The following is a 69,073-nucleotide window of genomic DNA, read 5'->3' as shown; positions in this document are numbered from 1 at the left end:
CGCCCTTCCAAAGCACCATTTGGAGCACCGGTGCTATTTCAAAAGAAACATGATGGGAGCCTGCGGATGTGTGCGCGCTCAACAAGGTGACAGTGCACAACAAGTATCCTATTTCGTTGATTGCTAATTTATTGGATCAGTTGAGTCACGCTAAGTACTTCACTAAACTTGACTTGAGGTCAAGCTACTATCAGGTGAGAATTGCTGATGGGGATGAGCCGAAGACTACTTGTGTGACACGGTATGGGGCATATGAATTATTGGTGATGTCATTCGGGTTGACGAATGCGCCTGCAACATTTTGTGCCTTGATGAACCAGGTTTTCCATGAGTACCATGACAAGTTTGTCATGGTGTACCTGGATGATATTGTTGTCTACAGTTCCACTATGGAGGAACATAAAGAGCATCTGCAGAAGGTGTTTGATAGGCTGAAGGGGTTCAGTCTATATATGAAGAAAGAGAAGTGCTCTTTCGCTCAGCAGAGCATCAAATTCCTTGATTATGTGATTGAACAAGGTCATATTAGAATGGATATGGAGAAGGTAAGGGCAATTCAATAATGGAAGATCCCAACGATAGTGAAAGAGTTGCGTTCCTTTCTTGGCCTTGCCAACTACTACAGGAAGTTCGTAGAGGGGTATTCACGGAGAACGGCACCTATGAAAGAACTACTAAAGAAGGGTCATAGGTGGAACTGGACAGAGGAATGCCAGGGAGCCTTTGATGACTTGAAGGATGCCATGATGAGAGATCCGGTACTGGCTTTTCTGCATGTCATGAAACCCTTTGAGGTACAGACAGATGCATCAGACTTCGCCTTTGGAGGGTTCTTGGGACAGAAGGGGCACCCTGTTGCGTACGAAAGTCGTAAGCTTAGTGAAGCAGAGCAGAAGTACACAGCTCAAGAGAAGGAGATGCTAGCGGTGATACATTGTCTCCGTGTATGGAGGCATTACTTATTTGGGTCAAGGTTTGTGGTGAAAACAGATAACTCAATTGTTAGCCATTTCTTCACACAGCCAAAACTGACACCCAAGCAAGGCCGATGGCAGGAATTCGTGGCAAAATTTGATTTTTCATTTGAGCACAAGGCGGGGCGATTGAACCAAGTCGCGGTTGCACTGAGTTGAAAGGCCGAATTGGCAGCCTTACAAATGGTAACACATCTGACTTTAAGTACTATTACCACAACGATGCGGGAGCGCATCAAGGAGAACTTAGCCAAAGATACAGTTGCGTAGAACTTAATGAAACTTACTGAAGAAGGGAAGGCACGACAGTTCTGGATGGAAGATGGATTACTGATGACCCATGGTAATTAGCTCTTTGTGCCACGAGCAGGTGATCTGAGGAAGACATTGCTGAAGGAATGTCATGATACCATGTGGGCCGGACATCCAGGATGGCTGCGCACTTTGGCCTTACTGAAGTGGGGGTACTATTGGCCGCACATGCATGATGATGTCATTGATTATACCCGAACTTGTCTCACTTGCCAACAAGACAAGGTGGAGCGAAGGAAAATTGCAGGGTTGTTGGAGCCCCTACTAGTACCGTCCAAACCGTGGGAAAGTGTCTCATTGGACTTCATCACCAACCTGCCCAGAGTGGGAGAGGCAGGGTCTATACTTGTTATTATAGACAAGTTTTCGAAGTATGGTACATTCATAGCCGCACCGAAGTACTGTTCAGCAGAGAAGATAGCACGGTTGTTTTTTAAGAACATTGTGAAATATTGGCGTGTTCCCCACGACATTGTTAGTGACCGAGACTCAAGATTCATCGGCAACTTCTGGACAAAATTTTTCAGAATCCTCGATTCACAACTGGAAATCTCTTCGAGTTATCACTCACAGACAGATGGACAGGCGGAGAGATTCAATGGGCTACTTGAAGAGTACTTGCACCACTTTGTCAACGCCAACCAGAAGAATTGGGTGCAACTACTTGATGTGGCTCAGTTTTGTTTCAATGCCCAAAAGTGCTCCACAACCAACAAGAGTCCTTTTGAGCTTGTTACAGGCCAGCAACCGCTGTTACCTCATACAGTGGATGAGCCGTACAGAGGAAAAAGTCCCAGGGCGTACGTCTTTACCAAAGAATGGAGACAGAATGCTGAGATTGCCCGAGCCTACCTAGAGAAAGCTACTAAGCGGATGAAGAAGTGGGCATATCAGGGGAGAAGACCGCAACACTTCAACGTAGGTGATTTGGTGCTTGTTAAGCTCAATCCTGAACAGGTCAGGTTTTTACGAGGACGAGTTAGGAGACTACTTCGCAAATATGAAGGACTAGTCCCCATCTTGGCCAAAGTCGAGAAGGTCTCCTACAAAATCGACCCTTCGACTTGGATGAAAGTGCATCCTGTGTTTCACGTCAGCTGCCTCAAGCTGTACAACACCGACACCGACGATCTGAGCAGAAATCAGTCAGCCAGAGCAAAAGTGAGAACAGTTCAACTTGACAAACGTGAAGTTGAAGCTATCCTTGCAGACAGAGAGTTCACATCCTCAAGGAAGAAGCGGCAGGAATTCTTAGTGAAGTGGAAAGGTCTTGGTGACGAAGAAATTAGTTAGGCTTCTGCGGAAGATATGCAACCGTTCGTAAACAAAGTCGAAGTGTACCTAGCGTCAAAGTCTACGAGGACGTCGACCGCATAAGTGGGGGAGAATGTCACGAGCTAAGCTTGTTCAGGGCATTATGCTTGCCTGTGACCGCTTGCCTCGTGTGTTTGGGATGGGTTTCCATCATGTAAATACTAGTGTAGGGTTATTTTCTAGTATTTATTTCATTGTAAGCCAAATAAGGCAGTATGACTCCTCAATCACTTTGATGTTTCCTAGTGCCAGAGTGAGAATAGCCCAGAAAGCTCTTTAGGAGAGGGTGAGTGTTCATCAATCATTGTAAAACTCACTAGCAATTGTCAACGTGCTTAGCCTACTTGCCTCCCTCGCTAAGTACACAATGTCAACGGAGGATTTGTTAATGAATTACGTTTGCTTTAATGTTTACTGCTTGCTTGCCACGACTTTTATGAATTGATTACTGTTTCCGCTAATGAAAGTGCTTCGTGGATGAATGTTGGTAAACAATAGGTTGGCTAGTTAAAACAAGAGTGCTTTAGCTAGCGTTGCACAACCCTTCACAACGGTGTGAAAATAGTCGGACCGTGACACCTGAGGACGTAGGTAATTTTGTACCGAACTTCGTAAATTTTTATGTTGTTCTTTATTGTTGTCTTTTATTATTAGTTTTTGCATTGCTTTAGTTTTAATTATATATTCAATAACAATAGTTGTAGTATTAGTGTTTGGCACAAGTGGGGTGCCTGGCACAACATGATTACGACTTTACCTAAAAGCTTAAGGTGTTAAATTGTGGACCAATAATGTATATTAAGCTTTAACAAGTAACAATACTATTATCTTTCGAAAGACATATTTTTCCGTGCAAAAATTGGATTTTTTATTCCATATTTTAATGAAAGCACATGGTTAGAGATTAAGACACAAGTGCTTAAGAATAAACATGAGCTTACATTCACTATAGTTGAGCACTAGAAACGCAAGATACTTGGGTTTTCATCATTTTATTTGGGTGATTCAATTCCACACTTCTATAACTAAATTGAGAACATAAACAAGATTGTATCATCCTACCATATTAAGATGAAATAGGATTCTTTTACACAACCGAAAAATTTCCTTATTCTGGAGAAGAAAATGAGGTTAGTGAGGAAAATTCTTTTGAGAAGAAGAAATGGGGTGATGTTTTAGATGAGGAGGGTGAGATTGGACAGCAATTTTGATTATGAAGGAGGGCTACTTATTGATGGGGTTTGAATAACTCGTGTTTGAATCAGATTCTTTTGATGTGTTGGACGACTTCTCCATCTCCATTGAAGATCTTAGAGGGAGTTTCTGGTTTGGAGAAGGATGGAATAGGCGAGGAAGAGCAGACTAAGCCTATTTCTGGCTCTCATTTTCAACATTTTCTGAATAAAATGGGTTAGTAGTTAGTACTCAGAGGGAGACGAAGTCTGCTAAAAAGGGATGCCAAAAATTTTCAAATTCATAGTGCTCTATTAACCATGATAGGAAGGGACTAAAATAGGGTTTACTTCAGTAGTACTTATTAGGTTTTTGGTTGGTGGGCAAATCTCTCTCTCTCTCTCCAACCATGACGGGAAGGGACTGAAATATGGTTTACTTCTCTCTCTCTCTCTCTCTTCTTCTTTATCTATCTATCTGTCTCTGTTTGTTTATGTGTATACGTCTTTGTGTGACTGTGGAAAAATGCTCTCTGTCATGGGCCCATGACCATCACAGGCACACGTGGCAGTGGGGAAATGGTGGATGCACGGGTCCACCTGCCCCATTCCAGCACTCACCTGCTGCCACATGAGCCCATGATGGTCATAGTCCCATAACATATAGCATTACTCTATAAACACACGTACATATGTGTGTGTATGTGTTTATTTATCCTACATAGAAAAATAAACTACAAGCTCATAAAGCCAAAATAGGATTGGAATTGCAAGCAAGATCAGCAAACAGGTGAACCCCACAAGAGTCTTTTTCCAATTATTATATTGGGGATCTAAGGACTAGCTCAAGAGACCTGACAAGATCATCAAGAGTAGGACTAGCATTTGGACTAGACAGATTTGGTAGAGACCGGACAAGTACTATAAATGAAATAGATGGGATAAGGAATAGCATAACCCCAATGCACAAGTCATCAGTGTTAAACATATAAAAAATATAATTAGTTTGTATGGAGCTTAGTCCCACAAGTTCCCTAATAGAAATCCAGGCATGCAAAAAATCTAAAATTGAATTTTCTCCTTGTGAGCCAAATACAAGATAAGTAAAAGGACACATCGTGTTCAAGCCCAACATATACATAATTCGCTACCTTCAATGTGTCCCAACCTTTAAACTTGTTTTGTCATTCTGCTCTATCTACAGCCATATCCCAAGGCAAATCATAAGGCAACATGCCTTTTTCCAGCTATGTCTTTTTTCACACTGGCCATGCCTTCCATGGAAATTAATCTACCCATACTAGGATCAAACCATTTGAAATAGATTTTGTTATTTTTACCACTCAAAATACATTTACTATCCCAAGATTGCATAATTGAGTTCTTTCTTGCCTGACCAATGACCATTTCAACGTCATCACATCAACTGAAATAATTCATAAAATAGTGTCCAACACTCACAAATAAAATCAGCACTATGTACATCCCACACCCAATGCATGATGTATTACATATGCTGCATTAAGCCTTCAAATCTAAAACAAGGATGGAAAGACAGCACTATAAAGAGAGTCAGGATTATTGCTACCAAAAAATGCTAATACCTTGCAAATAACTAATTAACATGAACATTCATAAACATGGTATTTTTGGTTTCTTAGAACTTACACTTAGTTGCTATTGATAATTGCAAATTTTGATTAAAGAAAATGGTAGATCATCATTACGAATTTTTATGAAAGAAAATGGTGGGTCATCACACTGTAGTTTTCTTGAGTCATGATTAATCTACTCTACTAAAGAAGATTCCTTTCAAATATAGAACACCTCAACATCCTCTCTATATATCAATTCCATTGCACATCATTCACTTCTGTATAACTATATAAGCATACTCTAGCATACTGCTTTTAAGAGTAAATACCATATGGGGATCATGTTCCTGTTCCACAAACCAGAACATTCCACATTTTAGGTAACAACAGGTAGGATAAGAAAAGATCAGATATAGGAAGGAATTCATTAAGCTTAACTTCTGGATTCCATTCAGGTACATATACAGCATGATATCAATGTATTCCAAAGTGCTAAGAAAGGAAGAGCATTGCCGGTAAAAATTTTAAAGTGAAGATCAATATGAATATTTTTACCTTCCCCTAGAACATCAAATACCAAATATGGAACAAAAGTTAGCTCCATTACCCTACATGTAGAGCAAGATACACATATTTGAAGATTCCAAAAGAAAAAGGCTTGCCAGTGCTAAATAAAAATTAATGTAAATATGATGCCATCTGCTGAGGTATATATTAATACAGATTATTTAAAACAGCCTCATATAATAAGTCAATAAAGCATCAGTACAGATGATAAATCACCAGTAACCTTGTTGAAGCAATGAAACCGATACCAATCTCTGACAATTACTTCCCTTTTATACACCCCGGATATAAGCTACTACCGAACTGTCTTTCCAGATGGCATGCTCATAAGACCAAAATCAATAACAATTTTCTCACTGTGGCATCCAACTGCACTCTCTTTCTCCTCTTTGTCCATGTCATGCAGCACAAATGTTGTATCTGGCTTAAGCCCATGAGATTTTGACTCATTTGCAATATTATAGAAGAACACACTAATTCGTGGGAATTGCAGATGTGAAACATCACCGGCCAAAAAATCATGTACTACCTCAACTGAACTGCATCCATATGTTTTATGTACTCCCTTCTCAAACATTAATTTTCAACATATACCCACATCAGCCCAGTGAATGATGCATCTAGATTGGGTATAAACATATAATTTCGACAATCAAATGGATCCAATTCCCAAGGATGCTGGGTCACTTGCTCAGTAAATTCGGTGCCCTTATGAATTTGACCTGCTAAGAACACACTACCTCACACCACTGAACTTGGGTTTATGACCATGCTCCTAATGAGCCCACTTTGAAAGGCCTGTTCAACCTTAAAGGTCAAGCATGCAGCCATGGTGTTCGACTTAAGGTTCAAACCCATAAATGCATCATATTTCATAGAAACATTTTCTACTAGAAGAAATCAAACCTGAATGCTATCCCCTCTCAAGAGTCCAAAAAAGGTGACCTCATCCAGATATAACTCCTAGTTTTAAAGACATAGCCTCTTGTCCATAACCAATTCACCATGCATTCCCAATCACGCAATAGTAGAATTCCAACAAAAGATGTTCCTCATTGGGAGGCCATGAAATACATCAAGATCAGCTTCTACAGTCCCACTCTTGTACTAAATGTCTATAAGGGCATTACCTAAGACATTTGCTTTGAAATTTTTTCTTGTAACATAAAGCACGAATCTGTGGTCGCATATCTAAGGCATCAAAATGGCAGATAACAAGCCAACCATGACCTCAGTCGGCTTCACGTTTTCAGCCTGCATTTTCCAAATATCGATATTGCTCTTCTGAATCCCCTATGTTGAGCTGCAGTAGGTGGAGACGTTGGCAGCCACCAACCCCCAGCCACTTCTGTTGAATTCCAGTGAAGACGGGCAACCACCTCCACCAAACCTACCCACCATGGTTGAAATTAAGCCAAGTACCCTTCAAATTTCACCCCCCATCCATGGCTATATAAAGCAGAAGTGTGCGTGTGTAATCAGTGCAAGAACTGTGTGGAAGAGTGTGTGAGGAACAGAGTGAAATTGTGTTGGTTGAGAGAGAGAGAGTTGAGTTGAGCATTGACTCCTCCTCCTTGTATTTATTCTCCCAGTTTATAGTAAGATTGGTGTGCTCCGTGGATGTAGGTCAAATTAGACCGAACCATGTTAAATTTGGTGTTCCATTTTTTGATTGTTTATATTTGCTTGTGTGTGATTGTTGTTCCTAGATCCCTCAACAATTGGTATCAGAGCTTGATCGAAACAAAATCGCCAGATCGGAGCCTTTGCCCAGTATCTTAAAATTGAGTTTTGAGGCCACCATTGTGTTCCTCTCATCGAGACGAAGCCAACGGTGCAAACCGGAGCTCAAACGGAGGTCGGACAAACCCACACGCACCCACCGAAAATTAGCCGTCATTTCCATGCGCCTCCAGGTAGTCGGCGCTTAACTTCACGCGCCAGCGAGCTCACGGCGAGAGCTGAAGGTTGAAGAAGGCTGATGTCAGCGTTCAAGTCAACATCCGAGTCAACACTCGGCAATGCAGAGTCATGCTATGTGTCGTCCAGTCAGTCGGGACCTGCTGCCACATCAGCCGCAAGTCAACAGCCAGGACCCACGGCCACGTTAGCAATGGGACCCGCTGCCACGTCAGCACTAGGACCCCCATTTGCCACGTCAGCAGGTGGGCCCCACATAGCCACCTCAACAAACAGCGTCAAGTAACGGCGTTAGTAATGGCATCAGGCATATTCCGTTAAAAAGGAGAATATTCTGTTAAGTTTGATGGAGTTTGATCAGAAAGTTTAACCAGGTTTCGGAGCCATTTCAAGTTCGTTTTTTGAACAACTTGAGCCATTCTAAGGCTTTCGGCCGCTCTGGATCCAACCGTACTGTCTGTTTGAACTAATTCCATCTCTATGTAGGCGAATCAAGATGTCGAATGAAAAAAAGCTCAAATATCGAGATGTTTGATGACACCAATTTGAATTTCTGAAAAATGCAAATTGAGGACTACTTGTTTGGTAAGAAGTTGCACTTACCATTGAAGGCAAAGCCAAAATCCATAAAGGAGGGCGAGTGGGAGTTGCTTGATCGAAAAGCTCTTAGAGCTATCAAGATGACGCCGGCAAAGTTTGTTGCCTTCAATATCAAACACATGACAACCACCAAGTCTTTTATGGATGCGCTCTCCAATATGTATGAGCAGTCATCAGCCACATATAAGGTGCACTTAATGAAAATGTTATTTACCATAAACATGTTTGCAGGTGAAAGTTTAAGTAGACATCTGGATAATTTCAACGAATTGTCGGATCAACTCGCCTCAATTGGAATTACGTTTGACAGTGAAATCCGTGCCTTATGGATTCTTAGTCAATTGCCTGAGAGTTGGAAAGGTATTGTTACTGCGATTAGTAGCTCCGCAGGAAAATCGAAGCTAAAGTATGACAAGGTCATCAGCATGATTTTGACAGAAGAGATCAGGATGCAGTTAAACAATGCCTCCACTTCAAGTTCAGCCTTGAACGTGGAAAACCGAGGGAAAGGAAGCGAGCATGGGCAATCAAACAATCACGGCAGATCAAGGACCAAGCAATCCAGATCTAGAAATCCCAGAGGTTCCTAGGGCACAAAGAACATTGAGTGTTGGAACTGTGGAAAGATCAGGCATTACAGATTCCAGTGCAAAGGTCCAAAAAAAGAATTTGAGGCGAAGACAGAAGCAAATCTCTCCTTTTCTTCAGGAGAAGGAGATGCACTGATATGCTCCTTGGAGAGCAAGCAGGAGTCTTTGGTCATAGACTCTGGAGCCTCATTTCATGCCACTTGTAGCAGAGATTGCCTAAAAGAGTATACATAAGGTAATTTCGGTAAGGTGTATCTTGGCAATGATCAACCTTGCGACATCGCCGGCAAGAGAATTGTGAAGATTAAGATGAACGAGTCAGTATGGAAGCTGAAGGATGTTAGATATATTCCAGACCTAAGAAAGAACTTGATCTCAGTTGGACAACTGGCAGATAAGGGATACACCACAACTTTCATTGGCGATGAATGGAAGATATCAAAAGGTGTACTGACGATTGCATGAGGTAGGAAAAGTGGAACACTTTATCTAACCTCTAATGTCTGCATGTCTATTTCAGTTGCTACAAGAAATGACGATAGCAACATTTGGCAGCAACGACTCAGTCACATAAGCGAGAAGGGACTCAGGGTGATGCACTCAAAGGGAAAATTGAGTGGTCTACAGTCAGTAGAAATTGACATGTGCGAGAATTGCATACTTAGGAAACAGAAGAGGGTCAGTTTCCAGACATACACTCGTACCCCAAAGAAGGAGACGCTAGAACTAGTCCACTCAGATGTATGGGGACTGACGACCACCTCATCCATAGGCGGAAGGAATTACTTCGTCACATTTATTGACGATCATTCTCGGAAGGTATGGGTTTACTCTCTCAAACATAAGTCAAATGTCTTTGATGCTTTCAAGATTTGGAAAGCAATGGTTGAAAATGAAACTAGTTTAAAAATCAAGAAGCTAAGAACCAACAACGGTAGTGAGTATGAAGACACCAGGTTCAAGAAATTCTGCTATGAGCATGGTATCAGGATTGAAAGAATTATGTCAGGTACGCCCCAGCACAACGGCATAGCCGAGCGGATGAACCGAATGTTGACTGAAAGCCAAAAGCATGTGTACAAAGTGAGGTTTATCAAAGCAGTTCTGGGCAGAAGCAGTCAACACAGCAGCATACTTGATTAACAAGAGTCCATCAGTACCATTGGACCACAGTCTAGCAGAAGAAGTATGGAGTGGAAAAGAGGTGAGACTTTCATATTTGAAAGTTTTCGGTTGTGTTGCATATGTGCATATCAGTGATCATGTTAGGAACAAGCTTGATCCAAAGTCCCAAAAATGCACCTTCATCGGTTACAGTGAAAATGAGTATGGATATTGTATTTTGGACAATGAAAACAAGAAGGTGATTTGAAGTAGAGACGTGATCTTCAACGAAAAGGTGATGTACAAAGATAGACACGTAACAGAACCCACAGAACTAATTCAAAATGAAACAACCCATGTAGGCATAGATGATGTCTTAGAAGGTGTCGGGACACAACAACAAAATGCCGAGAATCCTCAGATAAAGGAACCTGTGGAGCAGATCATCGCATCACCGCCTCCTACTCCAACTCTGGAGCTTAGGAGATCTTCTCGGCCCAATGTACCAAATAAAAGGTATATGGATTATTTACTTCTTACAGATGGAGGAGAGTCTGAATACTATGATGAAGCATGTCAGGTGGGAGATTCGAGCAAGTGGGAGTTTGCGATAAAGAACGAGATAAAGTCCCTCACCTCCAATAAAACGTGGGAACTAGTTAAGTTGCCCAAAGGTAAGAAGACTATTCACAACAAGTGAGTGTATAGGATCAAAGAGGAGCATGATGGCTCCAGGAGGTACAAGGCTTGGTTGATAGCCAAAGTCTTCGAGTAGAAAGAAGGAAGGAATCGACTACATCGACAACTTTGCACCAATTGTGAAACTAACAACCATCAGATCAATCTTAAGCATTGTTGTCTCGAAAGGCCCACATCTCAAGCAGTTGGATGTGAAGACAACATTTGTTCATGGTGATCTAGAAGAGGAAATTTACATGCACCCGCCAAAAGGATTCTCGGTGAAAGGTAAAGAGAATCTTGTGTGCAGGTTGAAGAAGAGCTTGTATGGTCTCAAACAAGCTCTCAAGCAATAGTACCGAAAATTTGACGGCTTTATGCACGGGAATGATTTTCAAAAGTGCAACGCCGACCACTGTTGCTACTTCAAAAGGTATCAGTCTAACTATATTATTCTATTGTTATATGTCGATGACATGTTAATCGCAGGACCAGATTTAGAAGATATCAGAAAATAGAAACAGCAATTGTCAAAGGAGTTTGACATGAAGGACTTGGGTTCAGCAAAACAAATACTTGGAATGCGGATCTCCAGAGACAAGCAACAAGGAACGTTGCAGTTATCTCAGTCGGGGTACATTAGCCACGTTTTACAAAGATTCAATATGAGCAACGCCAAAGCGATATATACACCATTGGCCGAACACTTCCGCCTCTCCAAGGATCAGGCTCCCCAGACAGATGAAGAGAAGGACTTCATGGTTAAGGTACCTTACGCCTCAACCATTGGAAGTCTCATGTATGTCATGGTTTTTATCAGACCATACATTGGCCAAGCAGTGGGAGCTGTCAGCAAGTTCATGTCAAATTCAAGGAAGACTCACTGGGAAGCAGTGAAGTGGATCTTGAGGTACCTAAGTGACACTATTGATTAGTGTATATGTTTCGGCAAAGGAGACTTGAAAATTAAAGGGTATGTAAATGCCGATTTTGTTGGTGAAGTTGATCACCAAAGAGGCACCACTGGATACGTGTTCACTGTTGGCACAATAGCTGTTAGTTGGATATCACATATACCAAAAATTGTTGCCCTATCCACTATAAAAAACTGAGTACGTAGCAGTGACAGAAGTCAGCAAAAAGATGATTTGGCTTCAAGTTTGTTGACAGAGCTTAGAATAAAACAGGTAAAGAATGTTTTGTACAGCAACAGCCAGAGTGTGCAATACATCTGGCAAAGAACTCTGCATTTCATTCTTGAATCAAACACGTTGGACTTCATTATCACTTCGTCAAATCTCTATTAGAGGACAGAGTGCTAGCACTTGAAAAAATTCAAGATAGCAGAAATCCAACAGACATGTTGACAAAGGTAGTGACTAGAGAGAAGCTAAAGTTGTGCTCAACTTCAATTGGTCTTCATGCTTGAAGACAGATGTAAGCACATCATTTACCTATACACTGGTTGAGATGGTATCTCCATCTCCAAATGGGAGATTGTTAAGCTGCAGTAGGTGGAGACGTCGGCAGCCACCAGCCCCCAATTGCTTCTGTTGAATTCTAGTGAAGACTGGCAACCACCTCCACCAAACTTGCCCACCATGGTTGAAATTAAGCCAACTACCTTTGAAATTTCACCCTCCCCCCCCCCCCCTCGGGTCCATGGCTAGAATAAAGCAGATGTGTGTGTGTATAATCAGTGCAAGAATTGTGTGGAAGAGTGTGTGAGGAACAAAGTGAAATTGTGTTGGTTGAGAGAGAGAGAGAGTTGGGTTGAGCAGTGGCTCCTCCTCCTTGAATTTATTTTCCCATCTTATAGCGAGATTGGTATGCTCCGTGGACGTAGGTCAAATTGGACCGAACCACATTAAATTTGGTGTTCCATTTTTTGATTGTTTATATTTGCATGTGTGTGATTATTGTTCCTAAATCCCCCAACACCCTACACTCTACATGCGTTGAACTCATGGCATTCAAAGTGACATTTTCTAGTTTTTACCCGAATCCATCAAGGTGAATAATCCTGAGCAGGTGTTAACATACATGCATAATCCAACAACCATCGCATTCCACGCTATTGCATCTTCACAGACAGCGGGCAAACATCAACCAGACGGAATAAACAAGAGACATACCCGTGCATGCTTAACGCCTAAACCATTTGCACTATTTGCCATCACATCCCTTGCAGGCATTTCTACAAACACTCGCTCCGTAGATCCGTCAAAATAAAGCAACCCAGTTCGTAAAAACAAATCAAATGCAGAACTCGTTGGTATTCTCACGGAATGAGAACTGAGAAGCATCACCCAACTGGGCAACTAAATGAAAGCCGCGGGAGCGAAGAATTGAAGTAAACATACCCTTCTATAATAGGGCACACCAACCATTATAAAAACCCGGAAAATCTCTACCATTCCCATGTCCTAGAGAAACATGAATCATTGAATTCCATAAATAGGGGTTCGAGTGCGGCAGGCTCTGCAAGAAAAGCAGAGCGTAGCGAGATTTCTGAGATTGATAAAATGAAGATAGAAGGGTCGTAAGAAAAAGAATCGAAATGTCTAACAGAGATAGCCGTGGATTGGGTTCATCGTTGCGCAGGTGGATATTAGAGATGACAGGTTCCTGTGAAGGAAGAAATCGAACAGAGTAGTCGAGCCGCAGCCCTCAAGACTTTATCTTCCAAAACCCAAATTCGTAGGAGCGGGAAATTGCTCCATGCACTTGCAGCATTTGAAATTTCCTTTTGCGTTAGGCCACTTAAATTTGCATTAATTTAATCTAAAATAACTTTATTCTTACATTTTATTTTATTTAAATTTATATAATTTTAAATTTAACTTTTCTAGATTTAAAATCGAAGCTTTTAAATATAAAATTAATGTATGTGTATCATTTCATAAATAATCGAAATTTGTATCCACAAATTAAATTGATTCTTGATATTATATTTTAAGAATTTTAATTTTAAAAATTGAATTTTAATACATAAAATATTTATAACTTAATTTTACCATATTTTTAAAATTATATTTTATTTTTTTATATCTATTCTATTCTACAAATCAAACATACTGAAATTATACTAATAAAATAAAATCAAGAGAAATAGAATGATATATTTTTCATTTAAAAATTCATTCCACTCTAAAATGTAAACATACCATAAAGAAATTAAAGTAAGGAATGAAGGTGGTTGAGTTTTCAACAAATTATCCTTTTGATAATTAAATCACAAAAAAATAAAATGTTTTTTTTCTTTTTTTTTTACCAATCAAAATTCAACTAAAAAATATATTTACTATTTTCAATTTTCTTATACAATAAAATTACTATCAGAACCAAGTTTAAAATATAATAATTAAATAAAAAAAATTATAATTAGTTTCTATTTTATTCAACTTTTTTTAATATTTTAAATATTTTTATTATTTTTAATTATATTTTTCTGGTTGCCTTTTCATTGGAGGACAAGCAACGACATGCATTAAGTTTCTAGCTATTTTTGTAATCGAAGACGAGCGTTCAGGAGGAGCATCAAAGAGCAATAGGGTTTCGCATATTCGTTGATATCGATTGATGCATGTCATATTATTTCTCTGTTCTTCTTAATGCAGTTCTTGGCTCGCGGAAGGTAATTCGACCTCCATCTGCGATTTTTTTCAATGTTATGCAAGTTTCGTTGTAGTGGAGATCGATTTTGGTTTGGGCTAGATTTTGGATTTCTCAGTTTTCACTTTCTGTATAGCAATCCAAGCTGCGTGCGCTGCTGTTTTGTCTTTAGCCTTTCAGCGTAGTCGTATATCATTATTGATTTTGAGATTCATGGAATTCAGGGATTTATTTTTTGGAGGGTGTTGGTTTGATGATAATCTCCCTTTCGTGGGATGTTCGGAAATTGTATCAACTCAAACTATTCCATGCCTGAATTTTCTAATGTTTGTTCCCGTTTCTTCCACCAAGATTTCTATTTCTATACAACAACACAACAACGTTCTTTTCATGAGTTAGGAAATTTATGGCTATCAACATATCATTAACAGTATGAATCTCTTATATCTCCTTCATTTAGGGCGAAATCTTTATTGCAACATTTGGGAAGGCGAAGTGAATTTGGACAATTTTTTATGCAAAATTGTATGAAATTTGGACAAATTTGGATGCAAAATTGTATGAAATTTTATCTTTTTGCATTAGAATATTGAAGCTTTCAAAATAATTAGTAATGTTTATATTCTGTATCCGGTTCCACAATTGGAATGTGACTTTCTTGTTCATTTTGGATTTGACTTTTCAACTAGGCTTCCGGACAGGGCACATTCTTCTGTTTTGGAAGTCATAGACCAGTCTTATTCTTCTCATGTTACCCAAATTCTATAATGATGCATTAACATTGTTCCACTCTAGTGTAGATTTCTCCTGCTTGCGTGTGTTTTTTTTTTCCTTTTTTGAACTATGTTTCCTATCATTTTGGAAAAAGGAGTTTTGCACATTGTCACCACTGTTCTTGTGGCTGTTACCTTATTATTTATGCTTAATGGGAAAGGTTGTTTGTTTTTTTTATGAGATGCAATTTGCAAGAATGATTTTGAATGTTCAAAGGAATTGGTTTCTGTTCTATCTTTCCTCCTTTTTTATTTGATATTGCATGCTCTTTTTTAATTATATCTCCCATTTTAACTACAGTTTAATAACTTAGGACCTAGAGAAACAATTTTATTTTACTGCTTCATTACATGTAATAATTGCAGCTAGTTGCCAGACAAGAAATTTGCTATTTTCCACCCATTGGCAAATTTAGCATGTTATTCAGTCCTGTATTTTTCAACTTCATTTTGTATGATTACGAGAATTATTCTTTCTACATGTTCAGGTCGTGATTCAGTTGGCGTCACCAAACTAAATTCTTGGCAGTTTTTTTTCTGATTAATTGCTTTACCAGGAGAGCTTCTTCTTTTTTTCCTATAGTTTCTCCAGAATCTTTCAATTGATCATTGAAAGAGAAAATCCTGGGAATGCTGAAAGATGTGCTTCAGCATTCAGAGTTCTTCCTGCAAAGCCCTTGATGCGGTACTCTTGCTAGACTTGCCCATTTACATCCTTGATGAGATTGGAAATGTAAATCACAGCTCATTCACTCGTGTATTCAAAAGAATAATGGGTCAACAGACTGTAGAACGCACGCTGTATCAATGCAGGACTTTTCTGAAGATGGTTGAGCTGCTTCTACTTTTCAAAAATGCCATGATTGTAAATAACATATATTAAGGAAGGAGATACATAGTGTAGCACCTTAGGATTTGTAGATCAGAATGGAAAATAAAGGAAGTATATTGATGCAAAGATATGAATTAGGGAGACTGCTGGGTCAAGGTACCTTCGCTAAGGTTTACTATGCAAGGAGTATCCAAACTAGCCAGAGTGTGGCCATTAAAGTAATAGACAAAGAAAGGGTTATTAGGGTTGGGCTTAGCACTCAGATCAAGCGAGAAATATTGGCTATGAGACTGGTTAGGCATCCTAATATTGTGCAGCTATATGAGGTCATGGCTACCAAAAGTAAGATCTATTTTGTGATGGAATATGCTAAAGGTGGTGAGCTTTTTGACAAGGTGGCTAAAGGAAGGCTAAAGGAGGCAGTTGCAAGGAAGTATTGCCAACAGCTGATCAATGCTGTTGATTTCTGTCATAGTAGGGGTGTTTATCACCGGGATTTGAAGCCAGAAAACTTATTGTTAGATGAGAATGAGAATCTGAAGGTCTCTGATTTTGGGTTAAGTGCCCTTGCTGAATCCAAGCGCCGAGATGGGCTACTCCACACCACCTGTGGAACACCTGCTTATGTTTCCCCCGAAGTAATTGAAAGGAAAGGCTATGATGGGGCCAAAACTGACATTTGGTCATGTGGGGTAATCTTATATGTCTTATTGGCTGGTTATCTCCCATTTCATGATTCTAATTTGATTGAAATGTACCGAAAAATTGGAAAAGCAGAATTCAAATGCCCTAATTGGTTCCTACCAGAAATCCGCAAGCTGCTAAGAAGGATGCTGGATCCAAGTCCTTCTACAAGAATTTCCATTCACAGAATTAAGGAAAATTCTTGGTTCAGAAAGGGATTTGACTCCACACAGACAAAAGCTGAACCAAAAAGCAAGGACAAAGCTCCTCAAAATAGAGATGCAGGTCCTGACCCCATTGAGAATGGCAGTATAGCTGCTGAGATAAAGCCAGAGAAGGCAAGACCTTCAAGCTTGAATGCTTTTGACATCATCTCCCTCTCAGATGTGTTTAATTTGTCAGGTTTGTTTGAGGATAATCCTCATAAGAGAGAAGCCAGATTTACAACCAAGCAGCCTGTATCAGCCATCATCTCTAAGCTGGAAGAAATTGCTATGCAGCTTAGGTTTGAAGTCGGGAAGAAGGATGTAGGTTTGCTGAAATTGGAGGGGATGAAGGGAGGCAGAAAGGGGATCTTGTCCATTGATGCTGAGATATTTGAGATCACTCCATCTTTGCATTTGGTGGAGATGAAGAAATTCAATGGAGATACAGTGGAATATCAAAAGATAATGAAAGAGGATATTAGGCCTGCTCTCCAAGATATAGTTTGGGATTGGCAAAGTGAGCGACGGCAACAAATGTGACAACAACAGGAACAGCCACAGCTGTTACAGCAGCCAAAGCGATTGCAACAGAAACAGCTACGGCACTAGCAGTCACAGCAGCTGCTGCAGTGGCAGCAGATACAGCAGCAACAATTTTCTTGAATATTTTCTCATGGCATCCCATGTTTGTGTATTGTTTTTATATGCACTTTGTTTATGTGCTGTGTCACGGGGTGAAGATAAGGGGATAACAGTGGGGAAGATAATGACACGTATGTTACTGCCCAGGGTGTTCCCCTGTATGCAATTCTTTGGGGACTGGTACTGTAAACTCGAACTCTTTTTGATTAAATGCTTGTACTGTTGCCTATTTTGTTGAATGATATATAGGTAGACCCTTTTAGATAAGTATATTATGGTGCTTGTTTATTGTGTGTACCACTGCTTGATGAATGTTATCTTTATGACTCTTGCCCACATGAATTCGTGGCTGCTTATAATATTACTCTGATCAGTGCCACTCAGGTTCAAGAAACTTGTGTGTTGCTAATGCACTTGAATGCGTGAACGTTGGCTGACCTGATTAGGGCAAACCTCTCAACAACTGTCCCACAACCCTTCTTAGGGTCGAGGCACTTGGGTCTGTGACTATATGCTTTTCCTAACTGGTTTGGGTTCTTCATTGTAATAATCTTGCTTTGGATGGTTTGTTGTGTCTTTATGTAGGGAGGGGGGTTGTTATTTTTATGATTTTTATGCTTTAAAGACTGAAGAAGCTTATACTTTTTTTATCAAGAATGAACATTATATACCACACAAGCTGTTGAATGATATGGGAGAAGAAAAATGCGGAAGGGAAAAAAATTTGCAAAAGAAGAAAAAAGTGGGACTAAATCATTTTGACACATTTCCTAGTTCAAAGGGAGAAGAAAAAAAAAGGTATAAGTGAGGGGTTTTCTAATAAATAATGCAAAAGAAGAAAAAAGTGGGATTGAACCGTTTCGACACATTTCTTAATTCAAATATACAACGACAACAAGCCTTTAGTCCCACTAGATGGGGTTGGCTACATGAATCTTTTTCCGCCAATTCACCCGTTCAACATTAGGAAGTGAGAAGGTCTCTTACAAGATTGACCCTCCAGCTTGGATGAAAGTGCATCTCGTGTTTCAAGTCAGCTGCCTCAAGTTGTTCAACACCAACACTGAAGATCCAAGCAGAAGTCAGTCAGCCAGAGCACAAGTGAAGACAGTGCAACCTAACAGGCGAGAAGTTGAAGTCATTCCTGCGGATAGAGAATTCACATCTTCAAGGAAGAAATGGCAAGAGTTCTTAGTGAAGTGGAAAGGCCTTGGCAATGAAGAAATCGACTGGATTTCTAAGGAAGATACGCAATTGTTCGTGGACAAAGTTGAAGAGTACTTAACATTAAAGCCTACGAGGACGTTGACAGCATAAGTGGGGGAGAGTCATGAACCAAGCTTATTCAAGGCATTATGCTTGCTCATGACCGCTTGTCTCGTGTGCTTGGGATGGGTTACAATCATATAAATACTGGCGTAAGTTATTTTTCAAAGATAGTTTTATCCTAGGCTAAAAAGGGGGGTATGACTCCTCGAACAACTTGAGGTTTCCTAGTGCTAAAGGGAGAATTGCATAGAAAGCTCTTTAGGGGAGGACGAGTGTTCATCAATCTATATAACTTACTAGTCATTCTAAACATGTTTAGCCTACTTGTCTGCCTTGCTAAACACACATTGTTAATGGAGGTTTTAATGAAAACTCTTGAGGGGAGGGCGAGTGTTCATCAATCTGTAAAACTTACTAGTCATTGTAAACATGTTTAGCCTACTTGTCTACCTTGCTAGGCACACATTGTTAATGGAGGTGTTACTCAATGAATTACATTGTTTCGATGTTTATCGCTTGCTTGTCATTGCTTCCGTAAATTGCTTAATGTTTCCGCTTGCATTTCTTTCAATGACAATGAAAGTGTTTTGTTGGTAAATTTTGGTAAACATTTGGTTGGCTAATTAAACAAGAGTGTTTTGCTTTAGCTAGTATAACATGATCCTTCACAAAGGTGTGAAATATTCGGTTTACAAAGTTGAGTAAACTATTTGCAGAACTTATCCTAAATTGTGGAAAATTATTTTTAGTTTTTATTTAAAAATTTTCAAAGAGTTGCAAAAATGTTGCCTTACTCTTAGTTTTTTTATCATTTATGTAGAAAACTTGGAAAACAATAAAAATGTGTTCTTTAAATTTTTGTACAAATGTCCTAAATTTGTCCCTTGCCCCTTGCTCGTATACATGCATAAATATTTGCATATTAGTATTGTTTTATTAAACCAGTAAGAATATTATTTCTAATGATAGGATGAAAGACTGCTATTGAACAGACTTATTCCAAAACAAGAAACAGCTGTTCATTTTCTGCCCTATTATTTATAGGTTACATGTCCAAAAATTCTACAATTAAACAATAAAGGGAGACTTTGTTAAGTCAATGATATCAGGACATGCAATGGCATTTCTCCTCTTCTTCTTGGTGCATGAACTAATTCTGCAGTCAGGGGAGGGGGTGAAAACATCTATGACCTCAACAGAGCAAGCAAAGCCGCAACTGCTGGTTGCATTTCTCCTCTTCTTCTTGGTGCATGAACTAATTCTGCAGTCAGGGGAGGGGGTGAAAACATCTATGACCTCAACAGAGCAAGCAAAACCGCAACTGCTGGTTTGGTGTTGATCATCAGCAGCCATTTGCAACAGTCTCCTGGTTGGCGAACCCAAATCTGAACTACTGTCTTCAATCCATTTTTCAGTAGAATCTCTGCCTTCAACAGTTTCTTTTGTGCCATTCAACCCGGTAAAGACTAAAGATGTTTCTCCCATAGAATTAATTGGAAGAGAGATTGATTCCGCCAGCTGTTCACTGCAAATCTCTTGGACGCTGCTCTGATTAACTGCAGAATCAAGAACTGTTGCATTGGTCAGTTCTTGTATATTTCCTATTCTGTCACATACTTCATCATCATCCCATTCATCTTGATTTTCATTTTCATATAAGCTCTGATTACTTCCCTCATAGCAGGGAAGCTCGTCCATGGGGCAAATTAGGGCCTTCATGTGTTCCGGCAAGCCAGGGCAACCAGCAGAATGCTTTTTATATTTTGTGGAGAAAAAGTTTACTGTGAGCTTCTGACTGTTCATTCAGAGGCAAAACAAAAAAGGGTGAATATATGACTAAAAATGCATGGTCCAGCCAAAGCCAAAACATGTACTCTCACATGAAAATAGTAAGGCTCCCTTCAGAACTGGAAACACAGAGGAAAGAAAAGGATAATACGAAGGAATCTAGTTTCTTTTTTGGTAATCAGGGAAAATGAGAAAAGAAAACAAGATATTTAGCAAATCAAGAACACAACTATTTTTCCTGTCATTAACCTTCGATTTTTTTTTCTTAATTTTAATTATATTTTTATAGTTTTCATTCTTAATCATGTTTGAGATCAACAAAAAAATACAATGAAAATTTGTTTCATTTTTATTTTCTTTTCATTTCCTTTTATCTCGTAAAATCTTTGGTCCACATTTGGTATGTAGGAATGGAGTGGAATTGAATGAAAATGAATTTGTCACTTAATTTTGGCATGTTCTTTATTTATTTATATTATCACAGCCAATCCCCACCACATTCCATTCCACAAACCAAACGTGACATTATTCAAATGAAGCTTGAGAGTTCATACCCCTGCCAGGCCGGAAGAGTGAGCATTGTAAATGCAAGTTTGATCTTATTGGCAATCCCAGATAAAGATTTGAAACTCAAAGCTGCCTCTCTCACTGCCAGTGATTCTGTTGGGTGCTGCCATGCCCATTCAAACTGCAAAATGGCCAAAGGATTGAACACCTGAATATGTCAGAACAAGACCACAGATGGAACCACAATTTTCTTATGCAATGTTTGGTACTCTAGAATGGGATGTTTTGGGAATGAAATAGAATGTAAAATTATATGGAAAATATGTAAAAACATAAAGACGAAATTCCATCCATCTGTACATGCCAAACAATTCAGCATACCAAACAATCAAATAAACATGTAACATGCACATTAGCATCTCCTAAACATTTCATTCAAGAAGAAGAATTTTAATAAACATTATCTAAGGCAGAGTTTGAGAGTGCAAGAGTTTCAGGCCTTGAATTCAGAATTGTGTGAACTTTCTTTATCATGCTTAATTCAAATCAACACAAATCTAAATTTAAAATCCGAATTCTCAGTACTCCCAAACATGGGGTTGAAGTTTTCTCAGACGGTAAAAGTTCAAAGGTTCCAAATCCACCCAAAAAAGATAGAGGAAAACTACACCCCGCTTGAAAAGGCATTGCCAAAATCACGGGAAAATATAGATTTCAAAACTATGGGAAAATTGATTTGCATAAGGAGCATCAGATATAACTGAGAACAGGAGAAAGCAAATAAGAACAACCCAGTTCCCATTACAGTTGCTATTGAGTTCTAGCCACAGAAACATTATGCAATAAATTGAATTACACAATAAATTACTCAAACGCACGACCTGGAGAGCGGACACATTGTTTGGGAAGCCATAAATGCATAACACCATTTCCCAAGGGCGCTTGCTCTTAGTCCACCAAGCACCACACCTTTTTTCCCCATTATGCTGCTTAATTCGACGGCGTGGATTGATAGTAAATCTGCAATGTTCCAAACAAAATTCTTTAATCAAAGAATCCACAAATCTTGTTGGGATGCAGTTATGAAGAGATCGGACACTAGTTTATGCCAGAAATTCGTGATCAGAGGTCTAATCGATGAAAAATAAAAGAAACCCTAGTTTTGCTTTTGAGAGAGAGAGAGAGAGAGAGAGGAAACCCGATGTAGGTATGGCCTTTGAAACGCGGGCAGAGGGAAGCCAGCAAATAGCATGCGAAGAACCCATTTTCTTCTTTCCCAGTTTCATGTCGCTCTCCTTCTTCCTCGATTAGGGTTTCTGAGATTTCTCCTCCTCTCGATCGTCCATTTTTTTTCATATTTTCTCTCTCTCTAGCGCAACGCGCTTTGCTTTCTCAAATCAAGGAGGGATTTGGCATTTCGACCGTTGTGTTTAAAAAGGTCTTCAAATGGCACGTTGAACGTTTTCTTCACATAGAAATAGGGTTTTCTTTGGTTTTCTCTTTTGTTTTTTGAATTTTTTTTTATAAATATTACTTTAAAAATTAATGACAATATTGAGAAAATATTGTGTATTTTATAAACTTTTAATAATTATTTACAATTAATATCTACAATATGTATTGTAATTTATGTATAAATGTATTTAACTCTTTTTTGCATCTACTTCTTAACATTTCAAAATATTCCAAATTTTTATACAAGTTTAGAAAATAAGAAAACGAGTTCAAGTTTCTCGGTCATTTGAAAAATTAAAAAATGAAAAATTAAATTATTTTCCACAAGTAATTTGTGCCTAGGGCTACAAACAGATTAATATGCTCATAAGCGGCTTAAGAGTTTGGCTAGAATTCCTTGAGGTTTGTTCAATGAATAAGACAAATATGAGTATGAATAGACTTGATTTGTTTTGACTTGTATGCAGTTCAATTATAAATATGGTTTGACTTGTTTAATATGCTCGAATTAGGCAAGCTAGTTCAATAGATTGCATTGCACTTAGTATCCTAAACGTAGGAATTGGTAAGGCGTGTACTTGTTCAATTCAAATTTTATATTTTGAATTCAATGATAAAGTCAAGGCTTAAGTTAATAGACTACCTTGGTGGAGACAAAAAAATTGTAAGTTAGTATTAATAAGATGTAATGACCCGAAAAAAAAAAAAATTTTAAAAAAAATTTAATTAATGAAAATTATTAATCAATCAATTAATTAAACATTATTCAATCAATGTATTAAATAAACAAGCAAAAAGAAATAGTATGAAAAAAATAATTATTAATTAATTATTATTTAAATAAATAAATAAATAAAAATTAATATTAAAAAAAAATGGAATAAATATATATATATATATATATATATTTATATATAAAGGTTATCTAAAAGTAAGTTAAAAAAAAAAAAAATGAAACTCAAACGTCTCTCTCTCAATCTCTATCTGAACTTTCTCCTTCTTCCTCTGTTTCACTCGTCGCCTCTCCGTCTCCGCCTCTCTCTCTCCCCTCATTTTTCGACAAATACTCAATCGATCAAAAAACGGAAGGTGCCGTTGGGTTCCTAGCTCCGTCACCGACATTTCTACTGGAGCAGATTTTTCATAAGAACGACTTAGACACAGCTTCTGGGAAAAGGTAATTTTTTCCTAATTTCTCAATTTCTGGTAAAATCTGCTGTTGAATCGACGATCAGGCACCACCACGGGATCCTAATCGTCGTTGTTGTCATTTTGACGTAGATAATTTTTCAATTGGGGTTTTCTAAACCCTACTCCAAAGCGAGAGTGGGATTTGAAAAATTTAGTAATTTAGCTTAATTTAAGGGTATATTTTTTTATTTAGGAATTATGGCCCTAGGAAGTATTAAATTAATATTTTATTCATGAATAATTTATTGAAATTAGGAATTTAATTTCAGGGTCCGGGTGAGCGCCGCAGGTATTTTTCGAAGTCCTTGTTGGCTTAGTTCAAGAAATCATGTAAGGGGAAAAATATATATTAAATCAGAATTTTTATGAATTTAATGAAAAAATAAATTGTGTTATATGTACGTGTATATGTTTTGGTATGGGTAAAATGTCAACTGTTTAAATTATATTTCTTTCGAATTTAGGGTTGTTTATTAGATATGTATATGCGAAAATGAACTGATGAAAGTGGAAAAATATTTTCATGATAATTAAGTAAGAAATGAAAGGTATTTTCAGTATATAAACACTAAATGTTGGTTGACTTATTTTACAAGCAGTGTATGAATTTTATTACTAAATTGTGTGGCATGAGAATCTGTGCAAATTATATGTTAAATGTATGAGATGCAGGCTAAGTAAGTAAAACAATGAGAATAAAATATGATATGGACAATGTTGCCTGTGTATGTTAAATGCAATCATATAAATGTAAGATAGCTGAAAGAGAGCCATGTTAACAGATCTAGCACACTTCTGTGTAGACTAACTGATGACAGCTACAAGGAGCTGTATTAGCAAATTTAGCACGTTTCTACGTAGACTAACTGATGATAACTAAAGACCAGCTGTAGTGCGAAATTATGAAATGAAATGTTATGCAATGAAATGACGATAAAATGGCAATGAAATAAAATTACAAATGTAAATGATGTAAATGGAAAAGAGCCACTTAAAGTGAAATGAAATGTAAAGTTAAGTTATGAATAGGAATGAATGTGCATGAATGTATAATGACAGAAAAGAAGGATGTATTATGATGATAGACGTATATATGTACGTAGAACATGTTACGATTGGGCGAGGCGTACCTTTCGCCTGAGGGCTTACTGAGTAAGGCGAGTGCACTAGTAGCTTCAGATGTGGCAGTAGCTACATAACTCACTAGGACAGAGGGAACCTACTTGTATGGGCCGGTAGAATTCCCAATCCTTAGGGCCTTTGCCGGTAAACTATTGTTGAATGCGTGAGTACGAGATCAATCTAACACTTGAGGGCTTATTGAGTAAGGTGAGTGCCCTGATATGCTTAAATTGTAACCTTCGGGTTGCTAAATGTATCAGAGCAGAAGGGTGCTACTTGTATGGGCGGGTAATCACCCCTATCATCGGGTAATCTTGTGGGTTAAACATTTGCATGTGTTTATTTAGGATCAGAAAATGACTTTCAGTATTATGTTAATAATTTGCAAATATTATAAAATGATATGTATAATCTCATAATGGCCACACGCTAAGTTTAATATATTATTTCTTCCTTTACTGAGATGTGTCTCACCCGAATATGAATTCATTTTTTTCAGGATTTCTCAAGATTGAGCTTGAGAGCTCGAGATTTTATAACATTTTTGGAAGATATAAGAAAAATGGTATATCTTTATGTTAATTTTGATATGTATATTTTATGTTTTATAATTTATGTTTTAAGTTAGTTATGAAAGGATAGTTGTGAAACATGCTGGTATTAATGAATAATGGTTTGGAGACATGCATATATTTGAATACTGGTGGATGATTAATTTATTATGGTTGGTAGTTAGAATTAGTAAACTTTGGTATTATGTTATATGGAGATTATGGTTATATTTCCGCTGCATATATTATGGATTATGGATTATCAGGGATTTTATCAGGTATAACGCACCGAACCCAGGTTTAAGGGTTCGGAGCGTTACAATTACATTCTCTTTTTTCCTAACAAGACTCTAAAAGTTTTTCACTTTTTTTTTTTTTCCTTAAGAGGGATGCAACCCGATGACTTTCCAGGAGGTCATCCATCCTAGTACTACTCTAGCCCAAACATGCTAAATTGCAGAGTTCTGATGAGATCTGGTACATTAGTGCTAATATGATTGCACCTTTCTAAAAGCCTTTTCGCATCTCATAATACGAAGTTTTTAAAAGAATCAAGTAATTCAACTCAACAGGTGTCGTAACTCGTTTAATTTAATCATTTACATATAAGAAAAAGCTTAGTCAAACATATTCAAGTGTGATTTGAATTCAAATATTAACTCGTTCGTAATCTTAATACTCCTAAAATATTTTTTATTATCTTGTGATATTTTATTCAAATATTGCATTTTTTGAATAAAAAAAAAAAAAGCTACCTTTTTTTTTTTTTTTTGGGCAATTCTTTGTAAAACAAAAATAAACAATAAAAAATATTCTCTATGACTAAACATAACTTTTATATCATTTCATATCAAATTGCTTCTTTCCTTTAATAGTACAAAATTTCACATAAAGTAAGTAGAATAATAGAATTTTTTGAGTATTGAATTAAGTGAAGGAGGATTTTTTTTTTTTTTAACATAACAAGAAGATTAAAAACTTCCAACAAGTTTATTTTACGACTCAGTTATCATTCCACTCCGCAAATAAATGAAACTAAAGTTCTCCAGTTCATAAAGTACTTTAACTAATAAATTTGTTAACTCGTGTTTGGAAAAGTCCTAGATTTAAAGTTAAATTAAATTTGAATAAGATGATACATAAAATTTATCCAAATCTACCCAAATCCGCATATGAAATCTGAAATTCATGCTTTCAAACACTACCTAAGAACTCTCTCGCATGAGAATAACAATAACTAGCTCTTGCCCCCACAAGCATGGCACGGTGGTAAAGTAACGCGCAATCAAGTATGACCATCAGAGGTTCGATTCCAATCGACTACACCTGGAGTCCTGGAATTTGGATTGGCCGAAAGTCCAACTCACCCATGTATAAGCCGTGACTGCATTCGAATTACCCAGGAGGCGCATCAAGGGGAAGGTCGCCGACCCATGGATTTGACACCGGCAGAGGGGGGCCCTGGGGGTCGTCGATGAGATGTAACAAAAAAGAATTCTTAAATTTAATATAAATAAAATTTTATTAAGACAATACCCCCAGAAAGGAAAAACATTACTAATTGTTATTCCAAGTCTATTTGTCCTCTTCCACTAACATTAATTAAATCATTTTTCTCCCACGCGGGAGCATTTTTTATTCAGGTCGAAAGAGTCCAACCATCTTATCCTGCTACCATCGTGATTCTCTTTACACGTGTTTATGCACTACTTATTCCCAAACATCTATTGCACTTTTTCTTTGTACAAATAATTCCAAAAGCTCTCCGTACAGTCCTCTCCCCTTAAGAGTGAGTAATTAAAACTAATACTGCATTTAAGTGTATGAATTTCGGGCCTTAATTTGAATTTGAGGGAATTTGAAAAAATTTCTATTCAATTTTATATTAGATCACATCCAAATCCAGTACAATAATTATGCTGCTAGAGAGTCTTCAATTCGGGCTGCCAATTATTTTGAAAGCCAAGTATATAAACTACAAAATGCAATAAAAAACAAAGTTCGATTAAGTTCGATTAAAGTCACAAGTAGTGGTATGACTCATGAAGCTGTTTGGGGAGTTTGGGCCAACTTGAACCTAAAAAACACACCCTGCATTAAGGCACGAGGCAAGTTGAACACGAATGGCTTGCAAGTATGTTTAACTCACTTACAATCCCACTCTGTAACCCTTCGCGTGCAACCAAACTTTCTCATATGGGATCCTTGACCCTGCAACAACCTCCATGTGAGGCTTCTGTAAATATCCACATCTTGCAGGGGTTAACAAATGTAAAAGGAAATCTTAATCTCTGGAATCTCGAAACGATCAATTCCAATTCAGCCACCACCCACATTGAAAGGCAAAAAGCCCTTTGACAATAAACGAATGAAAAAGGAGTCATCATGGAGGTTATGGATTAGCCATTGCAGAGCAGAATGCTCCAAATCCTCTGGCAATAATCCTGTAAAGACCAAGACAGAGACAAACTTTGGGTACCTGAAACATTTTATAGTCTCCTTGAAGCAGCAGGATAGGTCATTTCATACAGAGACGGATTGCTAAGAAAGAAAAAGAATTGAATAGGTTCCCATGATATAATTCTCTTCTTGTTCCAAATGCTTGAAATAGGTTGCGACTGACCAAAACCAACATAAGATCCTAGGACAACTGAAGTCATAAATTACTTAATATATATCCTTTGTAATATTCCTTTTATGTAAAGCACAGCACTCTATAAGAATGAAGCATCTCTTTTCCACTGCCAATCAACTCATAGTAGTAGACATGAAATTCTGCCTCCTTCGTGTGCGTTATACATTCATAGGCTTCAATAAAATAAAAAAACCTCTCAGCTAAGCAATAACTGTGTCAGCAAACCATCCATTGTAAGAATCTTAATCCTGACTAAGTCCAGCAACATGCTTCCACCTAGTGCACAAGGCTCCCACACCATCAGGAGTTAGAGAGGGCATGACCCATGCAGTCTTTACCTCCATATGCTTGGAGAGACTCTTTCCACATTTGGATCTCTAACCTTCAGGTTTGGATGTAACACCCCATAAAATCTTAGTTGAAAGTTGAACCATGCGAATTGTGATCTCCTCATTCTTCCCAAATTCACACAATTTTGTAGCTAACAAAAGATCTTATTTTCCTATTTTGCCAAAAGGTTAACCCAGCTACATATCATAGAATAGGTAAATTATGTCACATGAATTTCTAGAAAGAACAATTTCAGCGATGAACCACAGATTGATGCAATTATCGCATGCTTGAAATGAGATGGCAAGTTTAGACTCCCCCTTCACAATCCCACACTGATAAATAATAATTTTTCTCATAAATTTCAAACCATATGTCAACTTTAAGGTACAAGGAAAGCCGGAAGCAAAACAAAACAAATGCAGAAGAGAACTCAAAATCCTCACTAAACCCAGAAACAAAAGTGGCACAACCACCGACAAAGTTAGCAGATCAAACTAGGTGTAATTCAGACATTTAATATTCATGAAGTACGAATCAGACTTCTCCTACACTACCCCTTAAAGACAAATAAATAAAACTCTTCTTATAAATAAGAAGCACTAGATGCAAAAGAACCCACAAGCAGAAGAGAAACTCAGAATCCTCACAAAAGCCAGAAATAAAAAAGACAGAACAACAAACAGCACAATGATCGAATCAAAGTTAGGTGCAACAGGCATTCGTTATTCAATAAAGTACAAATCCAGCAAGAACATCAACCACCACCACCACAACAACAGGGTTCTTCAATTAACAGTAAAATTAGATCATCGCGGTACAATTGGACCTTAAAAACGCGTATCTTGAAAGGGAAGCAACTCGGGGATCAGTGGGATCGCGCGGAGGACGAAACCAGATGGGTCCAGAGGTAGCGCCCGCTGGCCATGTCTACGAAGCACCGCAATCCCGACCCAATTGCTGATAAAACCTGCAAGATTGTTGAAATGCTCAAGAAAATGAATGAAGCTCCAGAAAAAAAAAAAAAAAACCCCGAAATACACAATAAACACAGAAAAGGAAGAAAAGACGGAACCCAGAAAATAAAAAGAACGAAAAATCGTATGAACAACCTTGGCAGATCGGTTAACGGAAGCTTTGGGATCGTCGGCGGCAGGCGGCGCAGCATTTGAATCAGAATCGGGGACTTGGGGTTGAGACTTGAGGCCTCTGAGGACGAAAAATCCGGCCAGCGTGGCCGAGAGGAATATCAAAATCAGTCTCAGCGGACACATTCTGCGATTGAGCAGATATGTGTGGAAGAGAGAAAAGGAAGGGGACTGGGAATTGGGAATTGGGAATTGAGGGGTTGTGAAGGGAAAGGACAAGAAGAGATTGGGTAATGGGAAAGTTTAAAAATTTTCCGTCAAAATTTGGGATTGGAGAGAAAATTGCGGTGGTGGTGTGCAACTATGCATGCACAGGCACGATGGGGTAGTTGACCAGAAAGCGCAAGGAGGTTAGGAATGGATAGTATTGTTCGTTTCCCACCTTTTTATTTTGTAATTAATTTGTAGATCAAATTCTTTGAGTGGGTGGTGGGAAAAGTATAGCAATGTCTATGGACCAATTAGGTCAATGAAACCAACCCAAGACTGGGTAAAACATGAGATGCTAAAACCCCAATTCCGAGAATGCTCCCCTAAAGCCCTCACTGCATCTTACTTTGGGATTTGATTTTTCAATATTTCCTATCTTTTTCTTTTCTTTTTTCTTTATAATAACACAAGAATATGTGACATGATACATGAATTTTAAGATTTTAATTTAATTTTATATTAATTTTGTATCATAATTTATCTAAATTTATTAAATAAGTTAAATAAAAGACTAAATTTTATGTTCAAAATGTAAAACTAGCTATAAAAGAATAATGTAAGGTGTATTTTACGATCTAATATCTAGATGAAGGGTATAGTTGGAGTGTTCAAATATTATTTTCTTTCTTTTCAATTAATAAAGATGAGAAATCATGTTGATTCTAACACTTTATTTAGTAGGGAAAAAAAATTAGTAAAAAGTGGGTATGGGAAAATATGACAAAAAAAAAAAAAAGAAATAAGAAGAGGTTGTGGCTTAATGTCTTGGAATTATTAGAAGTGCCTAAATATTTTTTTTCTCTTTTTATATTTCAATCATGAAGGACGTGTTCATCTTTGTGGTCATCTTTCTCTACAATGTATTTTAGTAGGAGTTGAAAAAAATAGATAAATGAGGTTAAAGAGTTAAAATAAATCCATCTTTCTTTACAACGTATTAGCAGGGGTAAACAAAAACAAAAAAAGAGAGATAAAATCATAGGTTAAAAGAGTATAAAAACATAGGTATAAGAGTTAAAAGAAATCTATTATGCTTGAAAGAGAAACGGCAAAAGAAAGAGAATGACCATTTTGTTTCTCGAATTCAATTATACTATCCAATTTTCTAAAAATATTTAATCAATAAAGACGAATGATCATCCTCCTTAGGAAACACATATCGTGCTTGATATCCAATAAAAAAGAGACAGAAAAACAAAAGCGGCCCAAATATTATTTTTGAAAAATTTAATCAGCTACTCTTACATTAAGCTTGATTGGAAGAAATGTAAAAAGAGAAGAGAGACTTGAACACGTTGCTACTTACCTTTTCTTTTGATTAACTATGAACCATAGATGTGTGTGACAAAAAAAGATAAAAGATAAAATAGGCTAAAGAGTCTAAAAGAAAAGTGTCAGTAATGTGACAAAATGAATATTTTGCTCCCAAAGCAGCAAAAATCATTCACCAAAATGCTGCTTTCTATGGAGACTCTGTTTAGAAAAAATCAATCTTCTATCATATTAATTAATTTCCCATGTAATAACAAGTTATAATACTCACCATTTTTGTTCCTCTTCTAGTCTTCTTCTCTGTTAAGAAACGCCCTTAAATCACTCGCATCATTTGACAATGCTTAATTATTTCAATTAATCAAAAATAAATTGATTACAGATGGAGGAAATGCAGGTCAGTAGATACATATAGACCAAATGAGGACACAAAGATTAAAAAAATAAAATAAATACACAAAGATAGGCAAGCAACTTGTTCATTTGCCTAGAAATAGAAAAAAGTTTGTTCATTTGGTCAGTTCCTCTTTTTCCCGGGTTCCCCACCTGCAGGTTTGTGTGGTGCTGCAAAATTGCAGTTTCGTTTACAACTGTTTTCCTCCCTCTTTGCCAGAGACTTCAATCGAACGGTTCAAATCCATGCTGTGGTATTGGCATGTATTAATAGTAAATCCTTTCAGAGCTTCACAAACCGAGCAATCTTTGCAATCGCAGTTCTCAAACTCTTAATCCCCGCCCCAGATTTTGAGCTTACCATCATCTGGATTAAGGTTCAAGAAAAGAAGAAAGAACCCAAATGTTTAGTATCCCTGCTCTACAATAACTAAACTAAAGTATTAGATCAGAATTCAGAACCACGAGATTTGTTTTCTCATACCACTGGTTGAACCAGAGACTTATTTGCCTTGAGGCTCTGCAAAATCAGAAAACAGTTGCCACATTTTACTGTAGGGAGAGAGTGCAAATATCTTGAATGATATGTAACTAGGATTTGTATATTATTCACCTCTTCAATTTGCATTGCACGGCGTGCCACGTCAACTGGGAACACCATATCTGTCTTTGTTAATACAATCTGATATTTAGTTCGAGACCTGCAAAAAGAATGATAATACCCAAAAACAGTTATGCACACAATATGAAGAAATTATCAATACTTTTATTATGGTCCTAGGTCCTAGCTACCTCAAAACAATGAACTGCAACCCTACAGCACAATGTTGGTGAACGAACAGGAGTTCAATCAGCAGGAGCATATGTATCTCTACACGAGATAAGTATGCCGGTGATGTTCATGTATGGAGAATCTATGCCAGCTAATAGTCTTCATAAGTAGCAATCCATATGCATGCATATCTACCTTTCCATCAAATGAATAAGCTCGCAATCCCTTGGTTTCATGCCCCATTTTGTGTCGATAAGAAGGCATACTCGCTTTAGACCAACTCTTGTGGAGACATATTCCTTCACCTACAGAGTTCAAAGGTTTCAAATCAAACAGCTAACTAGGTGGCTGAAAAAAACGATAACAAGACATTTTGGACGAAGTCATCATATAATACATGACCAACAAACCTATAGAACACGCCAACAGAAGGCTCATTCATCCCAAATCATACTTGACAATTACAGATAGATGACAGCAGATCTGAACAAAAGCAATAACAGTATACTCGAGAAACTAAATCAGATGGATCTCTTTATATCTTGAATGCAATCAAAATTTCCCACAAAAATACTGATCTCATTAAGTATTCATGTTCGATTTAACAGACCAGATAAACAAGCTGATCATAATTTCACCTCGCTGGCAATGACTAAACATATTGACTGTAACTAAAGTTAACATCATATATATCTTAAGACACTAGTTTCAGTCACTGGTGAGATCTCCTCTCTTGTTATTTCTTTCTTATTATTGTCATTAATTTTTTTTTTTTTTCAATAGTCAATTAGCTGTGGTGATTTTTGTGTCTAGGCTTTGTAGGTTTAATATTTGTTTTTTGTGTCTTTATGTTTTCATTTGCAAGTCTTGGAATATAACCAAATTTATTTTTTACTTTTTTCAAAAAGTACAATTGCTTGGATTTTAATCTAAGCTTGGATGCACACTCAAAAGTGTATGCTTTAAAAATAAAAATAAAAATTTATGCATTGTATTGTGTGAGTAGTATGTACTAGTTGTAGGGTGTAACTTGGTGTTTGTGAAATAAGTTTGCTAAAAAAAAAAAATAGCACAAACGTTTACTTCGCCTATGTAACACAAAATCTTTGTGCACACAGCCAATCCCAAGCCCGGATAAAAGAGTAGGGTTGTATTAGGTAGCTAATAGCCAACCTTAAACTTTGTCAGATCTTTTTATCATGAATTCTTACCAAAATCACCTATATTAAGGGAATAGACTGAGCCAATATAAAAGGGAGAAAGTTAATAAGTTAGTACAAGAAACTAAGATAATATTAGCAACTTGGAATATAAGGACTCTAACGAGAAAAAAGTATGGAAATAGTGGAAATAATGTTTAGAAGAAAAACTAATTTAGTCTGCCTTCAAGAGACGAAATGGGTAGGAGAGAAAGCCAGGGAAATTGAAAAATCAATATTTAAGCTTTGGTACACTGGCAAAGAGAAACATAAAAAAGGCGTGAGTTTTATTGTAGATAGAAACCTAAAAGATAATGTAGTAGATGTTAAAATAATAGGGGATATGATCATTACAATCAAGTTAGTTTTAGGCCTAGAGATAGTGAACGCCATTAGTGCATATGCGCCCCCAAATAGGCTTAGCAAAAAATCTGAAAAGATAATTTTGGGAATATATGGATAGTAATTTACAAGGGATCCCCATGCCTGAAAATACATTCATAGGAGCTGATTTGAATGGTCACATTAGGAAAGATGAATAGGATATGAGAGGATATATGGAGGACATGGATATGGAGATAAAAATAAGTCCAGTGATACAATCTTAAATTTTGTCATGTCTTACAATTTGGTCATATTGAATACTTGCTTTATAAAAAGAAAAAGAAAAAAGAAAATAACACTTAATAACTTTCAAGAAAGGGTACAATAAAAGCCAAATAGATTTCTTTTTAACTAAGAACAGGAACAGTCTATCCTGTAAGGATTGTAAAGTTATCTTAGGTGAAAGATTGGCTGCTGCACAACATAGAGTCTTAGCATTAGATATACATACTAAAGAATGAAAAAGAACTAGTATAAATCAACACAAGAGGACTAGATGGTGGAATTTGAAGGGAGATAATATAGTACAATTTAAAGATAAAATGAACAAAGAGTGTGATTGGATAATAGGGGATAAGGTTGATGCAAATACTGTTTGGAATAAAATGGCGAATTCTATCGTAAGAATAGCAAAAGAGGTTTTAGGAGAGTTCAAAAGAAGATACTTGGATAGTAAAGAAAGTTGGTAGTGGGATCAAGAAGTCCAAAAAGTCGTTAAGACGAAAAAAAAATTGGTATAAGATATAGCAAAATTGTAGAAATATAGAAAATCTTGAAAAATATAAAGAAGCGAGAAAAAATGCAAAAAAGGACTATCAATGAAGCTAAGCATAGAGCTTATGATACTTTATATACTAAGCTAAATACAAAAGAAGGAGAAAAAGACATTTATAGACTTGCTAAAGTTAGAGAAAGAAAATGCAAATATTTAGGTTTTGAAAAATGTGTAAAGGACGAGAATGATAATGTCTTAATTAGAGAAGAAGATATAAAAGAAAGGTGGCGGAGATACTTTGATAAATTGTTCAATTAAGACCAAAATGAAAGATTGAACTTGGAAGTGACAAATGACGAGAAGATTAAAAATAGGAGATTTATTCGTAAAATTAGAGTCGTTGAAGTTATGATGGCATTAAAAAATATGAAAAGTGGGAAATCTATAGGACCGGATAAAATACCAATTGAAATTTGGAAATGTTTAGGGGATAAAGGAATTATTTGGTTAACTAATCTATTCAATAATATTATAAAAACCAAGAAAATGCTAGAAGAATGGAGGAAAAGGATGTTAGTATCTCTATATAAAAACAAAGGCGACATTCAAAGCTGTAATAACTATCGTGGAATTAAGATTATGAGCTATAAGATGAAATTATTGGAAAGGGTAATTGAACATAGAATAAGATTAGAAACGAAGATTTCAAAAAATTAATTTGGTTTTAACCTTAAAGATCAACAATAGAAGTTATTTATCTTTTAAGAAGCTTAATGGAAAAAATTTAGGGAAAAGAAGAACTTGCATATGGTTTTCATTGATCTAAAGAAAGCTTATGATAGAGTACTTAGGGAAGTGTTTTGGTGGATATTAGAAAAGAAGGGAGTTTGCAGTAGATATACAGAAGCCATTAAGGATATGTATGATAGAGTAGTGACTAGTGTTAGGACCATAGGAGGAGAGTGTAGAGAGTTCCCAATCTCAATAGGTGTTCATCAAGATTTTATTTTGAGTCCTTATCTTTTTACTTTAGTACTTGATGAAGTTACTAGGAATATCCAAGATGAAATCCCTTAGTGTATATTGTTTGCAAATGATATCATATTGATTGATAATAGTAGGAGCGCATTGGAATCTAAGTTACAACTTTGGAAAGTCACATTCGAGTCTAAAGGGTTTAGGATAAGTAGGAATAAGACTGAATATATGAAATGTAATTTCAGTAATGTAAGGAGTAGCAACAGAGAGAAGATTAAACTGGATAATCAAGAGATTAATAGCACTAGTAAATTTAGATATCTTGGATCTATCATGCAAGGTGAAGGGGAAATTGAAGAAGATGTAGTACATAGAACTAAGACAGGTTGGGTAAAATGGAGGAGGGCATCAGGTGTATTGTGTGATCGTAAAATACCCTTAAAATTAAAAGGAAAGTTTTATAAGACGACTATAAGGCTAGCTATGCTTTATGGTTCAAAATGTTGGGCAACTAAGAAACAACATATACAAAGAATGAAAGTTACTAAGATGCGTATGCTAAGGTGGATGAGTGGCTTAACATTAAAAAATGAAGTAAGAAATGAACATATACACGGAAATTTAGGCATAGCACTAGTTGAAAACAAGATAAGGGAGGGACGATTTAGATGATTTGGACATTTAAAAAGCAGGCCTGGTAGAGATCTTGTGAGGAGGAGTGAGTTAGTTATCGTTTCTAGCATGAAAAGGGGTAGGAATAGACCTAAAATTACTTGAAATGAGGTAGTGAGTAAGGATTTGATGCCCTTAATCTAATAGAGGAAAATGCTCTAGATCGGGAAAATTGGCGAAAAAGGATTCATGTAGCCAACCACGCCTAGTGGGACTAAAGACTTGGTGTTGTTGTTGTATATGAATGATATTTTCCTATAAATAATAATAATATTATTATTATATGTAAAAATAATTCTACTTATAGACTTCATATATTTTGTAAATAGGTTTGGTTTCTACATCATTTCAGTTAGTTGGGTTTGGCAAAAGGGTGCAGGAAAAACAAGCTGAACCAAATCATGCACACCCACCCCCCCCCCCCCCGGGGCGGGGGTCCAAAACTCTGTGTGCGTGGTAGAAAATCAGCTCAACTTCTGTAGAAATGTTTTGGCATCATTTTGCAGAGCAGATAAAAAGTTACTGTATACTGTCAAAAACTTAGAATCAGTTACAGTAAAATGACTTCATAAAACAATAGAGATCAACAAAATAGTATGTTGAAGAAGTGTTAGATGAAGAAATAAACAGCAGAGATAGCACTAGTTGATCGACAAGAATATGTAAAGTTCTAAATCAAATCTCAAACTCTGTAGGAGGAACACAGGACCCTGAAGGCTAATATGTTACTATTTATCCAAATCACACCCTCAACATCAGCAGTGATCAAAGACCATGGGTGTACAACTAACATTGAAAAACTGAGACTAAGACTGAAACCAAACTTTTTGAAATTGGCTTGAATTTATTTTTTTTAAAAGATCGACTTTCAGTTATGATTCAGTTTCAAGAAAAAATCAGATAAAAAATTAAAACAACCAAATCATGTTTATATATCAATTTTATATATGTTATTGTTAGAATTATTGACTATATACTTATAAGTCTTTTAATTAAATTAAAGTTCATTCATTTTCTTAAATATTAGTTTTTACTTTTTATACACACAAGACCAGGCTCCCTGGAAGCGAAAGCGAGGGTGGAAAAGGCTTTGTGACACCTTTGCAACCACCCCCCCCCCCCCCCCCCCCGGTGGCCCAAAACCCCAAAACACACGCACACGAAAAATCCCATTCAAATGTGGGACAAGAGGAGGTGCTCCTCCTCACCCCACCTCACGAAACTCCCTTTTCCATGCACGCAGTATGATGCGCGTGCAGAGAAAGGGGGGAACAGAGGCACAGTTTACCTCAACATTGACCCCCATCCCCTTCTTCCCATCCCCAAAACAGCAGCCCTGATGTTTAGTATTTTGACCTCATCCACGAAAACACACACACACACACAAAACATTGGGCCCAAAATATTCTGTAGTAGAAAATTTTTTGTGCATCAAAGTAATGAATGTGGGTTAATGAAAATTTGTGAAATGCCATAATAATAAAATAAAAGCTAATTAACTACCCAAACCAATCTGATGAACCAGACTTTAGATCATCAAATGTAGTTCAGTTTATGGTTCAGGATCAATTTGTGTCTGAGAAAACCGATTAACTTCGGTTCAGCTTCAATTATGCAAAAACTTAACCGCTTAGACCAATTTACATTTTTACTCCCAAGAGGTATATTGCCTAGGCCATGGACCCTGCAAATGGAGCTAACTGATAATTTGAGCTAATGATCTCTGATTTATGTACATGGACTACACTATCGTGCACTATCAACCTCCAAGGAAGCACAATATTTCAAAGTAGAAAGGAAAGCAACATAATAGCAAAGAATCAATACTCATATAATTACTCACAAGCTCCTCCCAAGCATCCTTAACTTCCTCTTTTGCATAAGCAAAGCCATATCCAGGCAAATCAACTAAGCAAAGCTTTGATCCAAGTTTGAAGAAGTTAATAGTCTGCAGAATAGCAATGACTGGTTACCACACAAATCCCATGCGGAAATTTCAGTTTCCAGAAAATTAGAGCACCTGAGTATGGCCAGGCTTGTCTGATGTCCGCACAACACCCCACTGTCTGGTAAGTGCATTTAATAATGATGACTTTCCAACATTTGACCTTCCTAATAAATCATCAAAGTATAAATTTGTCCTCAAACTATCACAAAAAATTTTAAAAAACAAACAACAACCAACAAAACAAAACAAAAAAAAAAAGTCAATAAATTTCACATTATCTAGTCTTCTGAAAATCAAGGCTGTACAGAAGGTTAACAAAGATGATCTACCAAGATAATATGCAATCACCATCTAATATGCAGGTATATGTGCCCATCTAACACAGTAACATAAAATTCCATGTAACAAAATATCAACCGAACTGGATTTGGAACTGTCGAGATTTAAGGTAAAACAGAAGACCTAATCACAATGATAGGTCTCTCCCTTTATTTATAATATATGTCAAGTATATACCAATAGCCATAACACACTTACTAACTCTCACTTATTAACATAATGCCAACACACCAATAATGCCAAAATGACTAAACTAACCATCAACAATCCCCCTCAAGCTGGAGCATAGATATCACATGTTCATAGCTTGTTACAAATGATTTAACACAAGCACCCCCAAAAGCTTTAGTAAACAAGTCAGCAAGCCGCATATCAAACTTCAAATAAGTGGTTGTGATGAGCTTCTGCACAAGTTTCTTCCCGACAAAGTGGCAATCAACTTCAATTTGTTTTGTCCAATGATGGAAGATTAGGTTAGGGGCAATATGAATAGAAGCTTAATTATCACACATCAACTCCATATACCGAGAATGTGGAAATCCCAATTCTTCCAGCTGTTTTTCAACCAAAAAAGCTCACATGTAGCATGAGCCATAGCCCTATAATTTTGACTCAAAACTTGACTTGGCCACTACAATTTGTTTCTTACTCTTTCAGGAAACTAAATTACCACCAATAAAGATATAGTAGCCGGCAGTGGATCTTCTGTCTAAAGGTGATTCGACCCAATATGCATAACTATATTCCTGAATATAAGTGCGTGTTAGCTTGATCATGATATAAGAGCCCCCTCCAAATGCACCTTTGAGATATCTCAAGATGCGAATCACTGCACTCCAATGACTTGTCCTAGGAGAATCCAAAAACTAACTTGCTGTTAGGATCCATGAGTGTATCAGCAGGTTTGGATCCCAATAGCCCAGTCATCCAAAAGATCAAGAATATATTTCATCTATAACAAAACAATTCCTATGTGAGATCTAAATACTTCTTTACCCAAGAAATACTTAAATGGTCCCAAATCATTGGTCTAAAACTTATTCTGCAAAAAATGTTTTAGGCCCTCCATACCTTGATCATCACTACTTGTAATTACAATATCATCCACATACACAATAAGAATCCTACCCAATGGAGTATGACGATAAAACACAGAGTGATCCACTACATACTGTTGAAGGCCAAACTAGAGTACTACAACAGTGAATTGACTAAACCATATTCTAGGAGATTGTTTTAAAGCATATAATGACTTCTTAAGCCAACACATTAAGCCTAATTCTCCCTGAACAACAAACCTACATGCTTGTTTCATATAGACATCCACCTCAAGATCACCATGCAAGAAGGCATTCTTCACATCTAACTAATGCAAAGGCCAGTTGCAAGTGGTGGCTAAGGAGATGAACAAACATACTAAGGTAAGTTCGGCAACCGCGGAGAATGTGTCTAGATAATCCAAACCATACACCTGATCCCTGAGTAACAAGACGTGCCTTCAAACAAGCCACATAACTATCAAGGTTTACTTTCACATTATATACTCAGTAACTCAGTGACAAACAACCACAAATTTATCAGGAGGAAGGGATACCAATTTCCAAGTATCATTTTCCTGTAATACACTCATTTTTCAACCATTGCATTCCTCTACCTAGAGTGGGCTAAGGCTTTAGAAACTGATTTAGAAAGGGTAACAAAGGATAAAGTAGTAACAAAACAATAATATGAGGGTGACAAGAAGTCATAGCAAACAAATTTGGAGATGGGATATCGTGTACATGCACGTTTGCCTTGCCAGACAGCAATAGGAGGTTCAACATCGTGGAAAATTAGGCATAGAGAAATAGGTGGATGCCTAGATAAGGAAAACAAGCTAAAAATCTATAATAAGATTAGGTAGAGGAAGGGACTCATTGAGGTCAAAAAGCATTCACAGACTGAGAGCAGTATAGAGTAAACTCAAAGAAGGTAACATCGGCAAATATAAAAAACCAATGCAAAGTTGGATTATAACAACAATATCCCTTTTGAGTACATAAGTAGCCCAGAAAGACACATTTTATAGCACAAGGATCCAACTTATCCACCTTGGGGGTTAGCTAATGAACAAAGGACACACCAAAATATATGAGGAGGTGAAGAGAAGAAAGGAGAATTAAGAAAGAGAATAGAGGGTAGGGGATCTTACTGCTAAGAACAAAAGAAGATGCAATCATGTTGATAAGATAGCGAGTAGTGAGTACAACATCACTCCAAAACACTTCAGTAACATACATTTGACAAAGTAAGGTGCGAGTGACTTCAAGGATTTGCCTATTTTTACTCTCTACAACCCCATTTTGTTGAGTGTAGACACAAAATGACTAATGAATAATACCAAATTGAGTAATATAAGTAGCGAATTGAAAATTGAAATGCTCTTTAGCATTGCCACTCAGAAGTACAAACCAGAAAACCAAATTAAGTCTTTATTTTAGAACAAAAGGCAAAAAATATTTGAAATAACTCAAAACAATTTCTTATTAAATAGAGCCAAGTCATCCTTGAATAATCAACAACAAAGTTTACAAAGTATCAGTAACCCAACTTGGACACAACCCTACTAGGAGCCTAAACATCATAATAGACAAACACAAAAGGGTCTACTACCTATTTATTGACTCAAGAAGCAAAAAGAAACATGATGATGCTTTCCCAACTAACAAGATTCACGCTCATGACTAGATACAAGACTCAAAGTAGGAACAAGTAGTTTTAACTTTTCCAACGAAGGGTGACTAATGCAATAATAAATTTGGAGTGGTGTGGCAATAGTAGTGTAGGTGATAGAAGGACATAGCAACTCAAAGTGGCAAAGTCCACCGGCCTCCTGCCCTCTACCAATCGCCTTTCCTCAACTTTAAATCCCAAGTGACCACAAAATCAAGGAAGAATGTTACTAAACAAGTAATGGATTTGGTAATCTTCCTAACCGATATAAAATCGAAAGGAAACTTGGGAATATACAAAATCGAAGGACGAGGAATAGAGGAAGTAGGATTTACTATCCCTATTCCATCAATAGCAATGGTGGACCCATCATCAAGAAAAACACGATGTAAGTTTTCAAGATACTCGAGAGTAGAGAAGAAATTAGGTATACTTGTTATATAATCAAAGGCAGCAAAATCTATAACCCAAGGACTAGGACGAGAAGTACTAGATGACAAGCACGTTGTAAGGTTACCTATTTGAGCAAGAGATGCAATGGGAAGGGAATCTTGCTGCGATGCTTGATACTACTGGTATTTGGAATATTCTATGCTGGCTGCATTGGAGACATGAGGAGGTTTACAATAGAAATCCCAACACAGCTTAATAATATGACCACCTCATCCACAATTAGCAAACTTGAAAGAGTGTCTTTACCTCATTCATCTCTTCCACCACAGCCACTTGAACCACCTTAAGAACTTCTACAGCTACTTGGTTGACAACTGAATCACCTTGTATGATAAATGCAGTCCCTTCAGAGCTAGGGATTGAAACACTAGATGCAAGGGCCTTTGTGAGCTAGAAGAAGCACAAAGGATGCAAAAAATAAACATCGGCGAAGGATGGCAACTTGGCACAAGCAAGTATTTGGACTAGTCCAAACTTAGGTTTCATACCCGCTAGAACCTAAAGAACTGTCATCTACTCCCTCTGCTTCTGCATCTCGCAAACATCCGGCAATAGGTTACACGATGTTAAGCTCCTCATGAATACACTTCATGTCTGCAAAGTATTCTGTAACAGCCTTTTCTCCCTATTGTAGCTGAAAGTAATAAGCTTTAAGAATTCCACTTGTGAGTTTGTCCCACTTTGGAAAAATTAAGTAGATGATAGGTGCTTGCACAATTGGGCACAATAGCATAATTGGTGTGTTAGTGTTATGTTAATAAGTGAGAATTAGTAAGGGTATTATGGTTATAAGTAGAAATCAAGGCTTCCAAGAAAAGAAATGCAACAAAAATTGGCTACAATGATGTCTCATGCGCCAGCACGTGGGGCGGGACTGCAGGCAATCAGTTGACATGCGGAGAAGTTTCCTGCAATGGGATTTCACAGAGTTACATATTGGAGGGTAGGGTTCTATGACTACCTATGTGGTTGTTTTTGCGAAGTATGGAAGGGTTTTTATGGTTCTAAGAAAACAATGATAGACAAGGTATTTTCCGATGACAGCTCTGCAATCCCTAGACTAGTTTCTAGGTTGTAGAGTGTCGTTAATTCTCCTATACTAGTTGATTTGCATAGGATGATTAGGCTTAGGGTTTGATTTGGAGGTGGTGATAGATTTAGGTTGAATCTTACTCTAATACCATGTTGATATTTTAGGTAAAATAGAAAACCTAATCACAATGATAGGTCTCTCCCTCTATGTATAATGTATGTCAACTACATACCAATGTCGTACCCTTACTCTCAATTATTAACATAACACAAAAGCACCAATAATGTTAAATGACTAAAATAACCATTAACAATAACATTTTGTTTTTATACTTCTAACATGTGTTTTGTATAGTTCTAACATATGCTTTCCCTCTCCAATTTTTTCTTTTCAAGAATTTATCCTACAAAAAGGCAATGTGCAAGTAATTCCTAGCCAATATATGACTAAAAAATTAACAATAAGATCTTATATTATGGAATTAAAAACTTATTTCGTCAAATGATGTGCATTCAAATAGTAATAGGTGAGTCAGTGACTGAATGCCTTCTCAAGAAAATAGGTGACACAAGAAAAGAGAAATGAATTGAAATTCATACCTGCAAATGCTATCTCTGCAAGATCAGGAGGTGGAAATGAGGATGAAACTTTTGCAGCTGCAAAAAAAGCTAATTTATTCCTAAACACCTGTGCAAAATAATTAGCACTTCAATGCCATGTATAAATCATGAATCCAAAAGTTCTTTTCTCAAACAATGCAATTAAGATCATGTATCATTTATCGCATTACAAAATCACTTGGTCAACTTCTAAATGATCCTTCATCCAATATTGCAAAATACAGCTAATTAGTCACTAACTCACTTACCCTCTAGTCAAAAGGAAAAAAGAATTATATGTAGCTAGAATGAAACTTCACAAGCAAAAGATGATCAAATTGTTTTACAATATTTTACTTGTTGCACTATCATTTATGCATGGAGTCTTTCTAGTTGAGAACAACAAATAAATCACTTACTCCCTTTTATCCCAAGATTATTCAACATAGAATCATTTTTGCTTTCCACAAGTTAGGAACTAGGGAATAAAAAAAAAAACCAAGAGTATAATCACTACTTGATAGTCATTCTTCTTGTACAAGCAATCCTAAGAGAATCTTAGAAAGAACAGGCTAAGGTGCATATCAGAACCAGCGTAGTGAATCAAAGTCAAATATTTTCTTAGAATACCATAAGTTTTCTAAAATTTTGTTCCGAGATGACAAAGACAACCTGAATGTAAAATATAGAATTAAGCCACTTGGCCAGAGAGCGTAAGAGAATATAAGAGAGCACACAGTAAGGTGCATATCAAAACCATCATAGTGTATAGAATACCATAAGTTTTCTAAGATATTGTTCCAAGATGACAAAGACAACCTGAATGTCGAATATAGAATTAAGCCACTTGGCGATAAAGTGTCTGTTAATAATTATGAATGATGACTTGCATCCATCAATATTAAATTGTTATTGAAGTCAAACTCAATACTAGCTCTAATTTAATAGTTGTCATTGTTTGCATTCATCAATTGATAAAACTTGGTTCAGCCGGGTGTTATACAAAAACCTCACAGCCCTGTCAATTAAATTGCCTTCAAGAATATTGAAACTCAAACTCATTAAAATGCTTAAAGTCATTGTAGAAATACAGAAACAAAAAATGACTTAACATCTAGTAGCTTCAGACTATACAATGGATAAAGACGTGGGCCATTTTACCTAATTTGTGTGACAAGTACAAGGAGAGGTAGAGCCATGGGAATGGTCCAATTACATTACAATAAGAACCAGACTCATAAAGATTATGTCCCAGCAATCAGCAAGTTATTAGTAAACAACACCTTCTAACACAATTACTAAATTGGCATAGATAAAAAAATACACATGCAACAGTTATCAACATAAGAAAATATAATATAATCTAAAAACATGCAGAATATGTGAACATACAGGCTCTCCTATTCGCTCTCTTTCTGAGCTTGTAGAGAAGGGAACATTGTCTAAAGGAGCAGAAAGCTCAATGTTATAGCCTGACCTCCGTAACTCAAGCAAACGCCTGCGGCCCAATAACTGTCAAATAGATTATCAAAACATTAAAACACAAAAACTACAATTATTATTTGTAGCCCAGCCAAGATAACAAGGGCTGATATGACAAATTACATTATCTTCCACAAAGGAAAGAATGGATGGGCTAGGTTGTATTGCACGGAACTGCGCATTCATTGACATTTTTTTATCCAAATCTTCCTTCTTTTCCTTTGTATTTTCTGGATCATGCAAGACAAAAATAAATAAATAAACAAATAAATAAAACGAAGGAACAGTAAGAAAAGAATCAATTCATCATGAATAAGTAAAGCAGAAAGGCATAGCATAAAGGATATTTAGACATACTATAAAGAAATGTTTCCAAAGAATAACCTTTACAATCTAGCGCACAAAAAAGAACAAAAATAGCAATTCAGGTAAACAATATGCAACAGAACCAAAATATTGAATGCAAAAACTTACCATTATTGACTATGCCATCATCTAACCGCTTATTTGAGATATCATGTGGATCTATTCGAATTACTCGCTTCCTTTTCTTTGGCTTATCATCCATTATATCTGAACCCCCATCCAACTTTTTCTTGTCCCATGTTGCTCTTTTGGCAAACTTTACAGAAGATGCTGAAGGGTTTTTTTCCTGACTGTGCTCGAAATTCCTACTTGATTCAGATTTACTTTTTGCTTTTTTTTTCGATAAATAATCCTCACCACCATCCAATTTAACAGAATTCATTATAGCCGCTGTCTTTGCTTTTGCACTCTGTTTAACATTTGATAATTTTCCAGTTCCATTAGCCGCTTCCTTGCCTGTATCCTGTTTAGCATAGATTCTCTTTCTTTTCTGGCTAAATTTCAGTGATTTCTGTGCACTTCCACTCTTCCCATCATTATTTGCTTGATTCCTTTGTTCTTGACCCAACTGAAGTGGTGTGTCTTTGATGCTTGATTTCAAATTCCTTTTTCCACCATCCTTCCTCTTGTGGAATTTATGTCCATTGAGAACAGCATCAACCACATTGCTCCTTCCGCTCCGACCCTTTTTAGTTCCTCCAAAACCCTCTTTTCGTTTGGAACCATTTGACTTTTCACTTGAAAGTTTTACTCTCTTCTTGAACTTATACCCGAAGCTCGTCTCCGCAGACATTCTCCTACTATATTTTGAAACACAAAGTCAAATAAAACATAGCCCAATCAGTCCCCTGATGACAATGATCTTGAAACCTAATATGCCACTGGGAGAACTTGTATTTGTTCAGACTTCAGGCTTCAAATAATACCCAACATTAACAAAACGTTAAAAAATGAAATTCAAATTGACTAATCAAAATTGAGCAAGATTGAGTGGCGAAAAAAAATTATATTCATATTCAAATTTAAGCACACAAGGAAGAACTTTGTGCACGGAAAAGAGAAGACCCCAGAGTTGAAAATTTTTAAAATTTTCATGGGAAACTCAAAAAAAAAAAAAAAAAAAATCCCGAAAGTGGTTGAAACATGCATTTGCACTAAAATAAAAGCCGAAATTCAAGATTATTATTCAAAATTGAACTAGACAAAATGGCGAAAAAGTGGCGTTCACATTCAAGAGATTTGTGCTTGATTGATTGAGCTGCTGAGAAAATGTCAGAAAGAGAAAGAATTCAACCAGAACAGCAGGATTTTAAATTTTTCATTACTTGTTACTCGAGAAAGTTACCATTTACACCCTATAAAAACTGTGAGACTTCAAACCCCAAGAAGAAAACATGTGCCGCAAAAGAGAGAGAAGGAGGGAAGTGATTGAAGTTGCCATTATTGCACTAAAAACAGATAGATTTGCTGAAGTTAGAACAGACCCAGAACAAGCATGGAACCATTGATTCGTTCGAGGGCACAACAGCATACCTATAATAAAAAAACTCGTCTGCTGCGTCTGCTCCTGCTCCTGCTCCTGCTTTCGAACTGCAGCGGTGGCTTCATTTGCCGCCTTCTGTTTGGTTCTTGCAGTGGACTTGTGCCCTACTCTGCTCCAACATTTGCCTCGCATTCTCGACAACAGGCCCAAACCCAATGGGCCTTTAGTTTCTGATATCCAATATCCATACCCGGTTGGAGTATTTGGTTTTAGGAATGGAATGATTTTATTTTCATATTAAGGAGTAGAATAAAACATAATGGAATTAGAGCGAGTTTGGCACTTTATTTGCTATCAATAAATGCGTCATATGAGTTGTTCGTGATTGTATGTAGATAATATTGAAAAAATATTTTCATATTTTAATAAAATTTTAAATGTATTTTTGAAGTAAATTAGTAGTATATTGTCATAATTTGGTTTAGGATCATTTAAAGCTAGCGAAATTTGTTGCAACCATAATTTTTTAATTTAAAATCTAACTCAAATTATCCTCCCAACATTTAGAAATTTCCTAATATTAAATTATAAAGCACTTTATATATGTTCGAATATTAAATAGTGAAAGAACAAATGGGCTCTTGTTTCAACACTTAAATCACTGATCTTACATTTAGTATTTATCAGTTTACTCGATTCTACCACTTTTTCTAAGGTGGCAAGCCTATTTAGATCAATAGCTTACCATACAATGAAAGAATGCTCAAGAATATGATATTTCGTTCATAATGATTTTGCCTAGTTAACTTGTTCTTTCTTCTTATTGAATGAACAAAAAACATAGAAAAGTTAAGTGAAAATTTGGTTTTATTTTGCATAAAAATTTACTATTATATCTGTTACTGAATGAAACTGAACGATCTTTGGAAACATTACTTGATCACGACCACCTGAAGGAGAGAAGGTAAGGATGGTTCAGAGGACCCAGGGTGTATTCCGAGGGATCACTCTGATGCTTAAGTAAGAGACTTATTGAGAGGTTAATCGCAACAGTAAAAGAATGGGTGTGAATGAGATAATCCTACCTATTTCTCCAAGCCCTTTTTTATAGTGGTGGAGGTTGACCCTTTGTTGATCCGGTGTTTAATGGGCGCATTATTGTGCTTATGGGAGTTACATAAACTTTATGGGTATTGATGTGGGGGTTTTGAAAATGATTTCGTAACCATCCCTCTCATTAATGTATGTAATTTAATTTACCCAGTTATAGAAGGTGGTTTAATTGCAGAATTGAAATCGTTCCTTCTTTTAAATGAGGATATTTTGGGGTATATCAATTGCCTCCCCCCTTTTAGGTTTCAAATTTTTGAAACTCGATTCCAAAGTTTGAAAACTTTGCATGTTGTTTGGAAGGTGGTCTCCTTTTTTTCTTTTTTCTTTTTTTGCCATGCATTTGCTTGAGTTGCTGAACAGCTTAACGGCCCATCCGAGCCATTCTCATATCGGCTAAGTCGTGTCTACACCGCTCTTGGCTCGTTTGAGTCACCTAATCGGCTTATCGAGTCGATGTTCCTCCGTTCTCAACTTATTTGAGTCGTTCTCAAATAGTACAAGCTACGTTTGTCTTGTCCGCAGCATTCTTAACTCGTTCGAGTCGCCTAACCGGCTTGCCAAGCCGATGTTGCTCAATTATTGGCTCATCCAAGCCGTTCCATATCATCCAAGCCACTTATGCCTCATCCGCAGCATTTTCGTTGGATTTTTACAATCTGAGCAATTTTTCTTATTGGATTTTTATAATTTGAGTAGAGTTAAACTCTCAGACCTCATGAAGTGTGTTCATCTGTTGGGCAGTTTCTCCAGTCCTTATGAGCAGTGCTCATTTGCTGGGCAGGCCTTATCAGTTTTCCCAGGGCACCTGGTTACCTCCCCCATACTAATTCAGTGCAGGCGTAGCACTCATCAACGCACGACAGACTCGTGCCATATGGCCCTATTCACCGCAACAGTGACAGTTAACCGTGAACGGCTGACACTCACCCTCATGCCACCTACGGCACTTGGGACACCATGGGCGAGACGAATCCCCCCGTGGTTCCACCTACTATCATTTACCAGCATCGTAGTTATTCTTCTTCCATTGCCCCTGACGAGCACCAATCTGAGAACCAAAAGGCACTGGCCTCTTCTTGTGATCCTGGACTACCACTTCCTCTTGAAGACTAGCTTCAGCCACGGTGGCTTTATTGAGCAGTACAATGAATTCCCAAATCTACAGGATTGCCACCTGCTTACGGATATCCTTCCTCAGACCTTTCTCGAACCTCCAAGTCTTCTTACACTCATTTGACATCAGGCATGGAGCAAAACGAGATAGTTCGATATACTTGGCTGCATATCTCTACATCGTCAAGGTTCCCTGGGTCAGACCTGAGAACTCATCCGCCTTTGTGTCTCGGGTGGAAGCCGAGAAGTATCGCTTGAAGAATACCTCCTTGAAACGGCTCCACATTATCTCTGATGGCCCGATCCTCTACTTCTCCAACAGACTCATAATCGTCCACCATTTCTCAGCTTCACCTGCTAGCTGAAATGTAGCATAGAGAACCCTCTATTCGTCTGTTCAGCACGAAACTTTCGGTATCTTCTCCATCTTCTGCACCCAGTTCTCGCCCACTATTGGGTTAGATCCTCCAGTGAATGTTAGAGGATGCATGCAGGTAAATTTCTTGATAGTGCAACCCGCAGCAGTAGGTGGACGTTCCCGTCCCCTAACACTCCGCCCAATCTCCTACAAGATCTGCTCAGTCAAGCCTCGAGGCACAGCAGGAGACCCATCGCTCAAAGTCCCCTCCGAGCTACCATCCAAGTTTTTATCCTTGGGCTTCATTCCGAAATAGGATTAGAATATATTAGTATTCCTATGTCATAGCACAATTAACACAATCCTTGTAAAATAATCATGTTAACATCTAAACTCTTGGGTCCAGGTCTACCTCATCACACCGACACGAAACCATCAATGGTTTGCCGTAGTTTTATTGAAATCGTCATTCTAGGAAAAACACAGAACACCATCAATGAATCCTTATCTAACTACAAGACAACCCTCGACCTACTCTACCCATATCTCAATCTACCCATTCCTTACATTCCTATACTCTGGTATATTCACCTAATCAAGCCTAAACAAGTGTACAAGACCTAACAACCTAGTTAGCTCTAATACCAAGTTGTCATGCCCCGAACCTCGAAAGTGGGCCCCAAGGTGTGATTATACAAACACCCATGATACCAATAAGTATAAGGGTCCAATCCAACAAGGCTTGCGGATACCCTACTCACAACCACTATTCACATGGATAACGCAGCGGAACATATTTCAACTTATTACATTCATTCATACCAGAGTACTAAGTTCGTCATAATACAAAACATCAACCCAAGGTATCCAACATAATCCAAAATGACATCTCGGCTACAATTCAGTACTCACAACAGTACTTACAAAAACTAACAGAATACTACGCTCCAGAACCCTTTAGAACGCTAGGTCTAGCTACCTGAAGGACTTGAAACAGATTTGTATGATTGGGGTGAGATACTTCTCAGTAAAGGAGAACCAGGTTATATCAGTGTGTGGGTACATGAGTGTTCTTCCAATAAGAAACAAAGCATTTCGCATTTCCAGTATTTTCACAAACAATTCCAATATATTTCACGATCATTGGTACAATCCAACAAACCGGCATGTCATTATTGACCCACGGTATTGAACCGGCATTCCACAACCCTCAATATTATCCAAAAAACTGGAATGTCATTATTGACCCCACAGTATTGAACCGGCGTTTTAGTAACCATAGTTTGGTAAACCGGCATGTCATTATTGACCCACGGTATTGAACCAACATTCCACAACCCTTGATATTATCCGAAAAATTGGCATGTCATTATTGACCCACGATATTGAACCGATACAAATCTAGTGTTTTCACACTCTTCGGCATAAACCAGCAATTTACGACCATCGGTATTAACTCGACATGTCTTACGACCCCACGGTATTAATTTGGAATGTCTCGACCCCATGAAATCAAATCGACATGTCATTATTGACCCCACGGTAATGAAATCGGCATATCAGTAACCACCATTCCTGAAAACAGTTTGGAACTCCAGTTCCTATATTTCATTTCAAACATATCACAACTCAATCATCACAAAATATCTTGTCCTGCCACACCTATTTGGATAATTAAACAATCATATGATAATTGATCCGAAAATATAGTTTAACATATATAAAGGTACGATCATCTCTATACTTTAGTTTTATTCAAATAAATGATTTTTCAAAAGGAACGGAGACAATACCCGAAACCCTAATTTTCCCGAAAATTGCATACCCAAAAAACAAGAAATCTCACCCTATGAAATTTTCCAAACAAGTAACCAAAACATCTGTATAAACATAACTTACAGTTCTACTGGATCAGATTTTAAAAATAATTGATATAAATAAATCTCCTTACCTGTTCCCAAATACCGAAACACGACTCCAAACGGCTCGAAACAGCCACACGAATTCCCAAATCCTCAATGGGGTAAAAACCCAAAAATCCTCAAATCGAGATTCTACTCCATAGGACTTGTATAGATTCACCTGTTGATCCACGTAGTAACGTTGGATCGTTAATTCGGGCAACGAGCCGCCCGAGATCTTAGAGAGAAAGAGAGAGAGAGTGAATTTGCGGTTTAGAGAGAGAGAGAGAGAGAGAGTTATATAATAAACATAACTTAGCCCTTAAGTAATAAAAAAATATCTCCTCTAAGATATATTTTTTTGTTCGGGTTACTCTATGAGTATATAGGATTGCACTAAATTCACAAACTCAATATTCATAGTTTTCTAAGTTAAAACAAGAGTTTGTCAAATGAATCCTAAAATTCAAATATGTTTTCAAAGGGACAAGTTTTTAACATCCTAGTTTTAACAACATTTTTATACTCAGTCTCGATTGTGCTAAAACAAGTTTTATGTCCTAAAAGTTCAAAGAAAGTCAAGTATATTTATAAAAGGACATACTAAGCATACAAAGATATCAAAATGGGTTTTCAAACGTGTTTTATTAATCAAGATATTTTATATTCAAAAGGAAACTCATTTGGACAAGTTTTAATCTTCATCAGATTTAATATATTTCATATTCTTTTGTCCAAGAATATTTTGAGTCATTAAAACGCTTTTTGATAAGAAAAAACAAAGCAATCGTCACTATCATAGTGCAGCCTTGAATCCTGAATATTTTTTGGTATTTTGAGCATAACCTTTTATAGAAAAGTCCAAAAAGGATGATCTCAGTGTCCTTGGAAAGTTAAGACAAAATGCCACAACTTTCATGTTAATAACTTTTTTCTAATTCAGGGCACTCGTCGATGAACACAGGGGATTCTTCGACGAGTTGCAATATGTGATTAGTCGACGAGTGCAGGGGATTAGTCGACGAATCAACGGGCAGAATGACGCTAATGGGCAGAAAACGGCAAGTTTACCAAATAAAATATCTTTTCTTCCCCCCAACGACTAGTTAACGACTCATTTGACTCTTGGGCTATAAATACAAGTTATTAGACTTGTATTAACATGGTTTTGAAGGCTTTTGATTATTCTTAGTAAAAAACATCCTTTTATATCAAAACCTATGCACCTAGCACTTTGCATTGTTGTTCTTCATTCACAAGTGCTCATTCTCTCTTGCTTTTTAATTGTCTTTGATTCATTACTTGAGGGATAGTGTGTGTCACGCCCCGAACCCCGAGATGGGACCCAAGGGTGAAAATGTAATCTAACCTGTCCCTGTATCCGATCAAACATCCAAAGATAGAGTACAATGGATGAGGGTCTGACCCCGTGGGGTTCCGAGGCACCCTAAACACATCCAATCACAAACATATACGCAGCGAAAAAATGTCATCTATATACACATATGCAGTACCATAACAGAGTCTATACAAAAGCTAAACATTGCTCTATCAAAACGTACAAACGGGTGCCCAAAAACATCTCAAAATGGCAACCCATCAAAAATACAGTCCTAGCACTTACCCAAGCGCTAAACACAGTACACTGGCCACTACACTCCCTACACTAGGACACTAGTTCCAATTACTCAAAGGACCTGTAAAAATGTACGTATAACAGCGGTGAGACATCTCTCAGTAAGGAAGAACACAAGTTATATCGGTGTGTGACATTTGAGTATTATCATGATACACTAATATGCATGGATCAGTAGTCAAAACAATCAAAGCAGTTCTAGTAGTTTCACAAACCAAACAATACAATCTGGTGTCGTCACACCCTTCAGCTCGAAGCCAGACTGTGTGACAACCCGAATAATAATGATATTTAAATAATAAAGAGGAAGGGAAATAGAAACAGTAACAGAAGGAGTAAGTCGAATTCGTCGACGAGGGTTTTAGAAAATTTATCGATGAATACAGGGGATTCGTCGACGAAGAGATACAGAGAGAGGTTTGAACCGACTGAATTTCGTTGACAAAGATTGAATTTCGTCGACGAAATTATTGAAGGACTCGTTGATGAATGACGTGGTTCGTCAACGAATCCAGTTTTATAAGTATCTAAAATCTGAATTTTTACTTCTAAATTAAGCAAACTCTCTCCTCTCTCTCCTCCCTTCGGTCCTCTCTCTTTCTCTCTCTCTCTCTCTCTCTCTTCGATTTTGGGCCAAATTTACACCGGTTCAATGTTCTGAAGTCACCACGACGCTCCTGGGGGAGTTCTCTCCAAATTTACCGGAGCGGATCATTGGTGAAAGCAAGTTGGAAATCATCCCAAAGTTGAGGTAAGGCTTTTTAAGTCAAATTTGGTCTTATGGTAGTTATAAGAAATGATGTACAAGTAGAAATACTGAAATTTAATAATGAGAGTTTTCAGTTTTAGGGTATTGATCAGGAAATCCTACAGGGGGTAGACCAGGATATTTTAAGGGCATTTTCAATAGCTAGGTAAAGGAATAAACTAAATCAGTTATTTTTCCACACGTATTATTATTATTATCAACAAAGAAATGTTCAATAAATATGTATGATCCTTGTATATTACTAAGAAAATGTGTGCTATTGGAAAAATACTGCTGTTGTATGAGAACTGGGATTTAAAAATGGAAATACTTGATTTACCCAACTTGTGTGGCATGAATGTTATTTTTCATGAAAAATATTATGATATGAAAGATTTTACGAGTAGAGCATGTTTTCAGGGATTACGTAATAATGCAGTAAATGATAATTTTGAAATACATGATAAATGATTTAATTTTAGAATGATATGCAGATATATTCGGCACAAAGCCGTAATTAGGATATATTCGGCACGAGGCTGTAATTATGTTATGTTCGGCACGAGGCCGTAATTACGATATGTTCGGCATGAGGCCATAATGATGTTATATATATGATCGTGTATTATATGTTATCAAAACCCGGATGTTAGTTTAGTTCAGTTCAGTTCAGGGGCTTGGTACCATAGCTTATAGATCAAATGTTTATGATCAGATTAGTGCTAACCACCCCACGAGGGGGTGGGAGATGGATAGTCGATGTGGCTTTCAGTAGAATGTGGACGTCCATTTGGCAATCTGGACCAGGGTGTGGTGGGCCCATCGTACTTATAGACATATTTGACTTGGCAGTGGTCGGTCAGCCATTGTCGGGTCCCGCCTTCGGGATGCACAACCCGTCATAGGGGGTAATACACGACACCAACTAGCTATTCATCCTTAGTATGTTTTCAGTATTATTAGTATAACAGATGTTTACATACGATATGATTTATCAGCAATTATGAAAGTATATGATTATTCAGTATGTGATGATAAATGTCTACAAATATATGAAATGTAGTGTATATATATAATTACATTAAATATTCATGTTGTCACACAACTGTATTTAGTTTATTTTTCTTTACTAAGAAGTGTCTCAAAATGATTTTCAGGAAACCCAGAGAGATCGGCGGGTCAGGGCCGTCTTTGAGTGATTGGAACTTCCCTACTAGAAGGGTAAGCGTTGAACTAGGATCGGGAGATTTTTGTTATATGATCCTAGTGTTATTTTGACTTTTTGGAGGTTGTATATAGTAACAGTATTTTGATGATGTAGTAAACTCTGGTATTATGTTTTATGGTTGGATGTTTGAGATTTTATACTTACTGCTGCTTAGGTTTTCGCTGTGATTGACAGGTGTCCCCATTACCCACGGGTTCGGGTCGAATTTTTCATTTAATTTGTTACATTATATATTGAGAATTTGAAGTTGTTACAGTTTGGTATCAGAGCCTAGGATACTAGATTCTGTAGACTCTAGAGTGCAGCAATAATAATACCAGAGTATAGGATAAAGGAATTTGAGGTCTGGTTTTGTAGTCTAGATGCAGGACTTCCGTGGTGGTTTGTCTGATTTTCCTAAGGTGATGATTTCAGGAAAGTCATTATAAACTATCGTCGGGTTGGGTATCTAGGTTACAGGATTGAACCTTGAATTAAGATCAGAAGTGACAAGTTAATTAGGAAAATATACTATATAAGTTGAGTGATATATATAGAGAATGAGGTTTTGAGTTAAGTTACTTGTTTTTTAGGATGGACCTTGGTGGTAGTAGTGCCCACGCCAGTGGGAATGAGGGTGCTGGACCCTTAGGCACTGCGAGTAGTGATTCAGATGCCGTCTTACGCAGCGTGGCACAGCAGGTTATGGTAGCTCGATAGAGAAGTTTATTAAGATGAGTCCTCCGGCTTTCTCAGGAGGGATAGATCCTGCAGTTGCTGAAAATTGGGTGCAGGAGATAGAGAAAATATTTACAGTACTGCAGTGTTCAGAGGAGCAGAAGGTACTATTTGCCACCTACAGATTGACTGGAGAGGCCGAGAGATGGTGGTCAGTAGTGAGACTTTTAGAGCAGCAGAGGACTATACCTATGGAGATGACGTGGGAGTGATTTAAGGAAATATTCTTCGACAGGTATTTTTCAGCCTCTTCCAGGGAGGCTAAGATTGAGGAGTTCCTGAATCTGAAGTAAGGACAGCTGTCGATACAGCAGTATGTGGCAAGGTTTATCAAGCTATCTCGCTTCGCCCCGTACATCATTCCAGATGAGATGAAGAAGGTACGACAGTTTGAAAGAGGCATAAGGAGAGAAATTCACAAGTAGGTATCGATATTAAAGTTACAGGACTTCGCCGAGCTGGTTGACCGAGCCACTATAGCAGAAATTGGTGATCGATTGGAGGTTGAGGAACAAAGACAAAAGAAGAGATTCGCACCTTCTGGTTCCCAGCAGGGAGTCGGCCGTGCTACGTGGAAGAGAGGTGGCTATTATAGAGACCAGAGATAGGAGACCAGGAATCGCGGTTTCCAGGGTGTACAGCCATCTCCAACTTGCCCATCTTGCGGGAAGAGACACCTGGGGGAGTGTCGTGCGGCTCAAGGTGTCTGCTACAGGTGCAGGGAGCTAGGACATATGATGAGGGAGTGCCTGACACAGATGGGTGCTGGTCCTGCCCCTAGACCTGCACGAGGAGGTTACCAGGTGCCACGAGGAGGCTAGCAAAGGAATATGGCCCCAGCCAGGGTTTTTGCTTTGACGTCGGGCAATGCTGAGGCGGCCGGCGACGTGGTAACAGGTAAGGTGAATATGTTTTCATTTAAAGTTATTGCACTTTTTTATTCTGGTGCCACGCATTTGTTTGTGTCCTTGGGGTGTGTTAAATTATGTGGGGCGGAAACACAATCATTAGATATCGGGTTATTAGTGGCTACACCGACCGAGTTAGCGGTGAAATGTAGTAAGATGCTTCGTGGTTGCCCAGTTGATGTTCAGGGGAGAATTTTATCTGCTGATTTGGTGGTGCTAGATATGCACGGGTTTGATATTATCTTTGGCATGGATTGGCTAGCAGCTAATTCTGCTATTATTGACTGTCATGCAAGGGAAGTGATATTCAGACCTCCAGGGAAACTAGAATTCAGATTTACAGGGTCACAAGTCCAATCATTACCTCAGATGGTCTCAGCCATTCAGGCGAGGAGACTGCTTTAGAATGGTTATCTGGGATTCGTGGCCTTTGTGAAGGAAATGTTAGAAAATGAATTGAAACTTATCAATACACCTATGGTGAAAGAATTTATAGATGTGTTCCTAGATGAATTACTAGGTTTGCCACCTGATCGTGAGGTAGATTTTCCTATTGATCTACTTACAGGTACAACGTCGATTTCTAAAGCGCCGTACCGAATGGCGCCAACAGAGTTGGAAGAATTGAAAGATCAATTGCAGAATTTGCTTGATAAGGGCTTCATATGACCTAGTGTATCGCTGTGGGGAGCTCCAATGCTGTTTGTAAAGAAGAAGGACGGGTCTATGAGGATGTGCATAGATTACAGAGAGATTAATAAAGTGACAATTAAGAACAAGTATCCTTTACCCCATATCGATGATTTGTTTGACTAGCTCCAGGGTACACAGGTGTATTCCAAGATCGATCTCAGGTCAAGTTACCATCAGGTAAAGGTGAGAGTGGAGAATGTATCGAAGACGGCTTTTAGGACCTGATATGAGCATTATGAGTTTATGGTTATGCCATTTGGTCTGACGAATGCTCCTGCGATATTTATGGATTTGATGAATAAGATTTTTCATCCATACTTAGATCAGTTTGTAGTTGTTTTTATTGATGATGTACTGGTCTATTCGAGGAGCTATGAGGAGCACGAGATGCATTTGAGGCGGGTTTTGCAGATGCTTAGGGAGAAGAAGTTGTATGCAAAATTCAGTAAATATGACTTCTGGGTCGAGAAAGTTGTGTTTTTGGGGCATGTAGTCTCGGGGGACGGTATTTCTGTAGACCCTAGTAAGATTGAGACGGTAGTGAATTGGGCTAGACCGAGGAATGTTCAGGAGATCAAGAGTTTCTTGGGGTTAGCTAGTTATTATCGTCATTTTATCGAGGGGTTCTCAGCTTTGTTAGGACCTTTGACATGACTGACGAAGAAGAATGCTAGATTTGAATAGGACGACAGCTGTGAGCATAATTTTCAAGAGCTGAAGCAGAGGTTAGTCACAGCGTCGGTATTGATCATCCCGTCTGGGGGTGAGGGTTATACTATCTATAGTGATGCATCCTTAAAATGACTTGGCTGTGTATTGATGCAGCATGGCAGGGTAGTGGCATATGCGTCCAGACAGTTAAAAGAATACGAAAAGAACTACCCTACCTATGATCTTGAGTTGGCTACAGTGGTACATGCATTGAAAATTTGGAGGCATTACCTATACGGTGAGCAGTGCGAGATTTTCTCCGACCATAAGAGTTTAAAGTATTTCTTCACCTAGAAGGAATTGAATATGAGATAAAGGAGGTGGTTAAAGCTGATTAAGGATTTTGATTGTACTATTAGTTACCACCCAGGGAAAGCAAACGTAGTAGCTGATGCACTGAGTAGAAAGTCTGGGGTATCAGCGTTAGAAGCTATGGAGATCCAGTGTCCGATCATGATGGATCTAGAGAGACTCGACATTGAATTGATGGAGAGTGATACTCCAGTATGTATCGCCAGCCTAGTGGTACAGCCTACTCTGCAAGAAAGAATTAAAATAGCCCAGAAAGAAGATCTAAAATTAGTATAGGTGATGGATAGAGTGCAGAGTTGTCAGGGAGAGGAATTCTGTATTTTAGATGACGGAGCTTTACGGTTTCGTTCCAGACTGTGTGTTCCTAATGATGCCGACATCAGGAAGACTATTCTAGATGAGGCTCACAGATCCTTGTATACGGTTCATCCCGGTAGTAGGAAAAATGTACAGGGATCTGTGAGAGTTTTATTGGTGGAGTGGTATGAAGAGAGAGATTGCTGAGTATGTAACCCAGTGCTTGACGTGCTAGCAGGTAAAATCTGAGCACCAGAGGCTGGCAGGCCAGTTGCAACCGCTATTTATCCTAAAGTGGAAGTGGGATCATATATCCATGGACTTTGTTTCAGGGCTATCGTCGACATCGCATGGCCAAAATGCTATTTGGGTGATAGTAGATCAGTTCACTAAGTCCGCCCATTTCCTCCTTATCAAGATCACTTATTCCCTCAACCGTTTAGCGGAGATTTATGTTCAAGGGATAGTTCGTTCTCATGGGGTGCCTGTATCTATTGTGTCAGATCGAGACCCGCGATTCACGTCACGATTTTGAAGGAGCTTGCAGGAGGCTCTAGGGTCTCAGTTATCATTTAGCACGACATTCCATCCTCAGTCAGACGGACAGACTGAGAGGACGATACAGATACTAGACGATATGCTCCGTGTATGTGTTTTAGATTTTGGGGGTAGCTGGACTCAGTTTATGCCACTAGTAGAGTTCGCATATAATAACAGTTACTAGTCCAGTATTGGCATGGAACCGTTTGAGGCCTTGTACGGTAAGAGATGTCGATCTCCTTTGTATTGGGACGGGATGGGTGAGCGGCGAGTTGTGGGGCCAAAGATGGTACAACAGGCATACGATAAGGTTTGGCTCATCAAGGAAAGAACCAGTGCAGCTCAGAGCCAACAGAAAAGTTATGCCGATAATCGCCGTAGGAAATTGGAATTCGATGCTGGTGATCATGTGTTTTTGAAGATAGCTCCATTAAAAGGAGTTATGAGGTTTGATAAAAAAGGTAAACTTAGCCCTAGATTTATCGGTCCGTTTCAGATTTTATAGAAAGTGGGACCAGTGGCCTATAGGCTAGCTTTGCCACCTACACTATCTAGGATGCACGATGTATTCCATGTATTTATGTTGAGGAAATATGTCCCAGATCCTTCTCATATTATCAGTTATGGTGAGATAGAGCTCAGTGATTCACTAGTTTATGAGGAGGTACTAGTGCAGATTTTAGATAGAAGGGAATAGGAACTGCGTAGTAAGAAGATTCCTCTAGTAAAAGTTCTATGGAGGAATCATGCGATAGAAGAGGCTTCTTGGGAGCTCGAGGAGCATATCAGACAGATATATCCGCAATTATTCCATGAAGTTTAAATGTAATTAGAAAATGTGAGTAAATATGTAGTTTTCTTTTGCAGGTACATGTAATACTTTAGTTAGTATGCGGTATTTTAGTTTTGGGAGAAATTTTCTTTTGGTATATATAATCTTCCAGGACTTAAGATTGTAACCACGGTATTCCTCTGCCACAAGTAAGGGTAAGTAATAAAATAAGTAGACCATTTTGCCTAAAAAGGGATGATGAATTATATGAGTAGTAAATTTCAAAGACGAAATTTTATAAGAAGGGGAGAATGTGACAACCTGAATAATAATGGGATTTAAATAATAAAGAGGAAGGAAATGGAAACAATATCAGAAGGAGGAAGTCAACTTCGCGTTCGTCGACGACATTGTACTTTGGAAGGAATAACCAAGGGGAAATATCAGGGCTTCGTCGATGAATACAGGGGATTCGTTGACGAGGGTTTTAGAGAATTCGTCAACGAATACAGAGGATTTGTCAACGAAGAGATATCGAGAGAGGTTTGAACCGATTGAATTTCATCGACGAGGACTGAATTTCGTCAACGAAATTATTGAAGGACTCGTCGACGAATCCAGTTCTATAAGCAATTGAAATTTAAATTTTTACTTCTAAATTAAGCAAACTCTCTCCTCTCTTTCTCCTCCCTTCGGTCCTCTCTCTCTCTCTCTTCGATTTTGGGCCGGATTTATGCCGGTTCGACGTTCTGAAGTCACCACGATGCTCCTAGGGAAGTTCTCTCCAAATATGCCGGAACGGATCGTTGGTGAAAGCAAGTTGGAAATCTTCCCTAAGTTGAGGTAAGGTTTTTTAAGCCAAATTTGATCTTATGGTTGTTATAAGAAATGATGTACACATAAAAATACTGAAGTTTAATACTGAAAGTTTTCAGTTTCAAGGTATTGATAAGGAAATCCTACCCCCGGGGGGGGTAGACCAAGATATTTTAGGTGCTTTCTCAATAGTTAGGTAAGGGAATAAATTAAAGCAGTTATTTTTCCACACGTATTATTATTATTATCAGTAAAGAAATGTTCAGTAAATATGTATGATCCTTGTATATTTCTGAGAAAATGTGTGTTACTGGAAAAATACTGTTGTTGTACGAAAACTGGGATTTAAAAATGGAAATACATGATTTACCCAACTTGTGTGGCATGAATGTTATTTTTCATGAAAAATATTATGATATGAAAGATTTTATGAGTAAAGCATGTTTTCAGGGATTATGTAATAATGTAGTAAATGATAATTTTGAAATACATGATAAATGATTTATTTTCAGAATGATATGTAGATATGTTCAGCACGAGGCCGTAATTATGATATGTTGGGCACGAGACCGTAATTATGTTATGTTTGGCACGAGGCCGTAATTATGATATGTTCGGTACGAGGCCATAATGATGTTATATATATGATCATGTATTATATGTTATCAAAACTCATATGTTAGTTTAGTTCAGTTCAGGGGCTCGGTACCGTAGCTTATAGATCATATGTTTGTGATCAGATTAGTGCTAACCACCCCACGAGGGGGTGCGAAATGGATAGTCGATGTGACTTTCAGTAGAGTGTGGACGTCCACCTGGCAGTCCGGACAAGGGTGTGGTGGGCCCATCGTACTTACAGACATATTTGACTTGGTAGTGGTCGGCCAGCCATTGTCGAGTCCCGCCTTCAGGTTGCACAACCCGTCATGGGGGTAATACATGACACCAGTTAGCTATTCATCCTTGGTATATTTTCAGTATTATCAGTATAACAGATGTTTACATACGATATGATTTATCAGCAATTATGAAAGTATATGATTATTCAGTATGTGATGATAAATGCCTACAAATATATGAAATGTAGTGTATATGTATAATTACATTAAATATTCATGTTGTTACACAACTGTATTTAGTTTATTTTCCCTTACTAAGAAGTGTCTCACCCTGAACATTAAATGATTTTCAGGAAACCCAGAGAGACCGGCAGGTCAGGGCCGCCGTTGAGTGATTGGAGCTTCCTTACTAGAAGGGTAAGCGTTGAACTAAGATCGGGAGATTTTTGTTATATGATCCTAGTGTTATTTTGACTTTTTGGAGGTTGTATATAGTAACAGTATTTTAATGATATAGTAAACTCTAGTATTATATTTTATGGTTGGATGTTTGAGATTTTATACTTACTGCTACTTAGGTTTCCGCTGTGATTGATAGGTGTCCCCGTTACTCACGGGTTCGGGTCAACTTTTTTCATTTAATTTGTTACATTATATATTGAGAATTTGAGGTCGTTATAGACTGTCTGGTGGTATTTCACACCCTATGGTAACAAACTGGTGATCTGGTGATATTTCACACCCTTCGGCTCGAAGTCGGACTATCTGGTGGTATTTCACACCCTTCGGTAACAACCGGTGATCTGGTGATATTTCACACCCTTTGGCTTGAAGCTGGACTGTCTGGTGGTATTTCATACCCTTCGGCAAACGCTGGTGCCCTCGATAACCTGGCATAGCATCAGCGTTGAACCGGTGCAGATCTGGTGTTCGCACACTCTTCGGCTTAAAAGCCGGCCAATCTAGTGGTATTGCGCACTCTTCGGCCAAAGTCGAATTTTCAAACCTGAAACAATTTGGAACCCCGTTCCTATTTCACTGAAATACAGCATATGCATGTTCATATAACCAAACAAACCACACCCATTTGGTAATCTGAATCATGATTTTCACAACAAATACAATTTAAGCAAGTCAAGGCACGACCATCCCCATATCACAGTATAAATCAACATATACCCACGATTTTTAACAAAATCAGGGATGCAGCCCGTCGTCCCCTTTTTTCCAAAACTGTAATAATGAAAAACTCATAGTTTTCCGCGTTATATTTCCCCAAATGAGTAGCCAAAACACACACAGGATTGTGAACCACAGTTCTACCGAGTCCGATTTCGAAAATAACCAATATAAACATAGTTCCCCTTACATTTTCCCTGAATAGCAAATACCAAACTCCAAGGCCCCTAAACAGCGAACCGAGTTCCACAGTATAGAATATACTCACAACACAGTTTCCTACAAAACTACCGAATCAGAAATGAAAACCGAGCCTTACCACGATTTTTTGCCAAAACCCAAAAATCTCCAAAACGAGATTCCAATCCATAGAAGTTGTAGAGAATCCTTCCACAATCCTCGTGGTAACTTCAGATTCCAAATTCCATCAACGATCGGCAAAGAAATCTAGAGAGAGAGAGACAGTAGGGAGAGTTCTAGAGAGAAAGAGGGATTTTTGAAGTTAGTGAAGAAGTAATGAAAAATCCTATTTATAGCCCTTTGACCCAGCCCAATTCGTCGACGAAATGGTGCCTTCGTTGACGAATCTTACACTACCTTCGTCGATGAATAAGTGACCTTGTCGACGAATCTGAGATCACCGGTTTTTCCGAGACTCCTCGGCTTCTCCACGTCGACAAGTCTCTAAATTTCGTCGACGAGAAGAACAAAGGCTTCGTCGACGAATTTTGGCTTTGTCAACGAAATATGCCAATTTCCAAATTTGCCCCTCTCTTATATATTTAAACCCTGTTATCACGGTTCGGGTTCTTACAATCTCCCCTCCTTACAAAAATTTCGTCCTCGAAATTTGTCATCTCTCATTCACAAAATCATTCATACAATTGAATACGTAGACACAACTCTAGAGAAAAACTGGCGACCACTACAGTGTAGCCCCATCATACCCATACACATACATACCTTCACTTATGGCGGAGGAATATTGTGGTTACATATACAACAGTCTCAGGAGTTCACAATACACACACACTCCCGATGACTAACCACCCATCCCAACCCACTGTAGGATCATGTACAAGTGTTCAAAATAACTGTGGAAACTTCCGGCGTATTTCCGTTTCCAGTTCCCAAGAAGCTTTCTCAACCTCGTGGTTTCGCCATAATACCTTCACTAATGGTATCTCTTTGATACGAAGCTTCTGAACTTTATGGTCTAGAACCTGAACAGGTATCTCCTCATATGCTAAAGTATCCACAATTTTCAACTCATCATAACCAATAAGATGTGAAGGATCCAACACATACCCCCTCAACATGGATACGTGAAACACATCATGGACCCTCGAAAGTGCTGGAGGTAATGCAATCCTATAGGCTACCGGACCCACTCGCTCAAGTACCTCGAATGGTCCGATATATCTCGGGCTCAACTTGCCCTTTCTCCCAAATCTCATCACCCCTTTCGTCGGAGCGATATGCAAAAATACCTTACCTCCCACTTCGAACTCTAACTCACGGCGACGAACATCTGCATAACTTTTCTGTTAACTCTAAACTGATCCAGTCCTCTCTCGAATTAAACTCACCTTCTTAGACGCCTGCTTCACAAGTTCAGGTTCTAACACCTGATGTTCACCAACCTCATCCCAACATAAAGGGGATCGACACCTCCGACCATACTAAGCCTCGAACGGTGCCATCCCGATACTAGACTGGAAGCTGTTGTTATAAGCGAACTCTACAAGTAGCATAAACTATATCCAACTACCACCGAAGTCCAACACACAAGCTCGCAACATATCTTCCAAGATTTGTATCGTCCTCTCCCACTGTCCATCAGTCTGGGGGTGGAACGCTATACTGAAAGTAAGCTTCATCCCTAATGCCTCCTGCAAGGTCATCCAGAATCGAGAAGTAAACCTCAGATCTCAATCCGATACTATGGACACCGGTACTCCGTCCATTCTCACAATCTCATGCACATACAACTCTACTAGCCTACTCAAAGGATAGTTCATTTTCATCGGTATGAAATGAGCAGATTTCATCAATCTATCCACGATCACCCAAATAGCATTATGCCCGTGAAGCGCTGGTGGCAAACCAGTCACAAAATCCATGGAAATATGCTCCCATTTCCCGTCGGCCTCCGGTATTCAGCTTTCACCTGCTGACACGTCATACACTGCTCCATGAACTGAGCAATTTGCCTCTTCATACCAGTCCACCAGAAGGTCTCGCGCAAGTCCTGATACATCTTTGTACCACCAGGATGTATTGTATACGGAGAACGACGCGCTTCCTCTAGAATCGTCCTTCTGATCTCATCATTGTTTGGAACACATAGCCTGGTCCCAAACCTCAATACACCCCCTTCAGATATGTTAAACTTTGCAGCTAGTCCCTGTTGTACCTTTTCCTTGACCTTTGCCAACTCTGCATCACTAGCTTGTGCAGCTTTTATACGCTCAAACAGGGTCGGTTGGACCACCAAACCAGCAAAATAAGCCTGGTGATCACCAACCACCAACTCTATACCGTAGCTTTCCAAATCTCGTCTGATGTGACACTTAGTTACAACCGTAGATACAGCCATAGGCCTTGACTTCCAACTCAACGCGTCAGCCACCACATTGGCCTTCCCTGAGTGATAATTGATCGTGCAATCGTAGTCCTTAATCAACTCAAGCCACCGTCTCTGTCTCATATTCAACTCCTTTTGCATGAAGAAATATCTAAGGCTCTTATGGTCAGTGAAGATCTCACACTACACCCTGTACAGATAGTGTCGCTAGATCTTCAATGCATATACAACAGCAGCCAATTCCAGATCATGCGTAGGGTAATTCTTCTCATACTCTTTCAGTTGCTAAGAAGCATAAGCTACTACCTTACCCTACTGCATGAGCACACATCCCAAGCCTTTCAGAGACACGTCGCTATAAATCACAAACCCACCATCCCCCGAAGGAATGGTCAATACTGGAGCAGTAACCAACTGGTGCTTTAACTCCCGAAAGCACTGCTCGCAATCACTGGTCCACTCAAATTGAACTCCCTTCCTGGCCAATCATGTCAGAGGTCCAGACAGTTTAGAGAAACACTCTACGAACCAATGATAGTAACCCGCCAGTCTCAAAAAACTCCGAACCTCCTGCACATTCTTCGGCCTTACCCAGTCGACCACAACTTCAATCTTGCTAGGATCAACTGATATACCATCCCCAGCAACCACATGGCCTAAAAATGCAATATGACTCAACCAAAATTCACACTTCTTCAACTTAGCATACAACTTCTTCTCCCGCAAAATCTGTAACACTAACCTCAAATGTTCCACGTGCTCTTCCATACTCCTCGAGTATACCATAATTTCGTTAATGAATACCACTACGAATCGATCTAGGTACTCATGGAAAACCCTGTTCATCAGATCCATGAACACCGCCAGAGCATTAGTCAACCCAAATGGCATGACCAACAACTCGTAGTGGCCATATCTGGTCCGGAATGCAGTCTTCTCTACATCCTTCGCTCTAACCCTCACCTGATGATATCCTGACCGCAAATCGATCTTCGAAAAAGACCCGCGTGCCCTGCAACTGGTCAAAGAGATCATCTATATGCGGTAAAGGATAGCGATTCTTCACAGTTACCATGTTAATCGCACGGTAATCAATGCACATCCACATCGACCTGTCCTTCTTCTTCACAAATAATACAGGAGCTCCCCAGGGTGAAACACTAGGTCGAATGAATCCCCTGTCTAGTAATTCTTGTAACTACTCCTTCAACTCCCGAAAGTTCTGCTGGAGCCATCTGGTACGGAGCTTTAGAGATCGATGCCTTACCGGGCAGCAATTCTATCGCAAACTCCACCTCACGATTCGGAGGTAAACCAAGTAAATCATTTGGAAACACATCCAGGAATTCGCTGACTACCCGAATGTCCTCGAGTCTCAACTCATCCCGCGACAGTTCCTTCATTCAAGCTAGGTACCCCTGACATACGTCCAAGAGTAGCCTCCTTGCCTGTAGTGCCGACAGAATCTGTGGCGCTGGACGCATACACGATCCCATAAATTCGTACTTCTGCTCCCTAGGAGGTCTGAAAACTACCACCTTCCTACGACAGTCGATCACCGCATAACTGGAGAACAACCAATCCATGCCTAGAATGATGTCGAACCCCGACATGTCGTACACCACAAGATTCGCCGGTAGCAGCTTCTCTTGAATTCCTACTGGGCAGTCTACCAACATCTTGCTACAGAAAGATACACTTTCAGATGGCGCAGTAACAGATAACACCTCATTCATGTCTCGAGTCTCAACCTCACACCATCCCACAAAACTCACAGACACAAAGGAATGGGTTGCACCTGAATAAAAAAAAATAGAAGCTTTATTTGAAAGCAATAATAAGGTACCTGTCACCACGTTACCTGCATGCTCAGCGTCCGTTGGAGTAAAAGAGTATACTCTGGCCAGAACTGTATTCGCCTGAACGGTTCAACGAGGTAACTAGTTGCTTCCTCAGCTCCCACTGATTGTAGGCACATCTCGCTTCGGTGCACGACAATCACGAAACATGTGACCTGACTGGCCACAGTTATAGCAGTTACCCCCAAATGACTGGCGCTCTCTCTCGTGCCATTTGTGGCATTTGGCACAACGCCCACGAGTCTGGCTCCCCTGAGAATCCTGGCGCTCAGTATTCTGGCGGTAACTCGAGCCCTTGCTCCTCTTCTTCCATGATCCCTGACGAGATCCTCTCTGAGAACCAGAAGGTACTGTCCTCTTCCTCGATTCCTGATCCGCCTCATCCTCTTGGATACCAGTCTCAATCACCGTGGCCTTATCCACTAATACCGAGAACTCGCGGATCTGAAGCATACCCACTAGTCTACGGATATCCTTCCTTAAGCCCTTCTCAAACCTCCGAGTCTTTTCATACTCGCTCGAGATCATACATGGTGCAAAGCGGGATAGCTCTATGTATCGAGCCGCATACCCCTGCACCGTCATACTCCCCCGAGTCAGCGCAGAAAACTCATCTGCCTTCGCATCACATACATAAGCCGAGAAGTATCTATCAAAGAACACCTCCTTGAAACAGCTCCACGTCATCTCCTCAGGACCAGCTCTTTGCTTCTCCAGCAAACTCACCACAGTTCACCATCGACTCGCCTCCCCAGACAGCTGGAAAGTAGCATAGACGACTCGCTGCCTATCTGTGCAGTGCAAGACTTCTAGAATCCTCTCAATCTTCTCCATCCAGTCCTTTGCTGTCGTTGGGTCAAATCCTCCAGAGAACGTCGGAGGATGCATGCGTGTGAACCTCTCAATGGTGCACCCCACAGCAACAGAAGAACGTTCACGTCTCCTCACACTCCGCCCAATTTCCCGCAATACTTGCCTCGTCAAACCTCGAGGCATAGAAGGAGACTCATCACTCGTAGTCTCCTTGGAGCTACTTCCCAGGTTATTATCCTTGGGCTCCATACTGCAACACAATAGGAATCTATCAGTATCCCTACAACAGATATAGTTAACACAATGATCTATACTAATCGTGTTAACTACTCCCTGCCAGGTCTAGGTCTGTCCTATCACATCGACATGAAAGTCATCAATGATTTACCCTATTTTTACTGGAATCGTCATCCCATGAAAAACACGGAATACCATCGACAAATCCCAGTCTAGTAACCGAACAACCCTCAACCAACTCTACCCATATGCACATCCTATACTTTGGTATGTACTCACAACTAAGCCTAACCAAGTCTACAAGATCTAGTAACCTGGTTAGCTCTGATACCAAGTTGTCACGCCCTGAACCCCGAGATGGGACCCAAGCGTGAAAATGTAATCTAACCTGTCCCTGTATCCGATCAAACATCCAAAGATACAATACAATGGATGAGGGTCCGACCCCGATTCCCAGGCACCCTAAACACATCCAATCACAAACATATAGGCAGCAGAAAAAGGTCATCTATATACACATATGCAGGACCATACCAGAGTCTATACAAGAGCAGAACATGACTCTATCAAAACGTACAAACGGGTGCCCAAAAACATCTCAAAATGGCAACCCATAAAAAATACAGTCCTAACACTTACCCAAGCGCTAAACGCAGTACACCGGCCACTACGCTCCCTACACCAAGACGCTAGTTACGGTTACTCGAAGGACTTGTAAAAATGTACGTATAGCAGGGGTGAGACACCTCTCAATGAGGAAGAACACAGGTTATATCGGTGTGTGACGTTTGAGTGTTATCATGATACACTAACATGCATGGATCAATAGTCAAAACAATCAAAGCAGTTCCAGTAGTTTCACAAACCAAGCAATACAATCCGGTGTCGTCACACCCTTCAGCTCGAAGTCGGACTGTCTGGTGGTATTTCACACCCTTTGGTAACAACTGGTGATCTGGTGATATTTGACACCCTTTGGCTTGAAGCCGGACTATCTAGTGGTATTTCACACCCTTTAGTAATAACCGGTGATATGGTGATATTTCACACCCTTCGACTCGAATTCGAACTTTCTAGTGGTATTTCACACCCTTCGGCAAATGCCGGTGCCC

At 38.4% G+C, this 69,073-nt stretch overlaps 4 protein-coding genes and 1 pseudogene across 10 annotated transcripts; 1 reads left to right on the top strand and 4 right to left on the bottom strand.

The window, feature by feature from the left end:
• Window positions 1-14,271: 14,271 nt before the first annotated feature.
• LOC131147759 (CBL-interacting serine/threonine-protein kinase 10) lies at window positions 14,272-17,848 on the top strand. Of its 3 annotated transcripts, none has more exons than XM_058097315.1 (2): window positions 14,272-14,463; window positions 15,703-17,848. In XM_058097315.1, exon 2 carries the CDS (start codon window positions 16,142-16,144, stop codon window positions 17,474-17,476), a length of 1,335 nt encoding a protein of 444 aa, XP_057953298.1. In that variant the 5' UTR covers window positions 14,272-14,463; window positions 15,703-16,141; the 3' UTR covers window positions 17,477-17,848. The 3 variants fall into 3 exon arrangements, with proteins under 3 accessions (XP_057953298.1, XP_057953300.1, XP_057953299.1); XM_058097317.1 differs by having other exon boundaries at window positions 14,317-14,463; window positions 15,798-17,848; XM_058097316.1 differs by having other exon boundaries at window positions 14,317-14,463; window positions 15,772-17,848.
• Window positions 17,849-19,751: 1,903 nt separating this feature from the next.
• LOC131147758 (structure-specific endonuclease subunit slx1) lies at window positions 19,752-22,642 on the bottom strand. The gene is made up of 4 exons (XM_058097314.1): window positions 22,341-22,642; window positions 22,024-22,162; window positions 21,190-21,323; window positions 19,752-20,642 (listed from the first exon to the last, which is right to left on the bottom strand). Exons 1-4 carry the CDS (start codon window positions 22,496-22,498, stop codon window positions 19,916-19,918), a joined length of 1,158 nt encoding a protein of 385 aa, XP_057953297.1. The 5' UTR covers window positions 22,499-22,642; the 3' UTR covers window positions 19,752-19,915.
• A 3,205-nt stretch (window positions 22,643-25,847) lies between these two features.
• On the bottom strand, window positions 25,848-25,966 carry LOC131149949 (5S ribosomal RNA; annotated as a pseudogene).
• A 3,151-nt stretch (window positions 25,967-29,117) lies between these two features.
• On the bottom strand, window positions 29,118-30,056 carry LOC131147757 (uncharacterized). Its single transcript, XM_058097312.1, has 2 exons — window positions 29,539-30,056; window positions 29,118-29,396 (listed from the first exon to the last, which is right to left on the bottom strand). The coding sequence occupies exons 1-2, from the start codon at window positions 29,698-29,700 to the stop codon at window positions 29,295-29,297; spliced, it is 264 nt and encodes an 87-aa protein (XP_057953295.1). The 5' UTR covers window positions 29,701-30,056; the 3' UTR covers window positions 29,118-29,294.
• A 1,333-nt stretch (window positions 30,057-31,389) lies between these two features.
• On the bottom strand, window positions 31,390-46,801 carry LOC131147755 (uncharacterized). Of its 5 annotated transcripts, none has more exons than XM_058097310.1 (12): window positions 46,635-46,801; window positions 46,447-46,549; window positions 45,210-45,901; window positions 44,859-44,965; window positions 44,646-44,765; window positions 43,254-43,341; window positions 38,190-38,281; window positions 38,013-38,117; window positions 32,417-32,526; window positions 32,063-32,150; window positions 31,934-31,969; window positions 31,390-31,816 (listed from the first exon to the last, which is right to left on the bottom strand). In XM_058097310.1, exons 3-12 carry the CDS (start codon window positions 45,892-45,894, stop codon window positions 31,733-31,735), a joined length of 1,515 nt encoding a protein of 504 aa, XP_057953293.1. In that variant the 5' UTR covers window positions 45,895-45,901; window positions 46,447-46,549; window positions 46,635-46,801; the 3' UTR covers window positions 31,390-31,732. The 5 variants fall into 5 exon arrangements, with proteins under 5 accessions (XP_057953293.1, XP_057953294.1, XP_057953292.1 ...); XM_058097311.1 differs by having other exon boundaries at window positions 45,210-46,014; window positions 46,635-46,791; XM_058097309.1 differs by lacking the exon at window positions 46,447-46,549 and having other exon boundaries at window positions 45,210-46,014.
• Window positions 46,802-69,073: the final 22,272 nt, after the last annotated feature.

This window comes from Malania oleifera, chromosome 2 (genome assembly GCF_029873635.1).
Source record: "Malania oleifera isolate guangnan ecotype guangnan chromosome 2, ASM2987363v1, whole genome shotgun sequence".
NCBI lineage: Eukaryota > Viridiplantae > Streptophyta > Magnoliopsida > Santalales > Ximeniaceae > Malania > Malania oleifera.
The sequence above is the reverse complement of the archived record's forward strand: the minus strand, read 5'-3'. Positions and strand labels throughout refer to the sequence as shown.

Excerpts from the sequence above, each read along its gene's own strand:
- LOC131147757 (XM_058097312.1), bottom strand. The coding sequence starts at position 29,700 with ATGTGTCCGCTGAGACTGATTTTGATATTCCTCTCGGCCACGCTGGCC. Across the intron at positions 29,397-29,538 it reads CCGTTAACCGATCTGCCAAG|GTTTTATCAGCAATTGGGTC; the intron begins GTTGTTCATACG and ends ACAATCTTGCAG.
- LOC131147755 (XM_058097310.1), bottom strand. The coding sequence starts at position 45,894 with ATGTCTGCGGAGACGAGCTTCGGGTATAAGTTCAAGAAGAGAGTAAAA. Across the intron at positions 38,118-38,189 it reads ACAAGCCTGGCCATACTCAG|ACTATTAACTTCTTCAAACT; the intron begins GTGCTCTAATTT and ends GCTATTCTGCAG. Across the intron at positions 31,817-31,933 it reads AGTCTCTGGTTCAACCAGTG|ATGATGGTAAGCTCAAAATC; the intron begins GTATGAGAAAAC and ends ACCTTAATCCAG.
- LOC131147758 (XM_058097314.1), bottom strand. The coding sequence starts at position 22,498 with ATGAAAAAAAATGGACGATCGAGAGGAGGAGAAATCTCAGAAACCCTA. Across the intron at positions 21,324-22,023 it reads ACAATGTGTCCGCTCTCCAG|TTTGAATGGGCATGGCAGCA; the intron begins GTCGTGCGTTTG and ends GCCATTTTGCAG. Across the intron at positions 20,643-21,189 it reads ACTCTTCCGGCCTGGCAGGG|TCAGAAGCTCACAGTAAACT; the intron begins GTATGAACTCTC and ends CTGAATGAACAG.
- LOC131147759 (XM_058097315.1), top strand. The coding sequence starts at position 16,142 with ATGGAAAATAAAGGAAGTATATTGATGCAAAGATATGAATTAGGGAGA.